A 71,736-nucleotide genomic window follows, 5' to 3' on the forward strand; every position below is an offset into this window, starting at 1 on the left:
GACGACCCGATTCCCCGGTGTCTACCCCGGCGCTTAGAACAGTGCTCGGCACATAGTGAGCGCTTAACAAATACCAACATTATCATCACCAACTCGGTTACATCGTACTAGACTGTGAGCCCGTCAATGGGCAGGGACTGTCTCTATCTGTTGCCGATTTGTACATTCCAAGCGCTTAGTACACTGCTCTGCACATAATAAGCGCTCAATAAATACTATTGAATGAATAAAGCGCTTAGTACAGGGCTCTGCACACAATAAGCACTCCATAAATATCATTGATGATGATGATGATGATGATGATGATGATGATGATGATTATGATGATTACCCCTCTCTAGACTGTAAGTCCAGTGTGGGCAGGGATTGTCTCTACTGCTAAATTGTACTTTCCGAGCGCTTAGTATAGTGCTCGGCACATGGTGAGTGCTCAATAAATACGAATGAATGAATGAGTGAATGAATGAATGACTGAACGCTCCCTCTCAGGCTGGTTTGAGGACCAAGGTAATAATAATAATAATGTTGGTAGTCGTTAAGCGCTCGCTATGTGCCGAGCACTGGTCTAAGCGCCGGGGTAGACACAGGGGAATCGGGTCGTCCCACGTGGGGCTCACGGTCTTAATCCCCATTTTCCAGATGAGGTCACTGAGGCACCGAGAAGTGAAGTGACTCGCCCAAAGTCACCCAGCTGACAAGTGGCCGAGCCGGGATCCGAACCCATGACCTCTGACTCCAAAGCCCGGGCTCTTTCCACTGAGCCACGCCGAAGGCCTCCTCTGCCCAGGACCGGCCCACCTGAAGCCCCGCGTTGGTTTCACTGATAATAATAATAACAGTGATGGTATTTCATGAGCGCTTACTATGCGCCAGGCACTGTACTAAGCGCTGGGGTGGATACAAGCGGATCGAGTTGGACACCGTCCCCGTACCGTGTGGGGCTCACAGCCTCCGTTTTACAGATGAGGTAACTGAGGCCCAGAGAAGTGAAGTGACCCGGACCTCTCGCGGTTATCCGCTGGGGGTGAACGGGCAGTGCTAAGCGCTCGGTACAGCGCTCCGCACGCAGTCGGCGCTCATTAAATACGATTGAATGAATGAACAGGTTGGGGGGCTTAGCTAGTTTCTATCCCGCTCTGGGAATATTTGGAAACGATCATCTGTGGCCCGCCGGGAAAGCCGGGATGTGCGTTTGGGGCTCGTTCGTGTATTCCTCCCTTCTTAGGTCAAATGGGCAGATCAGCTATTCGTTTCATCCATTCGATCGTATTTACTGAGCGCTCGCTGTGTGCCGAGCACTGTACTAAGCGCTTGGAAAGTACAATTGGGCTACAGATAGAGCCAATCCCTACCCGACAACGGGCTCACGGTCCAGAAGGGGGGAGACAGACGACGAAACGGAACGAGGAGACAGGCTTCAACAGCAACAATATAAATAAACAGAATTATGGATGTATACACATCATTAATAAAATAAATAGAATAATAAATACGTATATATACACAGGTGGAGTGGGGCGGGGACGCGGGTGGAGCAGAGGGGAGGACCGGGACGATGAGAATGTTGGTATCGGTTAAACGCTTACTACGGGCAGAGCACCGTTCTAAGCGCTGGCGTAGATACAGGGTCATCGGGTCGGCCCCCGTGAGGCTCACGGTCTCGATCCCCATTTTCCAGATGAGGGAACCGAGGCCCAGAGAAGTGAAGCGACTCGCCCGCGGTCACACAGCTGACGAGTGGCAGAGCCGGGAGTCGAACTCATGACCTCCGACGCCCAAGCCCCGGGCTCTTTCCACTGAGCCACGCTGGAGGGGCAGAGGAAAAGGGGGACAATCTGGGCATCACGGAGACCTAAAAATGGCTTTTAGAAGTGTGGTATTGGTTAAAATCGCCTACTAGCCCGTTGGGGACAGGGAATGGGCCGGCTTATTGTTATCCTGTACTCTCCCAAGGACTTTGCACACGGCTAGAGCTCAATAAAAACGATTGAATGAAGGAACGAATATGCGCCGAGCACTGTACTAATCCTGTTGGTATTTGTTAAGCGCTTACTACGCGCAGAGCACCGTTCTGAGCGCTGGGTAGATACGGAGTAATCGGGTTGTCCCGTGTGAGGCTCGCAGTCTTCATCCCCATTTTACAGATGAGGGAACTGAGGCACAGAGAAGTGAAGCGACTCGCCCGCGGTCACGCGGCTGACAAGCGCCGGAGCCGGGATTTGAAGCCACGACCTCCGCCTCCCAAGCCCGGGCTCTTTCCACCGAGCCACGCTGCTTCTCTAAACTGCGCTAAACTCTGAGGTAGATACAAGTTAAGCCCAGCCTTCAGTACAGTAGACTGTAAGCTTCTCGAGGGCAGCGATCAGGTCTAACTCCACCGCGCTCCCGCAAGCGCTCGGTACAGTGCTCCGCACACAGTCAGCATTCAGCAAAGACCATTAATCGATTCATCGATCGGGGGCAGGGAACGTATCCGTCGATCCCATCGGTTTACCCTCCCTCAAGCGCTCCGCACATAGTAAGCGCTCGCTAAATACCACTGACCGATCGAACGATCGATCGATCGGGAGACCGAGACGGGAGCAACAGACCCAGACACGCCGCCGTCCTTCAGCCCGGCGAAAACCCGTCCGCGAACCCATCGACTCGTCTCCGACATTCGGAGCCGAGATATCGAACGACGTGCCTGTTGCTGTTTTTCATCTGAAAGTTTTATTGAGTTGTTCCTGCAATGTAAACAGTGTACAAAATAGATATAATTAAAACCAATTGATTTAGCCTTTATGCCAAAACTCGGGGTGAAGAGAATGCATTAAGTCCGGCTAAGTCCCTGCGGAGAGAGTCCGCGCGCGGGCCCTGTGGAAAAACCCCAGACCTAGGAGTCGGAGGACCTGGGTTCTAATCCCGACTCCGCCTCCCGTCCGCTGTCTGACCCTGGGCGAGTCGCTTAACGGCTCTGGGCTTCCGTTTCCTCACCCGCAATACGGGAATTAAATGCATGTGCTCCTTCCTCCTCGGAATGTGAGCTCCGTGTGGGACGGGGACCGTGTCTGACCCGATTGACTCCCCCAGTGCCTAGAACAGGGCTCAGCAGATAGTAAGCGCTTAACAGAAATGATGACGATAATAATGGTAATGCGAAGAAGAACGGCTAAGAATAAATAATAATAATCGTGGTATTTGTTAAGCGCTAACTAGGTGCCTAACACTCTTGTAAAGCGCTGGGCCTGATACGAGGTAGTCAGGTTGGCCACAGTCCCCGTCCCACATGGGGCTCACAGTCTTAATCCCCATTTTACAGACGCGGTAACTGAGGCCCAGAGAAGCAAAGCGCCCAAGGTCACACAGCTGGCCAGTGACAGAGGAGGGATTTGAACCCAGGTCGCTGGTACCGAGGGTATCGAGAAGCAGCGTGGCTCAGTGGAAAGAGCCCGGGCTTGGGAGTCGGGGGTCACGGGTTCGAATCCCGGCTCCGTCACTTGTCAGCTGTGGGACTGTGGGCAAGGCACTTCACTTCTCTGGGCCTCAGTTCCCTCATCTGGAAAAGGGGGGTTAACTGTGAGCTTCACGTGGGACAACCTGATTACCCTATATCTACCCCAGCGCTTAGGACAGTGCTGTGCACATAGTAAGCGCTTAACAAAACACCAACCTTATCATTACCGAGTCCCGGGTCCTTTCCACTGGGCCGTGCCTCCTCTCACGAGCGACTTTTTTTTTTTAAAATGGTATTTGTTTAGCACTTACTAGGTGCCGGGAACTGTACTAAACGCTGGGATAGAAACAAGCTTAATGAGGTTGGACACGGTCCCTGGCCCACAGAGGGCTCACAGTCTTAATCTTAGAGAAGCAGCGCGGCTCAGTGGAAAAGAGCACGGGCTTCGGAGTCAGAGGTCACGGGTTCGAGTGCCGGCCCGGCCCCTCGTCGGCCGTGTGCCTCTGGGCGAGGCACTTCACTTCTCGGTGCCTCGGTTCCCTCATCTGTAAAATGGGGATGAAGACTGTGGGCCCCACGGGGGACGACCCGATTCCCCCGCGTCTCCCCCAGCGCTTAGAACAGGGCTCGGCACCTAGTAAGCGCTTAACAGATACCGACGTTGCTGTTAATCCCCAGCTCAAAGACGAGACAAGCAAGGCGTAGAGAAGTGAAGCGATCGGCCCCGGGTCACCGAGCAGACAGGCGGGGATTAGAACTCAGGTCCTCCGACTCCCGGGCCCGGGCTCTTTCCAGTGGGCCCAGCCGCTTCCTGCCCGGATGTAGTCGATAGAAACGTTCAGTTTTACGGCTCGCCACTTTCACCTGCCAGAGAAAACCGCGGGTTTTGAGGTCGCTTTCCGGAAAGGTTTGCAGGAAGAGAACGAGGTGATTCATGACCACATCGTGAAACAGCCAGGAAAAACGTCCAGGAACAAAGCCGTTTGCAGCAGGAACGATCGATCGCCTCTCGGGGTTCTGGAAAAACATCATCGGCCGTTCGGGTTGCGGGGCTCATTCGTTCATGCGTTCGATCGTATTTACCGAGCGCTTGCTCCGTGCAGAGCGCCGTACTGAGCGCTTGGGAGAGGACGGTACATCCACAAGGAGGCCCGTCCCCTGACCACAGTGAGCTGACAGTCTGTGGCGGGGAGACAGACGTTATTAGAAAGAAGTAAATGACCGACATGGGCAGGAGTGGTGTCTCCCCGTTCTAGTTAGAGAAGCAGCGCGGCTCAGTGGAAAGAGCGCGGGCTTCGGAGTCAGAGGTCACGGGTTCAAATCCCGGCTCGGCCACTCGTCGGCTGTGTGACTTTGGGCGAGTCACTTCGCTTCTCGGTGCCTCAGTCACCTCATCTGGAAAATGGGGATGAAGACCCGATTCCCCTGGGTCTCCCCCAGCGCTTAGAACGGTGCTCGGCACATAGTAAGCGCTTAACAAATACCCACATTATTATTATCATTATTAGACTGTGAGCCTGTTGTTGGGCAGCGATTGTCTCTACCTGTTGTCTGTTGCCAAGCGCTTAGTACAGCGCTCTGCACACCGTGAGCGCTCGATAAATACGACCGAATGAATGAAGTGGTGCGGGGCTGGGAGATGAATAAAGCGGCGCGGCTGAGTGGAAAGAGCCCGGGCTTGGGAGTCAGAGGTCACGGGTTCCAATCCCGGCTCCGCCACTTGTCAGCTGTGTGACCGTGGGCGAGTCACTTCGCTTCTCTGGGCCTCAGTGACCTCATCCGTAAAACGGGGATGGAGACCGTGAGCCTCACGTGGGACGACCCGATGACCCTGTATCTCCCCCAGCGCTCAGAACGGTGCTCTGCACATAGTAAGCGCTTAACAGATACCAACATCATTATTATTATTATTATTATTATGAAGTGACTTGCCCACTGCTGGCTGCTCACTCCATTAGACTCTCTCCCACGCTCAGCCCAGCGCTCTGCCCAAGGTAGACTATAATAAGCTCCTAATAGGGCAGGGATCACGGTTCCTAATTCTACCGGACTCTCCCAGGAGCTCAGCACAGCGTTCTCCCAGACACCCAATAAGAGATCTAGAAGTCTTATCGATCGGCCGATTTTCTAAGGGAGGAACGGGAAGTAGCAGCTTCCCCTGGAGGTCCAGGATGGGTAGAGGGAATTCGAACCCCCAAGAGTCTGATTTACCGTCCAGCTCATTTCTTCTCCACGAAGATCCGCCCTTAAAGGCCTTGGCGAAAATTGCATAATCAATTTGAAGACCTGACCTTCATTCTCCCGACTCACAGTCGCTGCGCTGGCTAAAAGATCCTTCCCACCATCACTAACGCAAACCTTTCCACCTAGCCGGGGCGCAGGGGCGTTTCCGCGCGGAGAAACGGCGTGGAAAGAGCCCGGGCCCGGCACTCAGCGGACCCGGGTGTCAATCCCGGCTCTGCCTACGTCGGCTGCGTGACCTCGGGCAAGTCGCCTCACGTCTCTGGGCCTCAGTTACCTCATCTGTAAAAGGAGGATCAAGATGGCGAGTCCCCTGTGGGACAGGGACTGTGTGCGACCTGATTATGGCCTATCTTAGAACGGCACTCGGAACGTAGTAAACGCTTAACAGATACCACGATGATTATCATCATTCGTCGTAAACGCTCAGTACAGTGCACACGAAAGTGCTCAGTCGACAGGACCGACCGATTTCTTGCAGAGATGCAGGGAAATGAATGCCTCGGGTGCTCTTCATCCTGCTCCGCGAGTCTTCTCCTTCCCCTGTGAGGATAGCAGCCGCCGACCGTAACTCACGGGACGAAGCACAAGCCACTGATGATAATAATGTTGGCATTTGTTGAGCGCCTACTATGTGCAGAGCACTGTTCTAAGCGCTGGGGCAGATACAGGTTAATCAGGTTGTCCCACGTGAGGCTCACAGTTAATCCCCATTTTCCAGAGGAGGTAACTGAGTCACAGAGAAGTTGAGTGACTCGCCCACAGTCCCACAGCTGCCAAGTGGCAGAGCAAGGATTCGAACCCATGACCTCCGACTCCAAAGCCCATGCTCTTTCCACTGAGCCACGCTGGGAATCAACTCTTCTGAGCGCGTTCTCATACCTGGAATCTCTGGAGAGTTCTCACTGTTATCCCCGTCTCCCCATTCGGCCCATCACACTCCCCGTCGAATCCTGACAGCTTTCTAGGGACCTGGGTTCTAATGCTGGCTCCAGCACATGTCTGTTGTGTGACCTTGGGAGAGTCACATATCTTCTCTGGGCCTCAACTGCCTCACCTGTAAAATGGGGATTAAGGGTGGGAGCCCCACTGGGGGACAGGGACTTTGTCCAACCTGATTAATTCCTATCTAACCTGATTCCCTTGAAGCTACCCCAGCGCTTAGATCACTGCTAGGCACATAGTAAGCGCTTAACAAATACCATTATCATTATTATCGAGAAGCAGCGTGGCTCGGTGGAAAGAGCCCGGGCTTTGGAGTCAGAGGTCATGGGTTCGAATCCCGGCTCGGCCGCTTGTCCGCCGTGTGACTTTGGGCAGGTCACTTGACTCCTCTGGGCCTCGGTGACCTCATCTGTAAAATGGGGATGAAGACTGTGAGCCCCACGTGGGACAACTTCATCACCTTGTATCCCCCCGGTACTTAGTACAGTGCTTAGCACATAGTAAGCGCTTAACAAATGCCATCATCATTATTATTATTATCATTAGTAACAGTGCTTGGCATGTAGTCGGTGCTTCATGAGTACAATAACGACGATGATAAAAATCATAATAATGATAGGGCTTCCCCTCTCTGGGCCTACCTTCCCTGTGTCAGTGGGATCATTTCACGTATGCTGTGAGAGTGTGTACTCTCCCAACCGCTCAGTACAGTGCCCTGCAGGTAGCAATCGCTCAATAAATACAATTGAATGAATGTATAACTATAGCACAAGAGTAAAACGGACCCATTCCCTGCCCACGAGGAGTTTACGGTCTAGAAGGGGAGACAGATATCAGTATAAATAAATAAATCATGGTTACGGACAAAAGAGCTGTAGGTGCGTTTGTTAAGCGCTTACTATGTGCCAGGAACTGTACTGAGCGTGGGGGTGGATACAGGCAAATCGATGATGCAGAAGGGAGTGGGAAAAGGGGAAACGATGGATTCTCCTCTTCCTTTTCTCCCTCCCGGAAGGAGGAGGTCCACGCGACTTCCCTCTCCTGACCGCCTTCTACGCGCTCCGCTCTTATGGTTGTTGGGTATCGACCACCGGGGACCAGGATTCTAAAATCCGGAGAAAACGTATTTATAGGCCGCGCCAGTGAACAAGCATCAGAAAGCATCGTTCTCGAAGAGAATGAGATGGGGTTATTATGGTGAAATTTACAGCTTGATCCACAAAGCCTCCATAGACTCGGAAAGGTTAGACTTCCCTCTCCACCTGAGTATTAACGGGGGAGTCGAACTCCCCAGTCATCGTGAGATTGAGCGATTTAACCCCAGCGCGACTCTCGGAGACTCCTCGTGGGAGTGGGAGCCGCGTGGATCGGAGAGACGCTTCTGATCGGGGCCGGGGATGCAAATCCATCCCAAACCTTTCCTCTCTTCCCTCGGGCTAATTTTCACCGACTTTTATTTTCCTAAATATAAGCAACCCCCAACTACTTCCCTCTACCGGCTGCCTTATCATGCTGAAATTCCATTTTTTCTCAATTTAAGAAAGCCCCGACCACTGGAGTTTAAGGTCTCTACTGCCAGATTAGCATATTTTGGACATATAATCAGGAGGACTACTTCTCTGGAGAAGACACTAATGCTAGGAAAACTCCAGGGAAAACACGGAAGAGGCAGACCGGCAGCTAGATGGATAGAGACCGTAACGACGACGACGAAAGAACAGTTAGAAAGGCTGCGGATCAGGGCAGAAGACAGGATGTTCTGGAGAAAGCATATCCACGGAGTCGCTCCGAATCGGGAACGACTGGACGGCACTTAATAAGATTAATGATAATAATAATAACAATGTCGATCTTTGTTAAGCGCTCACCATGTGCCGAGCACTGTTTTAAGCGCTGGGGTAGATACAGGATAATCCGGTTGTCCCACGTGAGGCTCACGGTCTTCATCCCCATTTTACAGATGAGGTCACTGAGGCATCGAGAAGTGAAGTGACTTGCCCAAAGTCACCCAGCTGACAAGCGGCGGAGCTGGGATTCGAACCCATGACCTCTGACTCCCAAGCCCGGCCTCTTTCCACTGAGCCACGCTGCTTCTCTGTAAGTCACTTTCTAGGCTGTAAGCACGTTTTGTGTGTGTGAGTGTTTTTTATGGTATTTGTTGAGCGCTTACTCTGTGCTTACTCTAAGGGGTAAATAGAAACTAATCGGATTGGACACAGTCCCTGCCTCACGTACGATTGACAGTCTTAATCCCCATGTTCCAGATGAGGTAACTGAGGCCCAGAGAAGCAAGGTGACTTACCCAAGGTCACAGCAGCGGACTAGCGGCAGAGGCGGGATTAGAACCCAGGTCCCCCGACTCCCAGGTCCCGTGCTCTTTCCAGCAGGCTGTTTAACCTCCGCTTCGACCCCTCTCTCCTTCATCTCTTCGCCCCTCGCCACGGCTTCCTCCTCTTCCCCGTCACTTTACTGGTGGAGCTATGGAAACTATCATTCCTATTTTCCCCTGAAAAATAAATGAATAAAATGGCATCCTCTCCCACATCACTTTCCAAACAGCTCACCTTGTGTCTGGGGAGAGAAACTCTACATAAATTAAGCTCTGCATCTGCAAGCCTAGGGAAAATATTCCTCCTATAAGTCTAGTGATAATGGAGAAGGCTGTTAATTACAGCCTAAAGTCATAAAAACAAAGCAATTAACAGAATAGATTTGGAAACTCCAGATAAGGAATAACCAAACAGGACTGGAGACGAGGGAATGGTTTGGGAAGATGGGCTGTATGCTTAAATTAAGAGGCACGGGGGTATAAATCAAAATTGTTTACCGTTGGTCGGACTCCGCGGGACCAAATGTTCACGGAGAGAAGCGGCGTAGCCTAGCCCTAAGATTCCCGGCCGGGAGTCAGAGGACCCGGGTTCTAAAACCGGCTCTGCCGTGTGACCTTGGCCACGTCACAGAACCTCTCTGTGCCCGGGTCCCTCATCTGTCAAATAGGGATTCAATCTCTGCTCTCCATCCCCCATGGACTGTGGCCCCCATGTGGAACAGGTTCGGGGCTATATCCCCCCTTCCCGGCCCCTGCCGATCCCGATTATTCTGCACTTGGTACAGTGCCTGGCACATAGTAAGAGCTTAACAGCAGCGTGGCTCAGTGGAAGGAGCCCGGGCTTGGGAGTCGGGGGTCACGGGTTCGAATCCCAGCTCCGCCACTTGTCAGCTGTGTGACTGTGGGCGAGTCACTTCACTTCTCTGTGCCTCAGTGACCTCGTCTGCGAAATGGGGATGAAGACTGTGAGCCTGACGTGGGACGACCTGATGACCTTGTATCTGCCTCAGCGCTTAGAACAGTGCTCTGCACATAGTAAGCGCTTAACAAATACCCACATTATTAAATAGGGATTCAGTGTCTGCTCTCCATCCCCCATGGACTGTGACCCCCGTGTGGAACAGCATCTGGGCTATACCCCCCCTTCCCGCCCCCTGCCAACCCCGATTATTCTGCACTCGGTACAGTGCTTGGCGCATAGTAAGAGCTTAACAAAAAACACAATTATCAGCAGTAAATGGAGAAGACACCTGCCTCCCCTTCCCTTTCCGGAGGTTTCTACCCTTGCGGCTCTCCCCTTGGCCCGGGGGGACAACCGATTGGCACTTTCCCAGGAGCCTCCACAGCCATGGGGCGGGAGTGACTAGGTTTCGTTGTTTTGGGGGGTTTTATGGTGTTTTATTAAGTGCTTATTATGTGCCAAGAACTGTTCTAAACACTGGGTTAGATCCAAGTTAATCACGTTGGACACAGTCCCTGTCCCATGTGGGGCTCACGGTCTTAACCCCCATTTTCCAGATGAGGTAACCGAGGTCCAGAGAAGTGAAGTGACTTGCCCAAGGCCACGCAGCAGACAGGTGGCACAGAAGGGATTAAATAATGTTGGTATTTGTTAAGCGCTTACTAGGTGCAGAGCACTGTTCTAAGTGCTGGGGGAGATACAGGGTCATCAGGTCGTCCCACGTGAGGCTCGCAGTTGATCCCCACTTTCCAGATGAGATAACTGAGGCACAGAGAAGTGAAGTGACTCGCCCACAGTCACACAGCTGACAAGTGGCAGAGCTGGGGGTCGAACCCATGACCTCTGACTCTGAAGCCCAGGCTCTTTCCACTGAGCCACGCTGCTTCCGTGGATTAGAACCCATGACCTTCTGACTCCCGGGCCCGGGCTCTAGCCACTCCATCAGGGTTGAGGCAGAGCGGATAGGTGGGGGTTGGAGAGTTCTCTAGGCTGCGAGCTCGTGTGGGCAGGGAATGTCACCGTTTATTGTTGTGCTCTACTTTCCCAAGCGCTTGGTACAGTGCTCCGCACAGAGTAAGCGCTCAATAAATACGATTGATTGAATGAATGGCCTCGAGCTTCCGGCTTTCGCTTCTTAACCGAAGCTCTGTTCTCCCCGGCTTTTTCTACCGGTTGCAGGGAGTGTGTGACTCCATCACTTTGAAAACCCCTCACCGTGCTCTCCTCATTACAAGCTGCCCGGCTCGCACATATTTCAGGGACTGGGGCGGCCACAGATACTCACCGGCATTCCCCGACCTGCTCTTAAATATCTCCCCCTTCCGAAAAAAAAAAAGAAATCGATGGATCTGCGGCCTGGCGCGTTCTGTCCCTTTTCCTAGCAAAACCGAACGGAGGGTTAATGTTCCGAATCAACGGAGACGGATTAAAATCGTCGTAAAGTGGATAGAACGATACCGCCGCATCAAAACGCAATCGAGCAACCCCTTTCCTGCAAGAGGAGAAGAAAAGCCGTTGAGGTACCTTCGATCTGCTCGCCCCCCAACCTATCTCTCCTCACTGGTCTCCTACTAGGAGACCGCAGACTCCGCTCCTCTAGGTTCAGATTTCTCACCTTGCCCCAGTCCCGACTCTCTCGCCGCCGAGGCCTCTCCCACATCTTCCCTCAAGCCTGAAATTCCCTCCCCCTCCATATTCACCACTCTCTCCGCCTTCAAAGATCCCATCTCCTCCAAGAGGCCTTCCCGATGAAGCCCTCTCCGAATAATTATGGTACTTATTAAGCGCTTTCTACGTGCCAGGCCCCGTCCTGAGCGCTGGGGTGGATCCGGCAGACCGGGACGGCCACGGTCCCTGTCCCGTGTGGGGCTCAGCGTCTCAATCCCCGTTTTCCAGATGAGGTTACTGAGACACGGAGAAGTGAAGTGCAGAAAAGTGGCAGAGCGGGGATTAGAACCCGTGGCCTTCTCTAGCCACTAAGCCATCCTGCTCTCTTTTCCCCAGCTCTCCCTCCCTTCCACGGCATCCGTGTGCTTGGATTTGTGACCTTTGGCCATTTGCTATTTGGCCCGGCCCCACGGCGCTTATGTACACATCTTTAAATTACAGATTACCTATTTCTATCAAGGTCTGTCTCTCCTTCTAGGCTGTTGGCTCGTTATGGGCAGGGATTCTGTCCTGCTGATTCTGTTGCATTGTCCTCTCCCGAGCGCTTAGTACAGTGCTCCGCACATAGTAAGCACTCAATAAATACCAGTGATTGAATGATTGAGTGGCTGAGCGGAGAGAGCTTGGGCCCAGAAGTCAGAGGACCCCGGTTCTAATTCCAGCTCCACCTCGTGCCTGCTGGGCGACCCCGGGCAAGTCACTCTGCTTCTCTGTGCCTCCGTTTCTTCATCTGTAAAGCTGGGATTAAAATCTTGGTCTCCTTCCAACTTAGACTGGAAGCCCCGCGTGGGACAAGGACTGTATCCGCTGCGTATCTACCCTGGCGTTTAGTACGGTGCTTGGCACAGAGTAAGCGCTTAATCATTTTTCACTGCGACGTCTTTTTGTAGCGAGAGAGGGCAGGCTTCAAAGAGCTCGGGTTCCATTTTGGATCTTGCCGACCTTATCTGGAAGCTGCCAGGGGCCGGCTGAAAACCTGGGATGAGCGAGACAGAGAATGCAGCTTAGAAAAACTGTGGTGAACACCCGCACCCCTCAAGCGCCCGTGGAGAGGACACCCAGTAGTGCTCTGGAGTTAAAGAAACAATCATGCCACATTTTTTTTCATGATATGGGCTAAGCGCTTACTGCCCTAAATGCTGGGGTAGGTACAAACTCATCAGGTTGGACACCGTAGGAGTCCGTAGTAGGAGGGAGTAATAATAATAATAATTATGGTATTTGTTAAGCACTTACTCTGAGCCAGGCACTGTTCTAAGCGCTGGGGCGGATGCGAGCAAATCGGGTCGGACGCGGTCCCCGTCCCTCGTGGCGCTCACGGCTTCAATCCCCATTTTACAGATGAGGTCACTGAGGCCCAGAGAAGTGAGGTGACTTGCCCAAGGTCCCAGGGCAGACAAGTGGCAGAGCCGAGATTAGAGCCCATGACCTTCTGACTCCCAGGCCCTTGATCTATCTGCTACGTCTTGATTCTATTTATCTTGATTCTATTTATTTGCTATTGTTTTAATGAGATGTTCATCCCCTCGATCCTATTTATCGCCATCGTTCCCGTCCGTCCGCCTCCCCCCGATTAGACCGTGAGCCCGTCAGTGGGCGGGGACCGTCTCTATCTGTTACCGATTTGTGCATTCCAAGCGCTTAGTACAGTGTTCGGCACATAGTAAGCGTTCAGTAAAGACCACTGAATGAACGTCATGCTGCTTCTCATGTAGGACTGAATCCCCATTTTACAGTTGAGGAAACTGAGGCCCAGAGTAGTTAAGTAATAATGTTGGTATTTGTTAAGCGCTTACTACGTGCAGAGCACTGTTCTAAGCGCTGGGGTAGATTCAGTGTAATCGGGTCGTCCCACGTGAGGCTCACAGTTAATCCCCATTTTACAGATGAGGTAACGGAGGCACAGAGAAGTGAAGTGACTCGCCCACAGTCCCACAGCTGACAAGTGGCCGAGCTGGGATTCGAACTCATGACCTCTGACTCCCAAGCCCAGGCTCTTTCCACAAAGCCACAAGGTCACACAGCAAGCCCTGGGCAGAGTCAGGATTAGAACCCGGATCGTCTGACTCCCAGGCCCGGGCTCTTCCCACCGGGCCCCGCTGCTTCAATTTCTCACCACGTCATCCTACCTCGTCCCCCCCGGCTGGAGACCCGCTGTCGCTTCTGGGAGAGAGATTCCATTCGGACGACGGGCCGTCAATTTGCCCCCGTCGTCGTAAGAACGCTCTTCGCGGGCCCGACTGACTCACCGCCTCTTCCTTTTACAGTTTTCTGGCGTTCCCGAGAAATAACCGACCCGATCAGCTTCTCGCCGAGCTCCTCGTTAGAGCGATGACTTGGCGGAAGGTAAGGATCTTCAAATGCGGGGCATCCGTCTTGGGCCAAGCCGAAAATGATGTTTCTCTGTGCTCTTCTTCATTCAACACACTCTAATTCGGCAAAACCGTGCCTCTGCCCTCGCGGGAACTGTTCCTCCCTTAAAGCCCCTTAAATATTAAGCCAGATTCCCCCTAGCGAACGGCCAGATAGCGGTGTCTCTCTGCACCGACATCTCTCATCGCTAACGTTTGCAGGATATTGATTTTCTGTCGTGGCGAAATGATGCACGCTTCCTCGTGTGGCTGGCGACACCTCCAGTGCGGAAGCAGGAATTCTGCCGGTCGCCTCGAAACGTATCGGGAACCACCCTTCCCTAGCCGGTCGGTTCTAGTTGTTTTTTCTAATGGTATCTGGTGAGCGTTTACTATGGGCCAGGCACTGAGCTAAGCGCTGGGGTGGATCCGAGCTAATCGGGTTGGACACGGGCCCCGTCCCGCGTGGGGCTCCCGGTCTTTATCGCCGGTTTACAGAGGGGGGAACCGAGGCACAGAGAAGTCAAGTGACTTGCCCTCGCTGACGTTGCTGGCCGGGGACAGAGCCGGGATTAGAACCCGGGTCTTTCTGACTCTCAGGTCTGTGCTCTTTACACTGGGCCATGTATTCCCAAAGAGTAATAATAATAAAGGCATTTTTTCACGCTCACTGTGGGACCAGTCCTGTAGTAAATGTTGGGGTTGATACGTCATTCATTCATTCATTCATTCAATAGTATTTATCAGGTCAGATGCTAAGCGCTCAGCATAGTGCTTTGCACACAATAAGCGCTTAATAAATAGGATCGAACGAATGAAAGAATCACGCTTACTGTGGGACCAGTCCTGCAGTAAATGTTGGGGTTGATACTTGATTCATTCATTCAATAGTATTTATCAGGTCAGATGCTAAGCGCTCAGCATAGTGCTTTGCACACAATAAGCGCTTAATAAACAGGATCGAATGAATGAAAGAATGCAGTCCCGGTCCCCCACGGGGCCCTAGGTGGGAGAGAGGAAACGGAATCTCATCCCCATCGTACAGATGAGGAAACGGAGGCACTGGGAGGTGAAGTGACCGGCCCGAGGTCACCCAGCCGGCCAGTGACGGAGCCCAGGTCCCCCGACTCCCGGCATGATTCCACGCTGCCGCTCAATCCCGTCGCCGTGGCTGGGAACCCGTTCTCTCGGGAAAAAATTGAGGGGGTGAGGTCGGGTGGGCGGGGCCCTCGATGATTGAAAGCGGTGACCATCAGGCGACACCCACTCCGGCTAATCCGTCCAGTCGTTTCCATCTCGGAATCTCTGCCCGTCACAGAGCTCGTCCGGGAGTTGACATTTATTAGCCAAGTGGATAGCTGTAATAAGATAGCAGTACCCAAAGTAGCAGAAAATTAAATGTCCCCGCGTTCTCTTATTGAAATTTCAGTTCTCCTGACTTTACTGTAGGAGACGGGGCCGAACTTCCGCAGACGGATTTTAAGAGACTCTTTACGGGGCTCAGCGGCCCACGGCTAAGAACGAGATACCCACAGTCAGTCGATCGATCAGTCGATCGCTCGATCGGTTGAACACGTACCGCGTGCCGAGCACCGCCCTAAGCGCTTGGGAGAGTTCCACACGACGACGCCACAGACACGTTCCCTGCCCACGGTGAGTTTACGGCGTAGCGGGGGAGATAGACGTTAAAAGACCGTGAGCCCGTCACCGGGCAGGGATCGTCTCGAACTGTTGCCGAACTGTCCATTCCAAGCGCTCGGTACAGTGCTCCGCACATAGTAAGCGCTCAATAGAGACCACTGAATGAATGAAATGAATTACGGATTCAAGACGATCAGGTCGGACACAGTCCCCGCCCCACATAGGGCTCACGGTCTCAGTAGGAGGGAGAACGGGTATTTAATCCCCATTTTACAGATGAGGAAACCGAGGCTGAGGAAACTGAAGCGACCGGCCCAAGATCACACAGCAGGCAAGTTGCAGAGCAGGGATTGGAACTCGGTTCCTGGGGTTGCTTTCCCCGAAGCCGTGCTGGGGCATCAGTGGCATTTATTTGGCTTGGTAAGGAGTCCCAAGGAATTCAGTCTCCTTAAAATAATGTTGCTATTTGTTAGGCGCTATGTGCAGAGCACTGTTGTAAGCGCTAGGGTAGGTACAGGGTCATCAGGTTGTCCCGCGTGAGGCTCACAATCTTAATGCCCATTTGTACGGATGAGGTAACTGAGGCACAGAGAAGTGAAGCGACTTGCCCACGGTCACACGGCTGACAAGTGGCAGAGCTCCCGTCAGTCTCTTTCCGGAAGGGGGAAGTAACCCCAGACTCTTCAAGCTAATAATAATAATGATAACGTTGGTATCTGTTAAGCGCTTACTATGTGCCGAGCACTGTTCTAAGCGCTGGCGTAGACACGGGGGCATCAGGTCGTCCCACGTGGGGCTCACAGTCTTCATCCCCATCTTACAGATGAGGGAACTGAGGCACCGAGAAGTGAAGTGACTTGCCCAAAGTCACCCAGCTGACAAGTGGCCGAGCCGGGATTCGAACCCGTGACCCCTGACTCCAAAGCCCGTGCTCTTTTCACCGAGCCACGCTGCTTCTCTAGATGATCATGCCTCAGTTTCCCAACGAGGCCTCAAAGCGACACGGGTAATGCCCACCCCGTAGACCGTAAGCTCGTCGTGGGCGGAGAAGGTGTCCGTTCATTGTTATAGCGTACTCACCCAAGCGCTTAGTACAGTGTCGGCACACATTAAGGTCTCCATTACTACGACTGACCCACAGACTGACATCCGCTGCCATTAGAAGCCGCGTGGCTCAGTGGCAAGAGCCCGGGCCTGGGAGTCGGAGGTCACGGGTCTGAATCCCGGCTCGGCCACTTGTCAGCTGTGTGACTTTGGGCGAGTCACTTCACTTCTCTGTGCCTCAGTTCCCTCATCTGGAAAATGGGGATTGAGACTGTGAGCCCCGCACGGGACCTGATTCCCCCGTATCTCCCCCAGGGCTCAGAACAGTGCTCGGCACATAGCAGGCGTTCAACAGATACCACCGTTACTACTATTATTATTACTATTACTCTGGATCCACCCCAGCGTTTAGAACAGTGCTCGGCACGGAGCGAGCACTGAACAAATACCACAGTTATCATTATTACTTGCAGTTATAGATACCCCCTGGACTGCGGACACCTGTGTCCTTATTACCCTCCAGGAGGCAAGTCATATAGAGGGGCTTCAGGGGTTCACTCTCTTGGGCAAGCAGGGCACATCGCCTTAGTACAGTGCCTGGCACATAGTAAGTGCTTAACGAATACCTTCTTCAAAAATCTCAAACTCCAGCGGGGGAGAGAGACGGGAAAACAGTCTACAGACCGGAAGCAGGAGAGCTATCCAACAGCAGAGTTCTCCGCGTACGGAGACGGAGCCGAAGGGCGTCGAGAGGTAGGAATGGAAATGGGCAAAGAGGCGGAGGTGACAAAGACCGCGGCGACGGACAGAGCCCACCCTAGAAGCCGACGGCCGACTTCCGTCCGGCTTCCGAGAACCGACGGAATCGCGTCCTTAACCGCCCCCGGTCCTTCCCGGGAGGATCATTAACCGACCACTTGGAAGCCTCAGACTCCGGCAAACCATCCCATTACGTCCGCCACCTATTATTTTCCCTAGCGAGACTCTAAAGCGGGACCGATAAACGCTCCATTTTGAGTTAATACGCACGACCCGTCTCTTGCCGAATCTCACCTCTCCCACCCTTGAGGATCGTAAACTCCTTTCGACTCCTTCGTGATCGCCCTGTCTTCTGAACGAAGTTCAACTTGTTATTTAGTTATACGCTCGTTAAAAGATATCCAAAAAAATAAAATAGAGCTAATGGCTTGAAATGTGATTTTTTTTCCCGGCAGTCTAAGAGGTTGTTCTGTTCACAAGCGAAAGTGGGAAAATAAGACTCTCTGAGGCTAGGAGACCAATGTATACTTCAAAAGGAAAAGGAAAAGAAATAAACCAGCACCGTGGCTCAGTGGAAAGAGCCCGGGCTTGGGAGGCAGAGGTCATGGGTTCGACTCCCGGCTCTGCCACCTGTCAGCCGTGTGACTGTGGGCGAGTCACTTCGCTTCTCTGGGCCTCAGTTCCTTCATCTGTAAAATGGGGATCGACTGTGAGCCTCACGTGGGACGACCTGATTACCCTGTACCTTAGAACGGTGCTCTGCACGTACTAAGCGATTAACAAATACCAACATTATTATTATTATTTCAAAATGCTATTACTACTCAGATTACTCTATAGGGCCAAGCCTGAAAGTTGTCACGTCGCTTCCAAAACTTTGGAAATTTAGGAAGCGGCGTGGTCTAATGGCTAGAGCCCCGGCCTGGGAGTCAGAAGGACCTGGCTTCTAATCTTGGCTCCACCGCTCGTGTGCCGGGTGACCCTGGACAAGTCATTTCACTTCTCTGGGCCGCAGGTTGCTCCTCTGTAAAATGGGGATTGAGACCGTGAGCCTTACGTGTTGTGGGCAGGGCATGTGTCTGTTTAGCGCTTAGGATAGTGTTCTGCACACAGTGAGCTCTCAATAAATACGACTGAATGAATGAATGACAGGGATTAGGTCCAACCTGATTAACCTGGATCTGCCCTAGCGCTTAATATCGTGCCGAGCACGTAGTCAGCGCTTAACAGATGCCATTAAAAGAAAAAAACCTGGCCAATCTTGTTATGCCCATCTTCCCCGTTACAGCGTAAGCTCCCAGTGGGCAGGGCAGATGTCTGCATGCCTGCTGTGTGATGTTGGGTATGAAATAATAATAATAATAATAATAATCGTATTTGTTAAGCGCTTATTATGTGCCAGGTACTGTTCTAAGCACTGGGGTAGATACAGGGCAATCAGGTTGTCCCACGTGGGACTCGCAGTCTTCATCCCCATTTTCCAGAGGAGGTCACTGAGGCCCAGAGAGGTGAAGTGACTTGCCCAGAGTCACCCAGCTGCCGAGTGGCAGAGCTGGGATTCGAACCCATGGCCTCCGACTCCCAAGCCCGGGCTCCTTCCACTAAGTCACGCTGCTTCTCTAATGTCATTTAATTCTCTGGACCTCAGCTACTTCATCTGCAAAATGGGTATTAAGAGGGTGAGCCCCATACGGGACAGGGTCTGTGTCCTACCCAACTAAATTGCATTTGGCCCAGTGCTCGGAAGAACGCTTGGCACAGAGTAAGTGCGTAACAACTACCGAAATTATCATTGTTATTATTATTAACTATTAGGTTTCTCGTGCTCCTCATATGCTGCAAATTCACCTGGGTATTTCCCGTTCCTCTTCCTGTGTCGGTTTTCTCTGTGGCAACTCGAGGCCATCCCTGCTTCCTCTCTTTCCTACTCTGATTTTAAAGGTTGTTTTCCCGTGTTCCGTTTCTTCCAGGAAGGGACCGTTCCGACTGTGTCTCTCTCCATCTGTTTGATTTGGAAACGCGGTGTCCGTATAAATAAATGAGGGTTATTGCAACACGGTGCCGAAGGTTGGGTTATGATCGAGTAACATCCGGAGATGCCTCTCGGAGCCTCCAATTAGCAGAGGTTTCATTCTGCAGATGCGGAAACCCTGCAGCGGCAGGGATGCTGCCGGCCCTCCGGCCGCCCGGATGGAAGCACTGTGGTCTACTGGCTGGAGCCCGGGCCTGGGAGTCGGAAGGACCTGGTCCCTGATCCCAGCTCCGCCACTTGCCTGCTGTGTGACCTTGGGCAAGTCACTTTACTTCTCTGGGCCTCAGTTCTCTGGGGGAAGGAAGGAAGGAAGGAAGGAAGGAAGGAAGGAAGGAAGGAAGGAAGGAAGGAAGGAAGGAAGGAAGGAAGGAAGGAAGGAAGGGAAGGAAGGAAGGAAGGGAAGGAAGGGAAGGAAGGGAAGGAAGGGAAGGAAGAAAGAAAGTAAGGAAGAAGAAAGAAAGAAAGAAAGAAAGAAAGAAAGAAAGAAAGAAAGAAAGAAAGAAAGAAAGAAAGAAAGAAAGAAAGAAAGAAAGAAAGAAAGAGAAGAAAGGGAGGAAGAAAGGGAGAAAGAAAGGGAAGAAAGAAGAAAGAAAGGGAAGAAAGAAGGGAAGAAAGAAAGGGAAGAAGAAAGGGAAGAAAGAAAGGGAAGAAAGAAAGGGAAGAAAGAAAGGGAAGAAAGAAAGGGAAGAAAGAAAGGGAAGAAAGAAAGGGAAGAAAGAAAGGGAAGAAAGAAAGGGAAGAAAGAAAGGGAAGAAAGAAGGGAAGAAAGGGAAGAAAGGGAAGAAAGGGAAGAAAGGGAAGAAAGGGAAGAAAGGGAAGAAAGAAAGAAAGAAAGAAAGAAAGAAAGAAAGAAAGAAAGAAAGAAAGAAAGAAAGAAAGAAAGAAAGAAAGAAAGAAAGAAAGAAAGAAAGAAAGAAAGAAAGAAAGAAAGAAGAAAGAAAGAAAGAAAGGAAAGTTCATGTCATGATTTCTTATTGAACCCTCTCTCTTCACAGTAACACTGCAAGCTCAAACAAGTCCCTCCTTTCACTGTCGGACTTCTACCCGACTTCTGACACCCAGAAAGCATTTTGCCTGGAGGAGGGAGGTTAAAAGTCCATTTCGCCTGCTGTTTGCTCTCTATTTGGCATTGCAGAATGGTAGAGCTTTAGCCTGATGACACAGAGCATCTTTTTCTTGAGAAGCAACGGGCCTAGGCGTCAGAGGGCCCGGGTTCTAATTCCAGCTCCGCCACTGGCTTGCTATGTCGCCTTGGGCCAGTCACTTCACTTCTCTGGGCTTCAGTTTCCTCATCTGTAAAATGGAGATTAATTCCTGCTCCCTCTGACGTGGACTTTGAGCCCCATGCTGGACGGGGACCATGTCCAACCTAATTAACGTTACCGGCCTCGGCGCTTAGAGCTGGGTTTGATACATAGTAAGCCCTTAACAAATATCATTTAAAAAATAGGCTGTGAAAGGTAGACCCAGAGAGGTTGAGTGACTGGCCCGAGGTCACACAGCAGGCCGGTGGCAGAGAGGTCAGATGGAGCCAGTGTGCTTGATCTAGTAATGCCTCTGCTCATAATCTGATATGCAAAGAGCGCGCCATCTTCTCTCCCTCCTTTTTAAAATGCACCTCCAATTTTAGCCCGATCCCCAAGAGCACCTCATTTTTTCATTACCAACTTTAATCCCCACCAAACCCTTCCAATCAGGGATCGCGGTCAGGCTCACCTACGTGACAGCACAATTCCCAGTAAACAACTTAAATCCCAACAAACCCCTAACAGCTGGAAATACTAATCTTTCCGTAACTGCGGCCGGTTAAAAACCCTCCTTTCGACGATGTTTTAAATCCATCCGTTGACCGGGTCGGGAGATAGATCTTAAAATGGACAGAGCACGGTCACGCCGCAAATGGCAGAGCCGGGATTGGAACCCAGATCCTCTGACTCCCAAGCCCGGGCTCTTGCCACTAGGCCACGTCGCTTCTCACTGGATGAGTCGCTTTCCGCCGCCGAGTTCCAAAACGGAACACAAACTGGAAGGGGAGGAAGGGTTAGGGGTGACCACGGAGAAATGCTCAGCTCCTCGATGGGATCGGACAACTTTCAGTCACTCATTCATTACTGTGTTCAGAGCACTGTACTAAACACTTGGGAGAGGACAATATAAAAATAAACAGACGCATTCCCTTCCCACAACGCGCTCCGGCTGAATCTGTGACGCCTTTCCGACTAAATGGAGCCTGTTATATTCCGGCATCGTCTAAGAGCGACTCTCAGGTTCTTCAGGGGAAGCAGAATTACCGCATCGGTAGTTTCTTTATACGAACGTCTGTTTCCCCATCCGGAACGTAAGCTCGTTGGGGGGCCGGGAATCTACCTACCGACGAGAAGCAGCGCAGTCTAATGGCTAGAGCGCGGGCCCGGGAGTCAGAAGGCCCTGGCTTCTAACCCCGATCTGCCGCTTGTCCGCCGTGTGACCTTGGGTAAGTCACTTCACTTCTTCACACCTCAGTTATCTCATGCGTAAGACGGGGATGAAGACCGTGAGCCCCATGAGGGACGGGGACCGCGTCCAACCCGATTTTCCTACGGCGTTGACTACGACGTCTGGCGCAGAGCAAGCGCTTAACAGATACCACAGTTCGGTACCCGCCCTGAGAGGCGTCCGGTGCTGCAAAATAGTCGGGGCCTTTTAAAATTCCAATGTCCTTCCACGGATGGGGGGGGATGCATGCCTTGCGCCCGCTATTATTTATTTCAGAAAGATTCCCTGTCATCCAGCACTTAGAGTTCACCCTAATTAAAAGCCTCTCTGCTCTAAATGCCTGCCTTACATAAGACCGTTCCATTCCTCATCTGTAGAAAGAATATTAAAAGGACACATCTTATATAAGCCCCATATGCACGCAGTCCCCTCCTTATTAACGAGACTAACCGAGAAGAAGGGAAAAGCCCTACCGGAGAAGAACGACGGCATAAACGTCCAAGCTTCTGGGGAGAGACGGAGGGCGAAGTTGAGGGAGGAAATCCATCGTGAAAGCATGTTTACAAATATCCCTGTTAATGGCCAGGTGCATTAATGGAGACGCACACTAATCATCTTGGTGTTTGATGGATGCATTAAATAAAGGAACAGAATATAAATGGTCTTGTTTTCTGGCTGAAGGCATTTTTACAGCTTGGGAAAAAAAAAATCAAGGGCACACTGAGGGACAGAAGAAATAGAAATCTGCTTCTCTTCTGGTTCGTAACCTCTTTAATTGGTGCGCCACTCATTTTTTCCAAGTTCAGTTCTCTGAATTTTGCCTCACAACCTCCTTAAAAAGTAGAGCGAGGCAGAAGCTCTTCTGCCCATTTTACAGAGGAGAAAACTGAAGCCCGGAGAGGTTAAGGGACTTGCCCAAAGGTCACACAGCGGGCCAGATGGCAGGGACTAGAACTCAGGTTTCCTGGCTTCACATCCACTAAGATTAGAGGATTTGGCTACGCAGTCTCCCTCGTGGGCAGGGATTGTGTCGGTTTATTGTTCTATTTTACTCTCCCAAGCGTTTAGTACAGTGCCTTGCCCACAGTTAGCGCTCAATAAATATGATCGAACGAATGAATGAACTGGATGACCGCTAGACCAGAAAGCTCTGCCCCCTACTCCCTATGCAAGCCAGAGTTCAGCTCCAAGATGAGGACAGTGATGATAATGATAATTATTAATAATAATAACAAACAATAATTATGGTATTTGTTAAGTGCTCACTATATACATGCACTCTACTAAGTGCAGGAGCAGCTACAAAATAATCGCAGCAGATACAATCTCTGTACTACTGGAGCTCCCAGTGTAAGTAAGAATAATAATAATAATTGTAGTCTTGGTTAAGTGCTTTCTATGTGTCAAGCACTCTACTAAATGCTGGGGTAGATAAAAGAATATCAAGTCCCTCATGGGTCTCACAGGCTAAGGAGGAAAGAGAACAGGCATTGAATTCCCATTTTACAGATGAGATGACTGAGGCAAGAGACGGGAAGTGACTCACCCGAGGTGACACCGCGGACGGGTGGCGGGACCGGGATTGGGATCCAGGTCGCCCGACTCCCAGGGCCAAACTCTTTCCGCCAGGTCGAACTGCCTCAGGATTCAGGGCAACCGCTTGTTAGGGACCCCACAGTGGTTGGGATGGAATTTGGAAGCCATCTTTATAGTCCTCCAGAGTTCCTATATTAATTAATTAATATAATTTATTGTCAATCAATCAATCAGTCAATCTTGATTTACCCTGTGGAGAGGGACACACGTCGATCAACTCTATTACATCATACTTTCCCAAATGCTTTGCATCCAGGAAGTGCTCTATAAATACCACTGATGGATTGATTTTTTTTTAATGACATTGGTTAAGCGCTTACTAAGTGACGCGCGCTGCATTAAATGCTGAAGTAAATACAAGCTAATCAGTTTGGACACAGTCCATGTCCCACCGGGGGCTCGCGGTCTTCATCCCCATTTTCCAGATGAGGGAACTGAGGCCCAGAGAAGTGAAGTGACTTGCCCAAGGTCACGCGGCAGACAAGGGGCGGAGCCTGGGTAGAACCCATGCCCGTCTGACTCCCGGGCCCGGGCTCTATCCACTAGACCACACTGCTTTTGATTGTACTCTTTAGTCCTCGTCCAAGCGTTCAGTTCACTGTTCTGCACACAGGAGGGGCTCATTAAGTAGTACCCCGGTATTTACCGAGTGCTTATTTTGGACGGATCACACTTCATTAAATGGTTGGGAGAATAAAATAATTTCAGCAGGCACGTTCTCTGCCTTCAAGGAGCTTACCTCTCGTCCCGTCTCCCCCTTCCGCTTCTCAGCTTCTCAAGGACAGGGGAAGAGAAATACTTTCTTGTGACTCTCCCCTTGTTTTTTCCCGCATGAGCCCCCAGCGTCTTGTACAGAGTCCAGCGTGCACAGCGGAGGCTCAGTCAACGCGATGGATGAGAATCGAAGCTAGCAGAACTGCGGGAAGACGGATCACAACGAAGATCGTCATTTTTCAACTTCAGGCCTTCAGGCTAGTGCTAATTTGCATGGACGAAGTAGACTTTCACGAGCAGGGAAATAAAAAGTAGCTCGTGGTTACAGCCCATTTGGATATTAGAAAGAGTCTAAAAATTATCCCTTCATTTTTTTCCCATTCCCATTTTGAAACAGCACCGAGAGATTTATGGAGAAGCTCGGTTTTCCAGCAGCGGTCCAAACCAATGAATTTCCCACACTTTCATCTTGGGAGACTTTATTTTTCTTTTCAGTGGGATTTGTTAAGCTCTTACTTTGGGCCAGGCAATGTCCTAGACGCTGGGATAGAAACAGGCTTAGACCCAGTCCTTGTCCCACGTGGGGCTCACAGTGATCCCCATTTTAAAGATGAGGTAACTGAAGCACAGAGAAGCTCAGTGACTCGCCCGAGGTCACACAGCGGACAAGTGGCAGAACTGGGATTAGAACCCAGGTCTTCTGAATCCTAGACATGGGCTCTTTCCAGCAGACGTTGCTGTTTCTCTCACTGACCCAACCTATCTTTTACTTCCCTTGCATGTTCCCAAGTCCTAGAGAAGCAGCGTGGCCTAGAGGATAGAGCCCGGGCTTGGAAGTCAGGAGGACCTGGGTTCTAATCCCGCCTCCCCAACTTGCCCGCTGTTTGTGATTTACCAGGTTGCTCACAGCGAGACAACCAGCAAGACAGAGGTCACACAAACATACACACCAATGGGCTACACAAAAATCCTAGTCGTTTTCGCTTCTGTTTTCTAACCGCCACGTCCCCCGACCTCACGGACGTCCTTCCTTTATCGTGATCCGTTGAAATTTCTCCCCGACATACTAATACCCCAGCGCAAGTTGTCATGTCTAATTACCGAAAAAGATTGCGATGAAGGTGTCATTCTGTTGGCGGACGTCGCACAAATGAATACCTCTTCTGAAGTCAGGCAGGGTCTATAATTCCAATCGATGCTTACTGATTTTTTATAGCGTGAACATCTGACACAGTCCTAATCCCCAGATTACTGTCACGGGACAGAAGATCCTTCTCCTCGACAGCTTCGATGAGGTCCACGCTGCTGGTCTCCTACCCGGGAGTTTTGAGGTTGATCCTAAATTAGGGGCCCCCTAATCCGAGAGAAGTGGGAAGTTGGCAATCGAATGGCGAATCCAAGCCGTGGGCCAAGGATTTTCCCTTGGAATCAGCATTTTTGTCAAGAAAAAGAATAATAATTATTGATACCTGTTTAGCGTTTACTATGCGTGAAGTATTGTCCTAAACCCTGAGGTAGATTTAAATTAATCGGGTTGGACAAAGTCCCTGTCCCACATGGGGCTCACACTCTTAATCCCCATTTTACAGAGGGGGATTATGAGGCCCAGAGAAGTAAAGCGACTAACCCAAGGTCACACAGAAGACATGTGGCAGAGGCAGGATTAGAAACCCGGTTCCTTCTGACTCCCAGACCCGGGTTCCATCCACTAGGCCACGGTGCTTCTCCTAATCGTGATAATGCTGCTTCCCTTCAGTCAGTGGTATGCACTAAATAACAACAATAATAATAATGTTGGTATCTGTTAAGCGCTTACTATGTGCAGAGCACTGCTCTAAGCGCTGGGGGAGATACGGCGTCATCGGGTCGTCCCACGTGAGGCTCACGGTGAATCCCCACTTTACGGATGAGGTAACTGGGACGCAGAGCAGTGAAGTGACTCGCCCACAGTCCCACAGCTGCCAAGCGGCCGAGCCGGGAGTCGAACCTGTGACCTCTGACTCCCAAGCCCGGGCTAACAAGCACCCAGATTATTATGACGACTATTAATCCCAGCTCCGCCCCTCATCTGCGGTGTCACCTCGGCCGAGTCATTTGACTTTCTGACCTTCCCTTTCCTTATCCGTTTCCATCACCCTGGCCCCCGAGCCTCAGGGGGTGCAGGGGCTCTGTCCGACTTGATTATCTTCTATCTACCCCAGCTCTTAGTGCTTGGCACATAGTAACTGCTCTTTGTGAGCGGGGCATGTTGCACTGTACCCTCCCAAGCACTTAGTACAGTGCTCTGCACGCAGTAAGCACTCAGTAAATACGACTGAATGAGTGAATGAATGAAGTGATTAATAAATACCGTAATGATTATCACGGCAAATGCCTAAACATGGATAGAGTTGAACCCAGGCCACGAGGTCAAAGAGCAGCCCAAGGTGGCAGGTGGAGCCCACGGCCCAGAATCCTCCAGGAGGGCGTTCTCCTCAGAGTCCCCTCGAGACCGTCAGCTCCTGTTTCGCTGCCCAAGGTTTCACTGTCCTTGGACAATGTCCTTGGACAAAGAGAAGCGGCGTGGCTCAGTGGAAAGAGCCCAGCCTTGGGAGTCAGAGGTCATGGGTTCGAATCCCGGCTCTGCCCCTTGTCAGCTGGGTGACTGTCTGCAAGTCACTTGACTTCTCTGTGCCTCAGTGACCTCATCTGTAAAATGGGGATGAAGACCGTGAGCCCGACGAGGGACAGCCTGATGACCCTGTATCTCCCCCAGCGCTTAGAACAGTGCTCTGTACATAGAAAGCGCTTAACAAATACCGACATTACTATCATTATTATTGTCCTTTCCCGAGCATTCAGTTCAGTGCTCTGCGCACGGTGAGCGCTCAGTAAATACGATTATTGATGGATAATTGGCTGACTTTTGCTATCGCTACTGTTCTCGTCCGTCCGTCTCCCCCGATTCGACCGTAAGCCCGTCAAAGGGCAGGGACCGTATCTGCTACCGACTTGTACATTCCAAGCGCTTACTACAGTACTCTGCACATAGTAAGCGCTCGATAAATACTATCGAATGAATGAATGACTGAGCGGAGCGATCTCGGCCCTCGCCTCGGGTGGCCGGCCACAGAATCAGGTGTAACAAACGGCTAGGGGAGTAGGAGAGGCCGCCGGCTTGAAGCGGGCTAACGGGGGCGAGATTTAGCAGGCTGTCACTCCCCCAAGTGTAGCTACAATAAAACCCGACACCACGGCGGTCGGGCGAACAAACAGTTATTGGTTGGATGCGGTCCTTGTCCGTGGAACGTGACGGGCGGTCAGCCGGAAAGCCCACGGCCCGTCTTGGCCCGCAGAGGATGGGTTCTGGGGTCAGAGGCTCCGGGGGGCAAAGGTTAGGAGGGTGGGGGGCACAAACACTCACACGCACACTCCACACACATTCCCTGTCTCCGTCTGTCTCTCGGCAGACCGCAACCGTATACATTTCCATTACCCTATTTATTTTGTTAATGAGACGTACATCGCCGCGATTCTATTCATCTGCTATCGTTTTAATGAGATGTTCTTCCCCTCGACTCTATCCATCGTCATCGTCCTCGTCCGTCCGGCTCCCCCGACGAGACCGTGAGCCCGTCGGAGGGCGGGGACCGTCTCTCTCTGTTACCGACCTGTCCATTCCAAGCGCTTAGTACAGTGCTCTGCACATGGTAAGCGCTCGATAAATACTATTGAATGAATGAATGAATCTTCCCCGGGGACTCGGGCCTGCCCCTCGATTGTCCTCGTGAAGGAGCTTGGCCCAGTGAAAAGAGCGCAGGCCTGGAAGTTGCCGATTTGTACATTCCAAGCGCTTAGTACAGTGCTCTGCACCTAGTAAGCGCTCAATAAATACTATAAATACTATTGAATGAAATCAGAAGGATCTGGGTTCTAATCCTGGCTCTGCATTTGTCTGCAGGGAGACCCTGGGCGGGTCGCTTCCCTTTTCTGTGCCACAGTTCCCTCATCTGTAAAACGGAGATTAAGACCGTGAACCCAACGCGGGACACGGACTCGGTCTAGCCCGATGGCCTTATATCTACCCCAGCGCTTAGTACAGTGACTGGCACAGAGTAAGCACTTAATCCCACTATTATCATTATTATTCATTCACTCAATCGGATTTATTGAGCGCTTACTGTGTGCAGAGCGCCGAACTAAGCACTTGGAAGAACACAATATAACAATAAGCAGACACGTTTCTTGCCCACAGTGAGCTTACAGTCTAGAGGGGACCAAACATGAATATAAATAAATTACAGAGAAATTATTAGTAGTCATTAGTAGTAGTAGCAGTAAGTAGATGTTCAGTAATAACAGTAATGATAATGTTGGTATTTGTTAAGCGCTTACTATGTGCAGAGCACTGTTCTAAGCGCCGGGGGAGATCCAGGGAGATCAGGTTGTCCCACATGAGGCTCACAGTTAATCCCCATTTTACAGATGAGACGTCTCCCCTGATTAGATGTCTCTAATTAGATTAGATTACAGTAGCTGTCTCCCCCGATTAGACCGTAAGCCCGTCAATGGGCAGGGATTGTCTCTATCTGTTGCCGAATTGTACATACCAAGCGCCTGGTACAGTGCTCTGCAAAGAGTAAGCGCTCAGTAAATACTATTGAATGAACGAATGTTCGGAAAACACCACTGATGGGCTGATCGTTTATGGCAGAGTTTTTTGGGTTGTTTTCCTCTGAGATACAGACCGATCTTGGTTATCCTGCGAAGATTTCCAGTCTCCCCTATTCCCAGGCAAAGCGCAGTATGCGTTCCGAATTTAGCCCGTTGGGACATTAGCTCAGGGACTCTGAATCCGAGGAACGAGGCCAGGGGTAGTGAGTGGAATTTCAGGAACATTTTGTGGTTACCTAAGATGAATGCAAAAGCTCTTTAGAAAATGAAAAGCAGGGTTCTCTACCGAGCACAGGCCTTACCAAAAAGGAAAAGTATCTCCCTCGGATTTGATACCTTCGCTTTCCATTAACGTCTTTCTCCCCATCTAGACTGGAAGCACATCGTGGGCATTCGAACCCAGGTCCTCTGACTCTTGGGCCCTCGTGCTTTCCCCTAGGCCACGCTGCTTCTCGAAAATGATCCTTAACCTCTCCTTTCTTCCCTCGTTAACAGTCGGGGATTATTTCCAATTTCCTTCTGAGTGCTTTCTGTTCTCTGTTACTTTTAAACAAACTTTAAACCCATCTCCCCACGCACAACATCGTAACTTTTCATTTTAACCACGCTTAATTGAAAAATCTTGCCCTGATCATTTCCAATACTGTATACGTTTATTCTAAGTCCGAAACGTAACTAGAACTGATTAACTCCTGCTCAAATGCAAATGGTTTTGTAATGTATTTCTGTAATGCGCGTATATTCAGCCAATAAAATGACCTTTGAAAATCGCTAAGAGATGTGAAAAAGCAATTTACTGTAATAAGAATCAGCAAAAGGAGGTGAACTGCAGGTGAATCTTAATAAACCTTAAATTGTCTAAATCCAGTACCTGTACAAGAAATGTTGCACAGACACTGGATCATCGTAATTTTCAAGAAAATCGGGCCCAGGGGTACGGATGGGGAAAAAAAACCGAACGCCTCCCCCTATTAGAGTTTAATAAACTGGTTCCTCATTATCCCAATTCTCTTCTCCTCCCACGCCGCTATTGAGGCCAACGTGAATCCCGACCTGTGTATTTTTTTTTTTAAACGATATTTGCTAAGAGCTTACTATGTGCCGGGCACTGTACTGAGCACCGGGGTAGATGAAAGCTAATCAGGTTGAATACGGTCCCTGTCATTCATTCAGTCTATCGTATTTTATGGAGCGCTTACTGTGTGCAGAGCATTGTAGTGAGCGCTTGGAAGGTACAATACAGCAAATAAAGAGAGACAATCCCTGCCCACAGTCTAGAGGGGGTGTTCCATAAGAGGCTCACAGTCATCCCCATTTTACAGATGAGGTCACTGAGGCACAGAGAAGGGAAGCGGCTTCCCCGAGGTCACAAAGCAGACCCCCGCGCGCTCCGCTCCTCCGCCGCCCGCCTCCTCACCGTCCCCCGGTCTCGCCCGTCCCGCCGTCGACCCCCGGGTCGCGTCCTCCCGCGGTCCCGGGACGCCGTCCCTCCTCACCTCCGCCAAACTCATTCTCTTCCCCTCTTCGAATCCCTACTTACACTCACCTCCTCCGAGAGGCCTTCCCAGACTGAGCTCCCCCCTTTTTCCCTCTGCTCCCTCTACCCCGCCCTTCACCTCTCCTCAGCTAAACCCTCTTCTCCCCCCTCTCCCTCTGGCCCTCCCCCTCTCCCGTCCCATCCCCTCGGTGCCGTACTCGTCCGCTCGACCGTTTATATCTTCATCACCCTATTTATTTTGTTTAATGAGATGTACATCGCCCTGATTCTATTTATCTGCCATTGCTTTAATGAGATGTTCTTCCCCTCGACTCTATCCATCGTCGTCGTCCTCGTCCGTCCGTCTCCCCCGACGAGACCGTGAGCCCGTCGGAGGGCGGGGACCGTCTCTCTCTGTTGCCGATCTGTCCATTCCAAGCGCCTAGTACGGTGCTCTGCACGTAGTAAGCGCTCAACAAATACTACTGAATGAAAAGTGGGAGAGCCGGGAATAGAACCCAGGACCTTCTGACTCCCAGGCCCGGGCTCTATCCGCTAGGCCACGGCCTAGATCCCAAATGGGCTCTAGACTGGAAGCTGGCTGTGAGCCGGGAAAACGTCTACCTGCTCTGTTCCCTCTCAAGCGCTTAGAACAGTGCCCTGCACACGGTAAGCGCTCAATAAATCCGACTGAGGATCGACTGATCATTCACCAAATCCCACACGGCCAGGACGAGCAGGGATCCATCGCAGTTGGAAAGGGGGCAGTTTCCGAACCAACGAAAGGACGCATTTCTCCACACCGCGAGCTGCAAGCTGACGGAATTCCGTTCCCCCAGGACGTCGGCAGAGCGGAAGATATCTGTGAGTTTGAGAGGGGCGTCGATCCACTCGTAAGCGAACGGTCCCGGGGGCGAAAGTTAGGGGTATTGCAAGCATCGCATGGTTCTGCCTAGCATCCTGTCACCACGGAGAGAGAACCCCGATGCTGAATCCAATCCGAACCATGACTGGCCAGAAGAGGAAATCCGAACATTCTGGAATTCCAGCAGGAGACGTTGCCAAAGGGCCCGGGCTTGGGAGTCGGAGGTCATGGGTTCGAATCCCCGCTCTGCCACTTGGCAGCTGTGTGACTTTGGGCAAGTCACTTAACTCTTCTGTGCCTCAGCTCCCTCATCTGTAAAATGGGGATGAAGACTGTGAGCCCCACGTGGGACAACCTGATCACCTTGTATCCCCCGGCGCTTAGAACGGTGCTTTGCACATAGGAAGCGTTTAACAAATACCAGCATTATTATTATTGCTATTATTATTATGTGGTGAATCAATCAGTAGTATTTATTGAATGCCTATTGAGCGCAAAGCCCTGAACTAGTAATAATAATAATAGCAGTATTGGTTAATAATAATAATAATAATAATAATGTTGGTATTTGTTAAGCGCTTACTACGTGCAGAGCACTGGGGTAGACACAGGGGAATCGGGTCGTCCCGCGTGGGGCTCACGGTCTTAATCCCCATTTTCCAGATGAGGTAACTGAGGCCCAGAGAAGTGAAGTGGCTCGCCCACAGTCACACAGCTGACGAGTGGCAGAGCCGGGATTCAAACCCATGACCGCTGACTCCAAAGCCCGGGCTCTTTCCACTGAGCCACGCTGCTTCTCCAGTTAAGCTCTTACTATGTGCCAGGCACTGTACTAAGCGCCGGGGCAAGACACAAGGTCATCGGGTTGGACACAATCCCTGACCCACATCGGGCTCAGAATCTTCATCCCCATAGGTACTTTGTCGAGTAGAGCAAAAGCAAGATTCATATTATCTGCCTCAAGGAAATCACAGTCAATGAGATTTACTGAGCGCTTAATTCATCATCATCGATGGTATCTATCGAGCGCTTACTATGTGAAGAGCACTGTATTCAGCGCTTGGGAGAACATAATAAGACAGAGTTGGCAGTCCCATTTTTTTAACGGGATCCGTTAAGCGCTTACTATGTACCAGGCACTGTATGAAGCGCTGAGGTAGATCCAAGCTAATCGGGTCGGAAAGGGTCCACGTCCCGCGTGGGGCTCACGGTCTTAAACTCCGTTTTACAGATGAGGTCACTGAGGCACAGGGAAGTGAAGTGACTTGGCCGAGGTCACCCGAGTGGCGGAGCCAGAATTTCGAACCCAGGTCCTTCCGGCTACCCGTCCCGTCGTCCATCCCCCAGGCCACGCCGCTTCTCACGCGGCTTACCGTGTACCGGACGCTTGGGAGAGTCCAATCCGACCGAGACGGGAGACACGTTCCCCGTCCACGGTGAACTCCCGGTCTAGAGGGGGAATAATGAGTTGCGGCTGTGGCTCCGTGCTGACTGGCCGTGCGACTCTGGCCACGTCATTCAACTTGTCTGAGCCTCGGTTTCCCCCTCGTGGAAAAAACCAGTGCCTCCCGGGGATGCCGTGGGGACAGATGAGATGTCGGAGGGCCGAAGGCTGAGCGAGTAGAATCTTCCGGGATCCTCGGCGCTCAGTCCAGCGCCGCAGTGGAAGGGCCAGGATTAGAGCGGAGAACAGTCTGGGCTCCGTTTGTCATCGATACGCGTCTGGAACAACATTTCTGGGAAGAAGAGTGACGGATGTGGCGTGTCAGCCTCTCGATGGAAAAATGGCCTCGCCGCCTGGCTCCGGGACAGAGAGGAGGCCGAGCCGCAATTCGTTTTCACCCGGCTGCTGGTCAGAGGGGGGGCAGAGGGAACTTCTCCATCACAGCTGGCAGGAGGAGGGGAGGAGGAGGGAGGGAGACCGAGACCGGGACCGGGGGATGGAGAGGAGGAAGAGAGAGCTAAGGATTGGGACTGGTGGATGATAGAAATGATAACGTTGGTATTTGTGAAGCTCTTACTCCGTGCAGAGCGCTGTTCTAAGCGCCGGAGGAGATACGGTGTCATCAGGTCGTCCCACGTGAGGCTCACAGTCTTCATCCCCATTTTACAGAGGAGGTCACCGAGGCCCAGGGAAGTTAAGTGACTCGCCCAAAGTCACACGGCTGCCAAGTGGCAGAGCCGGGATTCGAACCCATGACTTCTGACTCCCAAGCCCGGGCTCTTTCCGCCGAGCCGCGCCTCCAGGGTAGTCAGGTCGTCCCACGTGAGGCTCACAGCCTTCATCCCCATTTTACAGAGGAGGGAACTGAGGCACCGAGGAGTTAAGTGTTTGTCCACAGTCGCACAGCTGACTAGCGGCGGGGCCGGGACTCGAACCCATGACCTCTGACTCCCACGCCCGGCCTCTTTTCACTGAGCCTCGATGCTTCCACCGGATGACTAGGAGCACACGACCTAACGGAGAAGACAGGCCCACCCGGAGAATAATAACGATGATGATTCTGGTACTCGTTAAGCGCTTGCTGTTTGCCGAGCGCCGTTCTAAGTGCTGGTGCAGATGCGAGGCGTCCACGCCGCTTCAGTGGATGTACACCCATTTGACAGAGGAGGTAACTGAGGCCCGGGGGAGTGAAGTGACTTGAGGTGGTGGGTTCGAATCCCGGCTCTGCCACTTGTCAGCCGTGTGACTCTGGGCCAGTCACTTCACTTCTCCGTGCCTCGGTCACCTCATCCGTAAAAAGGGGATTAACTGGGAGCCCTTTCCCAAGCACGCAGTAAGCGCTCAGTAAGTTCCCCTGACGGACAGGCCGACCGATCGGAAGAGGGATCTTTTCAGGAGGGCTTCAGCGGGGGGTTGCCGAGCAGTAACCCAGTGAAAACATTATTCCCCGCCATTCCCCGAGAAGCAGCGGGGCTCAGCGGGAAGAGCGCGGGCTCGGGAGTCAGAGGTCACGGGTTCTAATCCCGGCTCTGCCGCTGGTCAGCTGCGTGACCCTGGGCAAGTCACTTCACTTCTCTGGGCCTCAGTTCCCCCATCCGTCAAATGGGGATTAAAACCGTGAGCCCCACGGGGGACAAGCCGATCACCTTGCATCCCCTAGCGCTTAGAACAGTGCTTCGCGCCTGGTAAGCGCTTACCGAATACCACGGTTGATTTAATTGACTCCCAGGTCCATTTCCAAGCCAGCGAGTGCCCAGAACCCATTGCCTGAAGTTCTCATCGCAGTCGGGTCCACGCGTCGGGCGCGGCCGAGGGCCGTCTCCCGGAGAGGGTCGGCTCGCCCCGCGGCACGTCTGACCGTCTGCCCGGTGCGGCCTTCTGGGTGATTCGCCTTTTCCGGGAATCGGGGGGCAAGAGAGATCGACGGGGCAGAGGGAGGAGGGAAGGAGAGAGGTATCTGGCCCCCGGCCCCCTCCTCCCCTCTCACGCGCCCCACCCCGAACCCCTCCGACACGGTTTGAACTTTGAAGAGCCGCAGCGCGATCCCGATCTTTTAGAGCGAGGTCTCTTCTCTCCTCAGGGGGAGTCTGTTGCCCACTTGTCCATTCCGAGCGCTTAGGACGGCGCTCTGCACACAGTAGGCGCTCGATAAATACCACTGAATGAATACTATTGCATTCAATACTACTGAATAAATACCATCGAAGCAGCGTGGGTCAGTGGAAAGAGCCCGGGCTTCGGAGGTCGTGGGTTCGAAACCCGGCTCGGCCACTTGTCAGCCGTGGGACGGTGGGCGAGTCCCTTCGCTTCTCTGCGCCTCGGTGACCTCATCTGTAAAATGGGGATGAAGACTGGGAGCCTCACGTGGGACGACCTGATTCCCCTGTGTCTACCCCGGCGCTTAGAACGGTGCTCTGCACATAGTGAGCGCTTAACAAATACCAACGTTATTATTACTATTGAATGAGATAATAATAACGAATAATAATCGTGGTATTTGTTAAGCGCTTGCCCCGTGCCAGGCACTCCGCTAAGGCGGGGGTGGATATAAGCAGATCCGTTCGGACACGGTCCCCGTCCCCCGTGGGGCTCGCGGTAATAATGATGTTGGTATTTGTTAAGCGCTTACTATGCGCAGAGCACCGTTCTAAGCGCTGGGGGAGATGCGGGGTCGTCAGGTTGTCCCACGTGAGGCTCACGGTTAATCCCCATTTTACAGATGAGGGAACTGAGGCACAGAGAAGTTGGGACTCGCCCACAGTCACACGGCTGACATGCGGCAGAGCCGGGAGTCGAACCCACGACCTCTGACTCCCAAGCCCGGGCTCTTTCCACCGAGCCACGCTGTCTCCACTCCCATTTCACAGAGGAGGTCGCTGAGGCCCAGAGAAGTGGAGCGACTTGCCCGGGGTCACACGGCAGGCAAGGGGCGGGACCGGGGTTAGAACCCGCGGCCTACCGACTCCCGGGCCCGAGTTCTAGCCGCTACGCCAAAATGCTAAAGATCCGTTCATTCGATCGTATTTATTGAACGCTTCCTGTGTGCAGAGCACTGTACTGAGCGCTTAAAAGAGAGGGAAGGAGATCAGTTAGGGACATACGATACCTCTATCAACTTTGCTCCGGGCGGGACGGGATGATCGTCGATGGAATGCTGCCGTCCTGTGTTCTGTCCATGGGAAAATCGGGAATGTTCTTCCTCTTCTCCCTAACCCCCCTGCCCCAACTCCTCCTCGCTCTGATGTGACTAACAAGAAGCGATGTGGATTCTAACTCTCCCTACGCCATTTAAAAGGAAAAAAGCATCTTCCAACACTGTTGTATTTTGTTTTTCTAAGGGCTTAGTACAGTGTCTTGCACGTAGTAGCCCTCAGTAAATATTTTTGGGGTTTTTTTAATGTTATTCGTTAAGTGCTTAATAAGTACCAGGTTCTGTACTAAGCGCTAGGGTAGATCCAAGTTACTCAGGTTGGATATAGTCCCAATCCCACATGGGGTTCCCGGTCTTCTGTGCCCATTTTACAGATGAGGTATCCGAGGCGCAGAGAAGTGAAGCGCCTGGCCCAGGTTTACTCGGCAGACAGGGGGTGGAGCCAGGACTAGAACCCAGGTCCTTCTGAGCACTAGGCCGAACTGCTTCTCATGACGCTTCTCATGAGAAGCAGCGTGGCTCAGTGGAAAGAGCCCGGGCTTGGGAGTCAGAGGTCAGGGGTTCGAATCCCCGCTCTGCCACTTGCCAGCTGTGTGGCTGTGGGCGAGTCGCTTCACTGTGCCTCAGCGACCTCATCTGTAAAATGGGGATTAACTGTGAGCCCCACGGGGGACAACCTGATGACCCTGTATCTCTCCCAGCGCTTAGAACGGTGCTCTGCACATAGTAAGCGCTTAACAAATACCAACATGATTATTCTTATTACCCCAGCACTTAGACCAGTGCTCTGCACATAGTAAGCGCTTAGCAAATACCAACATTATTCTTGATTCTATTTATCGCTATCGTTCCCGTCTGTCCGTCTCCCCCGATGAGCCTCTAAGCCCGTCAAAGGGCGGGGACCGTCTCTGTTACCGACTTGTACATTCCAAGCGCTTAGTACAGCGCTCTGCACATAGTAACCGCTCGATAAATACTATTGAATGAATGAATGTCTCGATTGATTGGTCTGGCAGTGATAGGAAACAAAGCGATCATGGCGCGCACGACCGCAGCATCATCTGCTCTCTCTTCCTGTAAACCGTGGGAAGGTTCCCCCGTTAACCTGAGCAATCGAGAGGGGAAAAAAGAAGCACCGGAGAAGGAATAATTCCACCACATCGTAGAAAGAGAGAGGGAATCTGGTTCCCTGCAGACGGAGTGGGGATTTAGTTCATGAATAGCCATGCCCTGCAGACACCGGCCTCGCCAGCCACCGTAGGCCCCGTTTTTTACGGTATTCGTTAAGCGCTCACTATGTGTCCAACACCTCTCTAGGCGCCGGGGTAGATACACACGGAAAAGGTTGGACGCAATCCCTCTCCCACGTGGGGCTCACTGTATATATTTTCATCACCCTATTTATTTTGTCAATGAAGTGTACATCGCCTCGATTCTATTTCTTTGCTATTGTTTTAATGAGATGTTCAGCCCCTCGATTCTATCTATCGCCATCGTTCTCGTCTGTCCGTCTCCCCCGATGGCGCCCGTGAGCCCGTCGGTGGGCGGGGACCGTCTCTCTCTGTTACCGACCTGTCCATTCCAAGCGCTCAGTACAGTGCTCTGCACATAATAAGCGCTCGATAAATACTATTGAATGAACGGATGAATGAGGGAGACGAGGAGAACCGAGGCGTGGAGAAGGTCACACGGCAAGCATTCGGCTATGGCGCTCGGCTATTTCCGAGTGTCCGGCACACGGTAAGCGCTTGACAAATACCATTATCATTATCATTATTTTTGAGGCTTCCTGCCGGGCCTCTCTCCCTCATGGAACATCCTAATTACTATATTAGCTCAGCGCTTACTATGTGTCAAGCTCCGTATTAAGCGCTGGGCTGGATACGGGTTAATGTTGGCATTTGTTAAGCGCTTACTGTGTCCAGCGCTTAGAGCAGTGCTCGGCGCATAGTAAGCGCTTAACAAATACCAGCATTATTAATCGGGTTGGACACGGTCCCCGTCCCACGTGGGGCTCAAACGGGCCATGGCAACCGTGGAAGCCCAAGTCCCAAAGAGAATGGCCAGGGAGCTAATTCTGCTAACGCTGTCGTATTGTTCTCTCCCAAACGCTCAGTGCAGCGCTCTGCACGTAGTCGGCACTCAATCAGTACCACTGATCGACTGACTGATTGAGAAGACCCGAGCGAAATCAGGTAGTTGGCTGAACCTTGGCCTCTGCGGCTGGCATTCCCTGGGAATTTGAAATCATCCTCTAATTAATTTTCCACCTTATCAGATCATCGCCCACTTGAACCCCTCTCCGAGGAAAATGGAGTTCCGGGAGTAAATTAATCCCATCCCCTCCCAACCTCAAAATCTCAGAGCTAACTTCCCCCCCGCCCCCCCCCCGTCAGCTCCGACCTGGGCTCTAATTCCCGGGTCTCACCTCCCACGACAGATTGATTCAGCGCTGAAGAGTCGGTGGTGCTGATAGCAAAACCTTTCATTTCCCCGCCTGACTTCGCCCACACACGGGGAACAGAGAGTCCGTCTTGAAAGCGTTTCGTCTTCCTTTGGTTTTAGTCGCGATCCTTCCTCTTCCATCTAATCCTCGTCTCCTTTTTCCCCTCTGGCCTCTGGCACCGCCCCCCCCCCCCCCCCCCCCCCATCGAAAGGCAGCATGGAAAGGGATTACAGTGCTCCGGGAACTTCTCCGGTGAAATTACGTTTACGTCACCCTTCCGTTGGACGGTCCTCAGATCCAACAATAGCAACGATGGTATCATTTTTATGGTATTTGTTAAGCGCTTACTAGGCGACAGGGGCTGTTCGGGGGTAGACACAAGCTAATCGGGTTGGCCACGGTCCCTGTCCCACACGGGGCATTCTCAATCCCCATTTTACGGAAGAAGTAACGGAGGCCCCGAGACGTTAGATGACTTGCCCAAGGGCGCACAGCAGACGAGCGGCGGAACCGGGACCAGAACCCAGGTCCTTATGACGTCCGGGCCCGTGTTCTTCTCTCTAGACCAGGCGGCTTTGATTAAGTGCTTACTGGGCAAGGACTGCGATAGATTCGAGGTAACCGGGCCGGACCGGGTCCGTGTCTCGCAAGAGATACCCAACTGAAGCAGAAAGAAGGGAAGGTATCCGGTCTCCATTTTACCGATGAGGAAACCGAGGCCCAGAGAGGGCGAGTGACTTGTTCAAAATCCCACGGCAGGCCGGTTGGCAGAGCTGTAGCTAGAACTTGCGTCTCCTGACTCTCATTTCTGCTCTTGCCACTAGGCTACACTGCCTCCCTTCTCTGCCCTGGACGTCTTAACTACTCCCCAAACATCCATGTGCAGTCGCTTTAGTAACTGTTAAATGCCAAGCAGAGAACTGGGCTACATTCGAGTTAATAAGGTTGGAAACAGTCCCTGAGCTCCTAGAGAGCTCGCAGTCTAATAATAATAATGTTGGCATCTGTTAAGCGCTTACGACGTGCCGGGCGCTGTTCTAAGCGCTGGGGGAGACACAGGGGAATCAGGTTGTCCCACGTGGGGCTCAGGGTCTTCATCCCCATTTTCCAGATGAGATCACTGAGGCACAGAGAAGTGAAATGGCGCGCCCACAGTCGCACAGCTGACGAGCGGCGGAGCCGGGATTCGAACCCATGACCCCGACTCCAAAGCCCGTGCTCTTTCCACCGAGCCGCGCTGCTTCTCAATAATAATGATAACGGTATTTGTTAAGCGCTTCCTCTGTGCCTAGCAGTGATCTAAGCGCTGGGGTAGCTTCAAGGGAATCAGGTTATCCCACGTGGGGCTCACGGGCTTAATCCCCATTTTACAGATGAGGTAAATGAGGCTCAGAGAGGTGAAGTGGCTTCCCCCAGGTCACACAGCCGACAAGTGGCGGGGCCAGGATTGGAACCCACATCCTCTGACTCCCAAGCCTCCGCCCTTTCCACTAAGCCACGCTGTACGGGGAGAACACGCGTCGAATCCCCGTCTGGCAGATGATGCCACTGAGGCCCAGCCGAGTTAAGTCACAACTTCCCTGGGCCTCAGTCACCTCATCTGGAAAACGGGGATTAACCGCGAGCCTCACGTGGGACGGCCCGATGACCCCGTATCTACCCCGGCGCTTAGAACGGTGCTCTGCACAGAGTGAGCGCTTAACGAATACCGACGTTATCATGAAGAGCCTCGCCCCAGCTCCCACAGCAAGGAAGCGAGGGAGCGGAGATTAGAACTCGGGCCCTCTGACCCCCAGGCCCGTGCTCTTTTCACCGTACCAAACACCCGGGAGAGTACGATGCAGCAGAGTGGGTAGTCACGACCCTCGCCCGCGACGAGTTCACGGTCTGCCCACATCATCTCGAACGCCAAACTTTGCCCGAATTGTTCCCTTTTGTGAAACTCCTCGCTCCCCAAAAATCTGGAAGAGAATAATTCCTCTATCTCGACACCTCCACCCACACTCACAAAAGCGTACCCGTCCCCACGCGGGGCGCTCCGTAGAGAGCTAAAAATAACCGTCTCGGAGCTGGAACGAAACCTCTCTCCGCACGAAACCCGAACCTTCCCTTTGTCAAAGGACTCTCGAAAGTCAGATGGGCAAAGCGCTCGATAAATCCGATCCATCGATCGATTGGACCGCGGACTCCGCATCCCTCGGGGTTTTACACTCTTGCCAGCCCTATTCCCGGACCCAAAGCTTGTCCATCATCATCCCCGCGTCCCCTTCCGTGCCTGGCAGGGAACGTGTCAGCTAATTCTGTTTCTTTTAGAGCAGCAGCGTGGCTCAGTGGAAAGAGCTGGGGCTTGGGAGTCAGAGGTCATGGGTTCGACTCCCGGCTCTGCCACTCGTCAGCCGTGTGACCGTGGGCGAGTCACTTCGCTTCTCTGGGCCTCAGTTCCCTCAGCTGGAAAATGGGCATTAACCGTGAGCCTCACGTGGGACGACCCGATGACCCCCGTATCTCCCCCGGCGCTTAGAACGGTGCTCCGCACCTAGTAAGCGCTTAACAAATCCCAACGTTATTATTTAACCCTCTGTACACTGTGTTCTCCTACAACACAGAGATGTCGTTCCGGATTTTGCATTATAAATCGCCCAACCCCAGATCTTCCAACAGCAGCTTGGCTCAGTGGAAAGAGCCTGGGCTTGGCAGTTAGAGGTCATGGGTTCGAATCCCAGCTCTGCCATCTGTCAGCTGAGTGACTGTGGGCAAGTCACTTCACTTCTCTGTGCCTCAGTGACCTCATCTGTAAAATGGGGATTAACTGTGAGCCTCACATGGGACGACCTGATGACCTTGTATCTCCCCCAGCGCTTAGAACGGCGCCCTGCGCATAGTGAGCGCTTAACAAATACCAACATTATTATCAATCTATCCATCCACCAGTGGTATTTATTGAGCGCTTACCGTGCAAAGAACACTGTACTAAGAACCTGGGAGAGTACAGTTACAATAGAGTTGGTAGATAGTTTCCCTGCCCACGGGAGCTTACAGTCCAGAAGAAATAATAATGTTGGCATCTGTTAAGCACTTACTCTGTGCAGAGCACCGTTCTAAGCGCTGGGGTAGATACAGGGTCATCAGGTTGCCCCACGTGAGGCTCACAGTCTTCGTCCCCATTTTCCAGATGAGGGAACTGAGGCCCAGAGAAGGGAAGTGACTCGCCCACAGTCCCACAGCTGCCGGGCGGCAGAGCCGGGATTCGAACCCATGACCTCTGACTCCCAAGCCCGGGCTCTTTCCACTGAGCCGCGCCGCTTCTGATCGCGTTCTATCCAAAGGGACAGGAGTTGTCCGAAGAACGATCCCTAAAACCCCGACGGCGTTCCGTCCCCAAGACGTGGAGAAAAACCATCTCCAGATGTAAACGCAGGGCGCCCGCGGCCACCGTTGGGCTTTAAGCTCCCGGAGGGCAACCGCTGGGCCTCATTCACCTGGACCCCCAACTTGATCTTAGATCTACCCCTGGGCTCACCTCCGGGCTCGATCGACAGCGAACGTATAATAAATACAAATGTAAAGTGCGCGTTCAAAAATACGAAGCGACTACGCGGACCGTGAAGGGAAGCAGCGTGGCCGAATGGATGAAGCGGAATGACCTGGATTCTAATCCCAGCTCCGCCACCTCTCTGCCGTGTGACCCTGAGCGAGTCACTTCGCTTCCTCTGTGCCTCAGTTACCTCATCTGTAAGATGGGGTTTAAGACCGTGAGCCCCACGTGGGACGCGGACTGTGTCCAACGTGGCTAGCTTATATCTACTAAGGGTTTAACAAATTCCATTTAAAAAAAAAAAATCCGCCGAGGGAGCACCAGGTGAGAAAAACTGAAACGGATCGAACGTCTGGGACGGGGACCGTGTCCAACCTGTCCCGCCTACCCCAGCGCTTAGAACAGTGCTTGCCACAGTAAGCGCTTATCAGATACTATATTATTATTAATATTATTAAGTGTTCTGCCCGCAACAGGCATTCAGTAGACACTATTGCTATCGTTTCTGTCTTACTGCTATCGTTTCTGTCTTCCTGCTATTGTTTCTGTCTGTCTGCCTCCCCCGATCAGACTGTGAACCCGTCAGTTTGGGCAGGGATGGTCTCTATCTGTTGCCGCATTGTACGTTCCAAGCGCTTAGTACAGTGCTCTGCACATAGCGAGCGCTCAATAATACTACTGAATGAACGAACGACTGAGGTTGACGATGGCCAAGGGAGAGAAAGAACCCGGACCATTTCAACGTAATCTAAAAACAACGGGCGTCGGTCTCCGGGGCCATTCGATTTTCCCCTCGTCTATTCTTTAAAGAACGTTTTGGGGTGAATGGAGTGAAAATGGAAGGGTAACAGAATTCGCAGTTTCCCAGCCCGGAGGCCGCGTCTATTCGACAACCCAGAAATGGTTTCAAGCCCGCTTCTAGCGACGGCCCGATGCCGAGCTGATCGTTTTTTCTTTTCCGAAGGAAAAAACGGTCATTGAGCGATGAAGTCGTCGTGCTGATACGCAGCTCATTTTCATCAAGATTATTACTCGGCGGACCGAATATGAATCTCGAAGACGACGGAGATACAAATTTGCATGAAAGTGTATAATAATTCCCGTGAAGCTGTTACCGTCCATAGATCAGTAATCCGCATTTAGGAAAATGCCGGTTTACAATGTCGATCGCAACAGTTCGGCAGCGATGCAATTACGGAAGGGTCCGGCCGATATTCTGAATTTTTTAACTCCTCTCCGCGTCCAACTTGCCTATCGACACCTCCGTGTTTTTCAGAACCTTTGAGTCGGGAAAGAAGTCACCACTCTCTCCCATTTCCAATTTAGAGATGCCCCCCGCCCTTTTTTTAACGGTACCTGTTAAGTATTTACTATGTGCCGGGCTCCGTACTAACCGCTGGAGTTCTCTTTAGTGCCTTTTCTCCAGAACCATCTTAAATGACTTCTTTTCATTTACCCCTCACAACACGCCCGAGAGGAAGGCTCGGCTATCATTATCCCCACTGGGGAAACTGAGGCGTGGGGCGGCCGAGCGACCTGACCAAGGTCACGCGGCAGAGAAGTGGCGGGGCGGAGATTGGAACCCAGGACCTTGGACGTACACCACGCCGCACTGAAGGAATCCTGATCAGTCGATAAATCCGGGGTTCACTCTCTGCAGATCAAGGAGCTTACCATCTACCGTGTGCAGAGCACTGGACTAAACGCTTGGAAGAGAACAGCAGAGTTGATGGATGCATTACCTTTCCTTTAGGAGCTTACAAACTCCCGTGGGCAGAACGGTGTACTAAGCGTTTGGGAACATAACGACAGAGTGGTACAAGGTACGTATTCCAGGGGAGTCGGACCCAAAGGTGATTTGCAGGCAGGGGGAAGCAAGAGCGTCCAACAGAAAAGTAGTGTGGCCTAGTGGAAAGAGCACGGGCCTGGCAGTCGGAAGGATCTGGGTTCTAATCCCAGCTCTGCCACTCGTGTGCTGTGTGTGACCTTGGGCAAGTCACTTTACTTCTCTGGGCCTCAGTTACTCGTCTGGAAAATGGGGATTAATGATAACTAATGATTATGGCATTTGTTCAGCACTTACTATGTACCGGGCACTGTACTAAATACTGGGGTGGATACAAGCAACGCAGGTCACTTGATTCTATTTAGTCGCCATTGTTTTTACGAGATGTTCTTCCCCTCGAATCTATTTATCGCCATCGTTCTCGTCCGTCTCCCCCGATGAGACCGTGCGCCCGTCAAACGGCAGGGACCGTCTCTATCTGTTGCCGACTTGTTCATTCCAAGCGCTTAGTACAGTGCCCTGCACATAGTAAGCGCTCAATAAATACTATTGAATGAATGAATGAATGAATGAATGAATGAATGAATGAAAGGTCACGGTTCCTGTCCTGCGTAGGGTTCACACTCTTAATAATGGAGAAGCAGCGTGGCTCAGTGGATAGAGCCCGGGCTTGGGAGTCAGAGGTCGTGGGTTCTAATGCCGACTCCGCCACCCATCGCTGTGTGATTTGGGGCAAATCGCTTCACTTCTCTGTGCCTCAGTTCCCTCATCTGTAAAATGGGGATGAAGGCTGTGAGCCCCTCGTGGGACCACCGATGACCTTGTATCTACCCCAGCGCTTAGAACAGTGCTCGGCACATAGTAAGCGCTTAACAAATACCATCATCATCATCATCATCATCAATCCCCATTTTACAGATGAGGGAACCGGAGCACAGAGAAGGGAAGTGACTTACCCAAGCACACATCCACTCTCCTAATCCTGCTTCCTCCCAGCATCCTCTGTCGGGTTCCGTTTTCTGACCCTCTCCATTCCAGGTAGCGCTGCCATTTTACGCAGGGTTTATTCAGCTAATCTAAAAATTGCAATAATTACGGTACTCATTAAGTGCTTACTACATGTCAAGCACTGTTCTAAACACGGGGGTTGATCCAAGATCATCAATTTCGACAGAGTCCCGGTTCCACGGGGGGGGGGGGGCTCACGGTCTAAGTGGGAGGGCGTGGGATTTAATCCTCATTTTACGGTTGAAGAAATAGAGGCACAGAGAGGATAAGTGAGTTGTCCAAGGTCACACAGCAGACAAGTGGAGCAGCCGGGGTTAGAACCCGGATCCCGCTGACCCTCAGGGCCCGGCTCTATTTACTAGGCCACTCTGCTTCCCTGCAGGAAAACGATAAAAAAAAAGAGGTGACTGCGAGACGATGTGACGATTCCGTGAACTCACCGAGTCTCCAGAAGTCCGGCCTTCCTGCCGCCGACCACCCAGTGCTCTGCACACAGTAAGCGCTCGATAAATACGACTGGATGAACAACTCGTCGTTTCAGATAAACCAATCTTCTCCCACAGTCCTCCCATTCCTCATACCGATCAATCAGTGGTATTTACTGAACGCTTACTACGTGCGGAGCACCGCTCTAAGCGCTTGGGAAAGTATAAGAGAATTCGCAGAAATGCTCCCGCTCATAATGTCATTTATTTATAAATAAGCGTCTGTCTCCCCCGCTAGACCGTGAGCTGGTCGAGAGCAGGGAACGTGTCTATCGTTGAATCGTGCTCTCCCAAGCACTCAGCCCAGTGCTCCGCACACAGCGAGCGCTCGACAAACACGATGGGACGAACGAACGAGTGATATTGTCCCCAGCGGCACCCCAAACTACGGAGCCCCCTTTCCCCTCCCGCGGCAAAATTTCCTCCTCTAAACGATTCCGTGTCGGCCGCCTTGGGCTATAAAGAAAAATCGCTCCCTCTCGAGTGAGGAGGAGTAAATCAAATGAAAGGTTTCTCCTCTAAACCCACATCTTCCATCAGAAAAATCCATCCATTTTCTCAATGTGCGCACTTGAGATAAAGCCAAGAACGATATACCGCAGGTGCATGTGTTCGCTACCAGAAGAACAGACTCTTTTCTCCCAGAGCAGATGGTTTTGGAAATCACTGGCAGAGCTTCCCGGTATCGTAGGCTGGCGTCGCTTCAGACCCGGCCCCATCCAAATCGCCGCGAGACCCGAGATGAGCCAGAGGGGCCGAGGAACCGGGGCCTGGAATGGACTTTCCAATTTCCTTCACCGATCGTTTCCTGTTTACGTTCTCCGGTGAAGTCGGCAACGGCCCGCGGAGAGCCCCGGTGAACTATCGTCGGATCTCATTAATTAAGACCCGTGTGAATTAGTCCGAATTTTTCATCGTAAGGTGTTTTTTTGTGTCTGTTTGCTCCACGGATGCGGTTTCACCACAATATGGCGGGGGAGTGAAGCTGTCGTGGCTGAGGTCGTGCGTCTGTGCAAACGCAAGTGCGTACGTTGAGCTTCCTGGGGTGTGAACCTCCCTCTTTCTCCCTGATGGTCTCCTGAAATACGTCGGCTTGGGCTTGTGTGGTATTCGTTAAGCGTTTACGTTAAGCGTTTACAATGTGCCAGGCACTGTGCTAAACGCCGGGGTAGTTACGAGCTAATCGGGTAGAAACAAGCTAATCATTCAATAGTATTTATTGAGCGCTTACTATGTGCAGAGCACTGTACTAAGCGCTTGGAATGGACAAATCGGCAACAGATAGAGACGGTCCCTGCCCTCTGACGGGTTTAGAGTCTCATCGGGGGAGACGGACGGACGAGAACGACAGCAATAAATAGAATCGAGAATAATGCTGGTATTTGTTAAGCGCTTACTATGTGCAGAGCACTGTACTAGGCGCTTGGAATGGACAAATCGGCAACAGGTAGAGACGGTCCCTGCCCACTGACGGGCGTACGGTCTAATCGGGGGAGACGGACGGACGAGAACGACAGCAATAAATAGAATCGAGAATAATGCTGGTATTTGTTAAGCGCTTACTATGTGCAGAGCACTGTACTAGGCGCTTGGAATGGACAAATCGGCAACAGGTAGAGACGGTCCCTGCCCACTGACGGGTTTACGGTCTAATCCCACTCGGTGTTTACAGTCTTCAGCTGCATTTTACGGAGGAGGTGACTGAGGGCCAGAGGAGTGAAGTGACTTGCTCAAGGTCACACAGCAGACAAGCGGCGGAGCTGAGATTAGAACCCAGGTCCTAATGACTCCCAGGCCTGAGCACTATCCACTAGGAGGGGGGATTAAGACTGTGAGCCCCACGTGGGACGACCCGATGACCCTGTGTCTACCCCAGCGCTTAGAACAGTGCTTGGCACATAGTAAGCGCTTAACCAATACCAACATCATTCTTATTACATGCTATTGGAAGCACCGTTCTGGCCGCTGGTCCAGTCCGGTCCCTGTCCCACAAGGGGTTCCCGGGCCTAAGCAGAGGGGAGATGGGTATTGGATCCCCATTTTACAGATGAGGAAAGTGAGGCATAGAGAAGTGAAGTGACTTGCCCCGCTTAGTCACAGGTTCTGTGCTCCAGGCCACAGCGATAACAATTATGGAATTCATTACGCACTTACCAAGTGCCGGGCACCGTGCTAAGCGCTGCGCTGGATACAGGCAAATCGGGTTGGACCCAGTCCCCGTCCCACACGGGGCTCACCGTCTCAATCCCCGCTTTACCGGCGAGGTGACCGAGGCACAGAGAAGTGAAGTGACTCGCTCAGGTTCACACAGCAGACGGGTGGCGGAGTCGGGATTAGAACCCATGACCTTCTGACCCCCAGGCCCGGGCTGCAGCCGCTACGCCCTGCCACGCCGCTTCTCCGACTAGACCGTTAGCTCCTTGCGGGCAGCGCCCGCGTCGACCGGCTCTGTCGCGTCGTATAACAATAACAGTGTCGGTATTTGTTAAGCGCCTACTATGTGCGGAGCACTGTTCTAAGCGCCGGGGGAGGTGCAGGGTCATCGGGTCGCCCCACGGGAGGCTCGCAGTCGATCCCCATTTTACAGACGAGGGAACCGAGGCCCAGAGAAGCGAAGCGACTCGCCCGCGGTCACACAGCTGACGAGTGGCAGAGCCGGGAGTCGAACCCATGACCTCTGACTCCCAAGCCCGGGCTCTTCCCACTGAGCCACGCGCTTCCTCCCCCGTGGTTGGTACAGCGTTCTGCAGACCCTAAGCACTCAAAAAACATGAGTCTTTCTCGACTATAAGCTCGCGTGGGCAGGGATCGTGTCTGTTTATCGTACTATTTTACTCTCCCAGGGGCTTAGTACAGTGCTCTGCACAAGATATGCACTCAGTAAATATGAGTCTCCTAGACTATCAGCTAGCTGGAGGCAGGGAATGTGTCCGGTTTAGTTCTAGCGTACTCTCCCAAGCGCTTAGTCCGGAGCTCTGCACCCGGTGAGCGCTCCATAAATACGACCGACTGATTGATCGAATGAAAAGACTGGTCCACAATACCCACCCCCCCCCCCCGCCCAACACCTGCTTTGGAGTCAGAGGTCACGGCTTCGAATCCCCGCTCGGCCACTTGTCAGCTGGGTGACTTTGGGCGAGTCGCTTCACCTCTCGGTGCCTCGGGGACCTCATCTGTAAAATGGGGATGAAGACCGCGAGCCCCACGCGGGACGACCTGATCCCCCCGCGTCCACCCCAGCGCACGTAGTAAGCGCTCGACAGATGCCAACATTATTACCTGCCCCACAGAAACTCTGTCCTTTCCTCCTTAACAATTCACCAAGGGACCAAGTGAGGGATTTTTTTCTCCCCCCCTCTCCGAGACGGGCGGTGGATGGAGCCAAGCATTTTAAATAGGTATTGACAGTTACATTTTCAGTGGCCTCGTCCTCAGCAATTCCCTGCCCTTCACACTTCGAACATCTCACACAAAAATTTGGACAGGGTATGATCTCTGCAATTAACTCTGGCCAAATCTCTGGTGGAAAGGAGTCTTCTTTGATCCCTGCCAAGTTCTCTTCATTAGAAATTCAAAACTGACCCGCTCGAAAACTGGGGAGGGAAGTACATTTAGCTGGGATTGCCTGGGCTGCAAAATGCACCCTTAACACGGCTCCTATCCCCCGCACATATGGACATCTGTCTGCGACTAACCATCCGCATATCTGTGATTTCTTCTCTATTTCGTCCCGACGTACTCGTACTACTTCCTACTCCACTAGTAGAAGCAGTGATAATAATTATAATGGCATTTCTTCAGCCCTTACTATGTGCCAAGCCCCGTCCTAAGCGCTGGGGTAATAGCGTCGGGACCTGTTAAGCGCTTACTATGTGCCGAGCACTGTTCTAAGCGGGGGGATCGGGTCGTCCCGCGTGGGGCTCACAAGTCTTCACCCCCGTTTTACAGATGAGGTCACTGAGGCACCGAGACGTGAAGTGACTCGCCCAAAGTCACACAGCTGACAAGCGGCCGAGCCGGCATTCGAACCCGTGACCTCTGACTCCAAAGCCCGGGCTCTTTCCACTGAGCCACGCTAATGAGGTTGTCCCACGTGGGGCTCACAGTCTTGATCCCCATTTTACAGATGAGGTCACTGAGGCACAGAGAAGTCAGGCGACGTGCCCAAAGTCACCCAGCTGATCAGTGGCGGAGCCGGCATTAGAACCCGCGACCTCTGACTGCCAAGCCCGGGCTCGTTCCACTAAGCCAGGCTGTAATAGCAGTAAGGGGCTCAGTGGAAAGAGCCCGGGCTTGGGAGTCAGAGGTCATGAGTTCGGATCCCATTCTGCCACTTGTCAACTGTGTGACTGTGGGCAAGTCACTTCACTTCTCTGGGCCTCAGTTCCCTCATCTGTAAAATGGGGATTAAGACTGTGAGCCTCACGAGGGACGACCTCATTACCCTGTATCTACCCCAGCGCTTAGAACAGGGCTCTACACGTAGTAAGCGCTTAACAAATACCAACATTATTATTATTATTATTATTATTATTAAGCATCTAATCCCGGCTCTGCCCCTTGTCTGCTCCGTGAGTTCCAGGCCCGGGGGAGGACGTGGAAAAGGGGCACGGTAGCTGCTAAGCGCTTACTGTATTTGTTAAGCGCTTACTGTAGATGAACGGGAGCGTGTCAGTGGGTATGAAACACTGTACTGAGCGCTTGGCAGAGTACGATAGAACGGACACATTCCTGCCTGTCGGCTGTGTGACTGTGGGCAAGTCACTTCACTTCTCTGTGCCTCAGTTCCCTCATCTGTAAAATGGGGATTAAGTCTGTGAGCCCCACGTGGGACAACCTGATTCCCCTACGCCTACCCCAGCGCTTAGAACAGTGCTCGGCACATAGTAAGCGCTTAACAAATACCAACATCATTATTATTATTACATTAATATAAATAAAGAGATAACTAAATAGATAAGAGCTATATACGTATTTGCCGTGGGGATGGGAGGGAGGACGGATGATAGAGAAGTAAGAGCGACGCAGAAGGGAGTGGGAGAAGAGGAAGGAGGGCTTAGTCAGGGAAGGCCTTTTGGGGGAGATGGGCGTTCAGTAAGGATGTGACTTCAATTCTGGCCCTCTGAATGACCCCACAAGGGATTCACAGTCTAGGAAAGAGACAGAACAGGTTTTTTCCCCACGTTTTGCTGACGAGGCAACGGAGGCGAAAACGTTCAGTGACTTACCCAAAGTCACGCAGCGGGCAACGGGCGGAGCGAGGATTAGAACCCAAACCCCCCGACTCCCAGGTCCGGATTTCTTCTACTAGGCCTCGCTGCTTCTCATGTGACGCACGAAAGGCTCCCGGGGGGGGACTCTGCAGAGTGTCTAGAGATAGAGAGAGCGCGGCCGGGAGCTACGCGCTCAATAAATGGGATTGAATAAATGAATGAATGAATGAAAATGTCGCACGGGAAGGCCTCCGGCGAGACATTCATCCCATCCACTGTAAAAGTGGTCAGATGAGGTCACGCCTCACCCTCCCTCTCATCCCACCGTCGCCCGCTCCCAGCCCAGACATGGCCTTAGAATATAATTAATGCGCGGCTGGGTAATATACGGTCTGAAATCCATCCTTGGCCTCGCTTCCCACCGGGCTTCATCTCCAACGCCTCCGCTCTTTCATCTTCCCACCAGATTTCATTAATTTAACACATCCATGTTTGGGAACGGGCCGGGCCTGGAGTTTCCCTCAAAGCTATTGAAAGATTCTCTGGACGAGGCTGAAAATTCATTCCTTTCAACTCCCCGACGGGCACCCACCCGGTGCGCGAGGGAGGTGCGTTCGGAAGAGAAGCGGCGTGGCCTAGTGGCTCGAGCCCGCGCCTGGGAGTCAGAAGGACCTGGGTTCTAATCCCAGCACCTCCACGTGTCTACTGCGCGACCTTGGGCAAGTCACGTGATTTCTCTGGGCCTCAGTTTCCTCCTCATCCGTAAAACGGAGATTAAGACAGTGAGCTCCACGTGGGACAGGGACTGCGGGCAACCTGATTCAGTTGGACCAACCCCAGCGTTTAGAACAGCGCTCGGCACATCGTAAGCGCTTAACAAATACCATCAGTATCGTCCCAAGCGCTTAGTAGAGTTCTCGGCGCACAGTGAGCGCTCAGTAAGTACCGCTGGAGAAGACAGAGGAAGGCACTGTATGTAGTGGGGAGTTGCTGGCCTACGGGTTAAGATTCCAAGCAGAGAGACCCTTACCCAAGCTTCCTCGATCCACCAAGAGACTCTAAATTGAGCGCTCCCTATGTGCAAAGCTCTGTACTAAGCGCTTGGTCGAATGCAACCCAACAGATCTGGTAGTCGCGGTCCCTAAGGAGAGGTTCCAGAAACTGAGGGAGCACTGCCAAAATAATAATTATAATAATAATTACGGCGTTTGTTAAGCACTTACTACGTGCCGGGCCCCGTACTAAGCGCTGGGGTATCCAGCGCTTACAAGATTACAAGCGTTAACTCAATTGTACTCCCTCAAGTGCTTAGCGTAGTGCTCTAGACGCAGTTGGTGCTCAATGAATCAATAGATCATTGGATTTACCGGCTGTTTACCATGCGCAGAGCACCGTACTAAGTACTGGGGAGAGTCTACAGGCAGTCCCTGTCCCACGTGGGGCTCACGGTCTCAATCCCCATTTTGAAGATGAGGGAACTGAGGGCCAGATAAGTGAAGTGACTTGTCCAAGGTCACGCAGCAGACACGCGGCCGAGCCGGGATCCGAACCCATGACCTTCTGACTCCCGGGTGCGGGCTCTTTCCACTAGGCCGCAAAATGATAGGGAGACTCACCGGACCCTTGAGATCGCCCACCCCGCTCCTGGTTGACCACATCTCCCTCCCTCCCCCGGTCCACAGACCGATCGCTCGGTACCGCTCACCTCCACGGAATAACCACCGCTCGCTGAAGTGCGATCACACAGTAACACTCGGGTCCGCGTAGACCTCGGTCATTTGATAATCTGCCCTTTCGCTCACTCGGTTTCGAGGTCCTATTTTTCTTTTTTTGTTCAATCCGTTAGGGGAAGCGTCTGCCCCGAGGCATTCCGGGAACTTGACGGCGCCGATATTCTCCCTAACCAGAAATCCGGTCCGCCCCTCGACGCCGGACCGCTGGAAAACGTGTCGGGGCTACCCCGGGAGGCGACGTGACTTTCGATTGGAGATTATCGGGCTGACGCGTTAAAAAGAAGGCCCCCCCCCCCCCCGCCCCCGCTTCGTGATGAATTCCAATTCGAGGCAGTGACTCCGAGCGCCGTCTCACGGCCTCAGCCGTCTGGCTCTCCCCAAATCATTTCCAGCCAATTCTACCTCCAAATGTCCTTTCACTCTAAGTAAAATAAACAGGTCTGAACCTATTGGACTTTTCTATTTGCTGTCCACTAAAGCCTTCTAGCTTCTGGGTTTTTATACAACTAAGATTTATAGTATCTATTCTCACCAGTGCAAAGTCCCGAGATAATGTTAATAGATGGCTAGTTTTGCCAATAAATCCCTCAGGGAGAGGAGAGAAATATCTATTTCAGATGAGTTCTTCAGAACTAAATCCACATTCCAAGTGGCAGAGGGTACTTGGGCTTAAAAGACTCAAGTCTGAGGACATAAAGGCATTCGTTCTCGACGGGTGGTGAAAAAAGCTCCCAGCTCCTGTCTCGAAAGAGGACCCGAGAAAAGGGGGTTGATACGATTTTCTGCTCCAATTCCGGGGCAGATCTGGGGGAGTCTGGGGGCCGGGGGGGGGGGGGGGGGCCGGTTCGACCGAGAAAGCCAGTGAAGCTTCCATTATGATAGAGGCCTCCGAAAGGAGCTATAAAACACTCGGATCCACCGAGGCTAAGAGAAACGCGTAGGGTGGAGAAATGTCAAGGTCGCCCAGCTGGACAGTTAGTCAATGGGATTTAACGGGTGTCCGCTGGGTACGTTACACTCTGCTGAGCTCGGTTTGGCTGTTCACCTACTTCGCCCTCCTCGGATCGGAAAACTCTACACCTAATCTTCGTCTAGACGGGGAATGGGAAGTGGAGAACGAAGCGGGTGCCCTGTCGGTCGAACCGACCATTGTGAGAAGCAAGAAGGCGGGGTTGATAGAAGCCGGGCCCGGGAGTCAGAAGGACCTGGCTGCTAATCCCGGCTCCTCCGCTCGTCTGCTGGGTGACCTTGGGCAACTCGCTTCAATTCTCTGGGCCTCGGTTTCCTCATCTCTAAAATGGGGATTGAGACAGTGAGCCCCGTGTGGGGCAGGGACCGGGTCCACACCGATCTGCTTCTATCTGCTTCTATCTGCTTCTATTCTGCTTCTATTGGGTGTCAGGATGGCCGAGCGGTCTAAGGCGCCAGACTCAAGGTGACTTCCTTCCCCGGAATGGGTGTTCTGGTCTCCGTATGGAGGCGTGGGTTCAAATCCCACTTCTGACACACTGAATTTTATAGAAGCAGCGTGGCTCACTGGAAAGAGCACGGGCTTTGGAGTCAGGGGTCACGGGTTCGAACCCCAGCTCTGCCACTTGCCGGCTGTGTGACTTTGGGCAAGTCGCTTAACTTCTCGGTGCCTCAGTTCCCTCATCTGTAAAATGGGGATTAAGACCGTGAGCCCCACGTGGGACGACCTGATTCCCCTCTGTCTACCCCCGCGCTTAGGACAGTGCTCGGCACATAGTAAGCGCTTAACAAATACCAACGTTATCCACCCCAGGGCTTAGTACAGTGTCTGGCACATAAGAAGCGCTTCACGAATGCCACTGTTATCATTATTATTTCAAGGCCTGGGCCTTCCTCGATGTCTTCTCCGACTTCCCCCATCCTCCAGGGACTGGGTCCGATCTCATCACCTCGTAGCTACCCCAGCCCTTAACACATTGTGTGGCCCTTAGTGAGCGCTTAACAAATACCAGACTTATGTCATCTGTCCTATGTCATCTGTCACCTTGATTCTATTTATTGCCATTGTTCTTGTCTGTCCGTCTCCCCCGATTAGACCGTAAGCCCGTCAAAGGGCAGGGACTGGTTCTATCTGTTACCGATTTGTACATTCCAAGCGCTCAGTACAGCGCTCTGCACATAGTAAGCGCTCGATAAATACTAGTGAATGAATCTGTCCCCTCTTCCTTCTACCTGTAGATAATCTCAGTGTCTAGAGACGCGGCGTGGCCTAGTGGAAAGAGCCCAGGCCCGGGAGCCAAAGGACCAGGGTTCTGATCCCGGCTCCGCCACTCGTCTGCTGGGTGACCTTAGGCAAGTCACTTCACTTCTCTGGGCCTCAGTTTCCTCATCCGTAAAATGGAGATTAAGAGCGTGAGCCCCTCACGGGACATGGACTGTGTCCGACCTCATTTGTTTATACCCATCCCAGTGCCTGGCACATAGTATGCGCTTAACAAATACCACTATTATAGTTATTATTATCATTACCTCCCCAGTTACATCTCAAGCTCCCCGTGGGGAAAGATTACAAGTATTAACTCAATTGTACTCCCTCAAGTGCTTAGCGTAGTGCTCTAGACACAGTTGGTGCTCAATAAATCAATAGATCACTGGACTTACCGGTTGGTTACTATGCGCAGAGCACTGTACTAAGTACTGGGGAGAGTCCAATAGACACATTCCCTGCCCACGGGGAGTTTACAGTGAACACTGCTGATTGACTGGCTGATTTTTCTCCAACGATAAGCACATTAAAAACTGAAGATTACTCCTAGGATACTAATTTAGAAAAGTAAAATCCAGGAGGGAAATAAACACACACACACACACACACAAAACCCTTCACGGGAGCAAATAAATAAATAAATAAATAAATACCTTGGCTCCGATACTAAAAATATCCAGCATTCCCTCTGGCGGTCTTCATGAATAAAATCGATAGAATGTGCTTCGGGGCAAATAAATATCAAGCCGCGAGTAATATTTTAAAAATTCAAATGTATTTTCAATTTTCTCCTTTCCACACTGCTAGACCCTATTAAGCCTCTTGATCAGATAAAGCAAAATTAAGTAAGCAACCAGCGCTTGTGTCTGGAAATTAATGTCAATTAAATCCGCAACTCAGCCAATACGGAGCTCTCTCTGGAGCACGCGAAATCAAGTTACCAAACGCCCGGACCAATTCTCCTCTCAGAAGGTGAACAGGATGGAGAACCCTTTCTTGGATAACCTCTGCCTGGAGAGAGTATAATTCCCTACCGAACTCCCTCTCAACTCATCACTTACCAGGGTGTGAAAGGTGCCGGGAGAATAATACGGGAGCTATTGTATTTTATCTCCTCAAGTACTTCCTACAGTCCTCTAGACCGTAAGCCCGTTGCGGGCAGGGAATGTGTCTGCTTATTGTTAAAGTGTACTCTCCCAAGCGCTCAGTTCAGTGCTCTGCACACTGTAAGTGTGCGATGAATACGATTAAATGAATTAATACTGAGTGCTTGGGAGAGAACGGTGTAACAACAGACACATTCCCTACCCACAGTGAGCTGACAGTTTTCAGGGGGAGACAGACATTAATATAAATAACAAAATTTAATAATAATGTTGGTAGTTGTTAAGCGCTTACTATGGACAGAGCACTGTTCTAAGCGCTGGGGTAGATACAGGGTAATCAGGTTGTCCCAAGTGAGGCTCACAGTTAATCCCCATTTTACAGATGAGATAACTGAGGCACAGAGAAGCGAAGTGACTTGCCCACAGTCACACAGCTGTCAAGTGGCAGAGCCGGGATTCGAACTCATGACCTCGGACTCCCAAGCCCGGGCTCTTTCCACTGAGCCACGCTGCTTCTCTAATAATGATAATGGTGGTATTTGTTAAGCGCTGACTATGTGCAGAGCACTGTTCTAAGCGCTGGGGGAGATGCAGGGTAACCAGGTTGTCCCACGTGAGGCTCACAGTTAATCCCCATTTTACAGATGAGATAACTGAGGCACAGAGAAACCAAGTGACTCGCCCACAGTCACACAGCTGACAAGCGGCAGAGCCGGGATTCGAACCCACGACCTCTGACTCCCAAGCCCGGGCTCTTCCCACTGAGCCACACTGCGTCTCATGAAAATAAGCATCTAAGGAATCAATCATATTTATTGAGCGCTTCCTGTGTGCTGAGCACTCTACTAAGCGCTCGGGAGAGTACTTTTTTATGGTATTTGTTCAGCGCTTACTATGTGCCAGGCACTGTTCTAGGCGCTGTGGTAAATACAAGGTAACCAGGGTGGGCCCAATCTCTGCCTCACATGAGGCTCGCAGTCGCAATAAGTGCTCGGCAAATCCCACCGGCGACGAGGACGATTTGAAATCTTCATTTGCTAATTCGCCCGGCACTCGCTGAATATATTGGACAGGTGCCGAAAATGCAATCTGTTTTATAAAGTTGGCTATTGTTTCCATCTTTAGTCGAGGATTACAAAGTACAGCCACTCAGAACCTAAAACCTCTCATGAAAATACAGATTTAATTACACCGATATCACTACCGGGGTGACTGATTCCCATCCAATCTTTCCCCAGTGGCTCTTTGACTTTGGGTAGCATATGGAGAGGTGCGGGGTGATTTTTCTAGAATGATCCCTCTGACCATTTGTATTGTCGTAAAATCTCTGGGAATTACCAAGTGAGATGAGAAAACGCGTCCTAAATAGAAACTTGGGTGGTTCGTCGCCAGAAAGGAATTATATATCGTCGTTTCCTCAGTACGGTGCCCGGAGAGCGAATCCAGACTCGCTTCCGAAATCTCTCTTCGCTAGCACGGTCCTATCCGGGAGAAGACAATAATAATAACTGTGGTATTGGTTAAATGCTTTCCATGTGCCAGGAACTCTACTAAGCGCTAGGGTGGATTATAATAATAATAATAATGTTGGTATTTGTTAAGCGCCTTCTATGTGCAGAGCACTGTTCTAAGCGCTGGGGGAGATACAGGGTCATCAGGTTGTCCCACGTGGGGCTCACGGTTAATCCCCCTTTTACAGACGAGGTCACTGAGGCCCAGAGAAGCGAAGCGACTCGCCCACAGTCACACAGCTGACAAGTGACAGAGCCGGGAGTCGAACCCATGACCTCTGACTCCGAAGCCCGGGCTCTTTCCACTGAGCCGCGCTGCTTCGGATCGGGTCGGACGCGGTCCCTGTCCCATGTGGGGCTCATGGTTTCAATCCCCATTTTACAGATGAGATAACTGAGGGCCACAGAAGTGGTCTTCCCAAGGTCAGCCGGCCCACAAGTGGCGGAGGCGGGATTAGAACCCATGACCTTCTGACTCCCAGGCCCGGGCTCTATCCACTAGGCCATGCTGCTTTTAGTGCGTCATTCCACCGTCAAACCACTCCCCGCTGGACCCAAACTTCTGGTTCCAGGGCAAATTGATGCCACCTCAAGCAAATCCCTGGGAAGAGCAGCATGGCCTAGAGAAGCAACGTGGCCTAGTGGTTAGAGCCCGGGCCTGGGAGTCAGGAGGACCTGGGTTCTAATCCCAGCTCCTCCACTTGTCTGTTGGGTGACCTTGGGAGAATCACTTCACTTCTCCGGGCCTCAGTTCCCTCATCTGGATAAAGAGGATTAAGACTGTGGGAAAGGGACTGTGTCCACTGCGATTTGCTTGTAAATGAATTGTGGTATTTGTTAAGCGCTTACTATGTGCAAAGCACTGTTCTAAGCGTTGGGGGATACAAGGCGATCAGGTTGTCCCACGTAGGGCTCACGGTTTTGACCCCCCATTTGACAGATGAGGTAACTGAGGCACAGAGAGGTTAAGATCCACCGCAGCGCTTAGGGCAATGTCTGGCACAGAGTAAGCGCTTAACAAATACCAGCTTTTCTAAGAGCAGGGGCCTCGGGGGCAGGACAGTGACCTCACTCAGCCAGACCCTAGAGATGACCACCGTGGCTCGCTCTTGAATTTCAACCCTCTCTCCACCTTCAGAGCATTACGTGGCTCGGTGGAAAGAGCCCGGGCTTGGGAGTCAGAGGTTATGGGTTCGAATCCCCGCTCCGCCACTTGTCAGCTGTGTGACCGTGGGCGAGTCACTTCACGTCTCCGTGCCTCAGTGACCTCATCTGTAAAATGGGGGTGAAGACTGTGAGCCTCACGTGGGACAATCTGATTGCCCTGTTTCTACCCCAGCATTTAGAACAGTGCTCTGCACCTAGTAAGCGCTTAACAAATACCAACATTATTATTAAGATCACATCTCCTCCAAGAGGCCTTCCCCGATCGAGCCCTCTTTTCCCCGGCTCCCTCTCCCATCTTCATCGCCTACACACTTCGGGTATTTGAGAAGTCGCGTGGAATCGTGGAGATGGCACGAGCCCGGGAGTCAGAAGGTCATGGGTTCCAATCCCGGCTCCACCACTTGTCTGCTGTGTGACCCTGGGCAAGTCATTTAACTTCTCTGTGCCTCAGTTACCTCGTGCTGTAAAAGGGAGATTGAGACCGTGAGCCCCACGTGGGACAGGGACCGTGTCCAACCCGACTGGCTTGTATTTACCCCAATGTTTAGTACAGTGCCTGGCACATACTAAGCGCTTAATAAATCCCATAATTATCATTATTAGTTATTATTATTATTTGCCCCACCCCCAACCCCACGGGACATGTGCACATCTTTAAAAATGATATATTATAAACTTACCGATTCATTCGTATTAACGTCTGTCTCCCCTTCTAGACTGTCAGCTCGTTATCGACCGGGATCGTGTCTGCTCATTCTGCCGTACCGTACTCTCCCGTGTGCTCAGTACGGTGTTCTGCACATAGTAAGCGCTCAATCGATACCATCGATCGATGGATCTACTGGTCGACACCGATCCAGGCGGTCACCTAAATTTTCCACCCGTCTTTACCCCGCGAGCTCCTCGAAGAGCTCCTGACTCTACGGCATTATACTCTCCTGGGCACTTAGCACAGCGCTCGGCACACAGTAGGTTCTCAATGAAAACCTTCGGCAGGTTCGTCGATGACGAGTCACAGATCACCCGTCCGCAAGCTACACTTCCCCTGACTCTTTGAGCCGACCGCAAGTTTGGAAGAGGCGGCCCGCGTTTAAACGTGCCGGTGGCGTCTTCCGTCCTCCGAATCTCGGTGTTTTTCATTTTTTCTGGAAAGCCGATACCTCCGCGGAGAGTTACAATCACTGAGACGGAAATTACGTTCATCCATTTCAGCCCGGAGCGAGGAATGATCTTTGATTGTCTACCGCTTGGCCCACTTACAATTCACCTCAGCACAGAGAGGGGTTCAGAGGCAGGGGAGAAAAGGGGAAAGGGGATCTAGAGAGAATCCAGGCCGGGGACCCCCAAAAATTCTCACCGCCAACTGATCCCCTTCCGGTCCTGAGCTACGAGCTTCAACGGGCTCTTTCTCTGTTTTTTCTTTTTCCCCATATCAACCTTTTCTTTTTTCAGTCGAGGTCTCCCGCTTGAGGGGAAAAAAAATGAGTGAATCTTTCCGGAAGGGTTTTCCGGTTGATCTTCCGAGAAAGGGAAAATCCCTTTCCCCCAAATGACTGAGCGAGTATTTAACTGGGGAAAATGGCCGTTTTCTGCCTCGCAAGTTTTGGAAGAAAAATAAAGGGAAATGGGTTTTTCAGGGAGAAAGGATGAAACCTGGGGGGTGGGGAGGGAGGCTGATGTCTGTGAGGACCTTTAGTTCCTGTTCTTTGCCGGAGGGGGGATGAATTTTGATTGATTGATTGATTGATTGATTTACTGATCGATCAGGAGAGGTGAGGTAGGGATGCCCACGAGAGAGCAAAACTGTATGCGAAGAAAGGCTACCTTGGGAGAGGAACCCCAGTAAACCAGAGGGGAAGCAGCATGACGTAATGGATAGATCCCGGACCTGGGAGTCAGAACGACATGGGTTCTGATCCCGGCTCCGCCACGCGTCTGCTGTGTGACCTTGGGCAAGTCATTTTACTTCTCTGGGCCTCAGTTACCCATCTCAAAAAATGAGGAATGAGACTGTGAACTGTGGAACAGGGACTCTGTCCAAGCTAATGCGTTTGTGTCCACCCCGGCACTTAGTACAGCGCTTGGTATATAGTAAGCACTTAACAAAACCACAAATTATTATTATTATTATTATGGGCAGTGCCAACTTCTCTGCCTGACCGAGGAACTTTGGCTTTTTCAGAAGTCTGAGATGAGGAGGACAGGGCTATCCAGCTCAAACATCTGAGTGGACCGCTCTCCCCCATTGCTCTAACAGAGCGAGCACACTGGCTCCCCGGCTCCAACTAGACTGCAAGCTCCTTAAGGGCAAGGATCGAATCGCCTGACTGTATGGTACACTCCCAAGTGCTCAGTACAGTGCTCTGCACACAGAAGACCGTAAGCTCTTTGAGGGAGGGCAGGGATCACGTCTACTAATTCTATGCGTGGCTCAGCGGAAAGAGCCCGGGCTTGGGAGTCAGATTAGGCTGTAAACCCATCAAACGGCAGGGACCGTCTCTATCTGTTGCCGACCTGTTCATTCCAAGCGCTTAGTACAGTGCTCTGCACCTAGTAAGCGCTCAGTAAATACTATTGAATGAATGAATGAAAGAGGTCATGGGTTCGAAGCCCGGCTCGGCCACTTGTCAGCTGTGCGACTGTGGGCGAGTCACTTTACTTCTCTGGGCCTCAGTGACCTCATGTGGAAAATGGGGATGAAGACTGTGAGCCTCACGTGGGACGACCTGATGACCCTGTACCTACCCCAGCCCTTAGAACAGTGCTCTGCACACAGTAAGCGCTTAACAAATACCAACATTATTATTACTGCCTTCTCCCAAGCACTCAGTACAGTGCTCTGCACACAGCGGACTATAAGCTTCTTAAGGGTAAGGAGCAGGTCTTCTAACTAACGTATTCTTCCAGGCGCTCAGTAAAGTGCTCTGGGCCTAAGAGACTGCAAACTCCTTGAGGGCAGGGGAGGTGTTATCACCTCCTTGATATTAAGCGCTTACTATGTCCCAAGCACTGTTCTAAGCGCTGGGAAAGATACAAGGTTTTCAGGTTGTCCCACGTGGGGCTCTTAATCCCCATTTTACAGATGAGGTCACCGAGGCACAGAGAGGTTAAGCGACTTGCCCAAAGTCACGCAGCTGACGAGTGGGGGGGCCGGGATTAGAACTCGGGGCTCAGGACAGTTCATCCACAGTAAACTCTTCCCAAATCTATTCATTCTTCAGATCCCTGAGGGCAGGGATCCTGTCAGCCAACTCGGTTGGACTGTACGCTCCCACACGAAAAGCGCAGCGCTCTGCACGGAGCCAGCGCCCCAAAAATACCACTGGTTGACCGATTGGGGGGGGGAGGGCGGCAGGAACTTGGAAAGGACAGGCCTGTTCCGGGAAAACAACGATTTTTCACTCCGTTAGTCCCTCGGAGAGCGATACATTAGCGGCACAGTGGGCTAAGGAGAGCTCCGAGGAAATGATTTATTGCGATTTGGGACCTGCTAAAACAGGTCAATGTCAATGCAATTAACCCCGGGATCAAGACAAGCCCCCTTAAAGGGAAAGTTGATCCGTCAGCTTCCGGAAACCGGCCTCGAGCCGGTCCGTCCTCGGGGAGTGGGGGCCACTGGCCCGTTCGGTGCGGCGGGTGGCTCGGGCCGGACGTGACTCGAATCCGGATCCCGTTCCGTCAATCGACCCATCCGGGGTATTTATCGAGCGCTTACCGAAGGCAGCGCTTGGGAGAGTACAAGGCAACAGAGACGGGAGGCACCATTCCCTTCGGGACCGTGAGCTCGCGGAGGGCAGGGAATGTGACCGTCCCTTGTCGCAATCTCCCAAGAGCTTAGAACGGTGCTCTGCACGAGGAAGCGGCGTGACTTAGGTGGAGAGAGCACGGGCCTGGGAGTCAGGAGGACCTGGGTTCTAATCCCGGTTTCACCCTTTGTCTACCCACTAGAACACGCCGTTTCTCTTCCACCCCACCCTCTCCTACTTCATAATCCATGTGAGGGCCTCCGAAGGGCTGTCCGTCCATGAAATCCTTTCACCCGTGCCAGTGTCTAGTATTGATCGAGCGCCTACTTTGCACAGATCACTGCACTAAGCAGCACGGTAATTTTCTAAGAGCCTAAAGAATACAGAAGCAGTGTGGCCTAGTGGAAAAACAATAATAATGATAATTACGGCGTTTGTTAAGCACTTGCTCTGTGCCAGGCGCTGTACCACTAATAATAATATAATAATGTTGGTATTTGTTAAGCGCTTACTACATGCAGAGCACCGTTCTAAGCGCTGGGGTAGATACAAGGGAACGAGGTTGTCCCACGTGAGGCTCTCAGTCTTCACCCCCATTTTACAGATGAGGGGACTGAGGCCCAGAGAAGTGAAGTGACTTGCCCACAGTCACACAGCTGGCAAGGGACAGAGGTGGGATTCGAACCCATGACCTCTGACTCCCAAGCCCAGAGGAAGAGAGAGAAAACGGGAGAAAAGGGGAGAGAAAGAGCAGGTGTAATAGAGGAAGAGAAAGGATGAAAGAGAAGGGGGAGAGAGGAAAAGACAGGGTCGGAGAGGGAGAGGAAGAAAGGAGGTAGGGAGACAGCCAAAGGGAGTCTGAGAGAGGGTAAGAGTGGTGGAGTAGAAGAGGAGCACAAGATTGTAAGCTCGTGGAGGGCAGGGAATATTTTTATTGTTATATTGTACTCTCCCAGGCGCTTAGTACAGTGCTCTGCGCACAGTATGTGCTCAATAAATTACGATTGAATGAATAAATGAAGATGGGGAGATTGAGTGGGAGTTAACGAGACGGAGCGCCAAAGACAGGTCATGTGAGAAATAATTAAAAAAACATAACAGATGTTTACTTGAGAAGCAGCATGGCTCAGTGGAAAGAGCCCGGGCTTTGGCGTCAGAGGTCATGGGTTCAAATCCCAGCTCTGCCACTTGTCAGCTGTGTGACTGTGGGCGAGTCACTTCACTTCTCTGGGCCTCAGTTCTCTCATCTGTAAAATGGGGATTTAACTGGGAGCCTCACGTGGGACGACCCGATTACCCTGTATCTACCCCAGAGCTTAGAACAGTGCTCTGCACATAGTAAGTGCTTAACAAATACCAACATCATTATTATTATTACTACTACGTGGCAAGCATTGTGTTAGGCAGTGGGAAGGAGTGAAGAGAATCAGATTGGACACGGATGTGAACCTCACCATTTTAGAGGGAGGGAGAACAGGTAACTTATCCCCACTTGACAGAGGACGAAACTGGGGCACCGAGAAGTGAAACGACTCATCTAAGGTCACACAGTGAAGTGGCGGAGCTGGATCTAAGGACGCCGGTCCCCAGACTCCGGGTTTTGAGTTCTTCTCACTAGGCCGTCCTCAGAGAGAGAGAGTGAACGAGAGAGAGAGCAATAAGTATTTGGAGAGGTCTTCCGAGATAGGATGCTTCAGAGGAAAGTATTTTTTGATTGTGCGCCACAGCCGCTGAAGATTATTTGTGCTTTTCATTGTTACCGCCTTAGTAGTTTCCAAACGGCCGTCCCCGTGAACAAATCGTTCTCCAAAGGTTTAGCATTAAGCGGTTCGAAACAAAATAATGTGCTTCCAAGTCAGCTAAAGATTAGCTCTCTAATGGCCCCCTAAGGATGACAGAAACCCCGTCTCTTATCCCAGTCGTGGCCTCCGTCACTGAGGATTTGTGCTCCTTTGGTCTCGGGAGGCGACGGTACTCCCTGAAACGGGAGACACAAAACACGATGCCTTCAGCGAGGCTCCTGCGCCCAGAATGTGGATTGGAAAATGGAGCCCAGCCCAGTTGTGATAACACGGAGAGCAGCGTGCAGTCGAGAAAGGGCTTTTTTATTTTTTAATGAGCGCTAAAAGGCAGTTCGGGCGAACCTGTCTTTTATGATCGAATTTCCTCATTCTCCGGGCTGATTGCGGAGGCAGCCGAGTTCCTCGAGTCAGAGGAAGCGGCGGTGGAGAGCATGTAAACCCGCCCCCAACTTCTTGTCTCGGGGCTCCCAAACTCTCCACTCGGAGCGCGTCTTGGAGATTTGGTAGGTTGTGGAAGCCGGCTCGTGGGCATCGAAGTTAATAACTAAATTGATCCCTCTTGTTGAAAATCTGTAACTAATTTATCATATCTGGAATTTATTAATGTATTTCTATTAATGTCTATCTCCCCCCTTTAGATAAGGATTAGAACCCAGATCCTCTGACTCCCAGGCCCACGCTCCAGTCACTAGGTTGCTTTTCATCTGAGATCTGTCAAGTTTTCAGAGCTTCCCGAAGCTGCTTTGTCCTCTCTGTATCCTGACTAATCTCTCCTCTTCTGGCTCCAGTTCCCTTCCCACTCTGTCACCCTTGTACCTGAGTTCTTACATTTCTTTCTTTTCAGTTCTTTCTCCTACCTCCAATTTATTTTACTGTCTTCCCCGCTACCCCGGAAGGTTCTCGAGGGCAGAGATTTTGCCTGTTTACTCTCCTGTACTCTCCCGAGCACGGAGCACAGTGCTCTGCACACAGTAAGCTCCCTGAGGGCAGGGATTGTGGGAACGTGGGAACTTTGCTCTCCCAAGCATTCAGTAAGTGCTCTGCACTCAGTACACTGTAAGCTCCTGGAGGGCAGGGATTGTGTCGCCTAACTTTATCATACTCTCCCAGTGCTTAGTACAGTGCTCTGCATAGAGTAAACGCTCACTAAACACCACTTCTTGGTTGATCTGAAGGCACGCGATTTCCAAACTCAAGTGGTTCAGAATTGCAAGTTAGCAGATTATCAAGTTCTAGCCACTTGGAAATGAATCGTTCAATCATTGAATCAATCCACGGTTCTTAGGAGAATAAATTAAATTAGTTATTTAGAGTGCTTAGGGAGTGCTCACCAGATGCCGAGCACGGCGATAAGAGCAGAGGTAGATACAAGATAATCAGATTGTTTCCTCCCCCACTCCTGTACGACAATCTACCAGAGCTATTCATTCATTCAATAGTATTTATTGAGCGCTTACTATGCGCAGAGCACTGTACTGAGCGCTTGGAACGGACAAATCGGTAACAGATAGAGACGGTCCCTGCCCTCTGACGGGCTCACGGTCTGATCGGGGGAGACGGACAGACGAGAACGATGGCGATAAATGGAATCGAGGGGATGAGCGTCTCATTAAAACAATAGCAAATAAATAGAATCAAGGGGATGAGCTACGTGGACAGAGAATGTGTCTGTACACTGTTGTATCGTACTCTCGCAAGCGCTTCCCAGAATAAGCCCCCCTTTTCCTCGGCTCCCCCTCCCCATTACCCCGACTCACTCCCTTAGCTCTACCTCCCTCTCCCTGCCCCACAGCACTTGCGTATAAATGCACATATCTATAATTCTATTTACATTATGCCTGTTTACTTGTTTTGCCGTGTACATATCTATAATTCCATTTTATTTCTATTGATGCTATCGATGCCTGTTGGCTTGTTTTGATATCTGTTCCTCCCCCGTCTAGACTGTGAGCCATTTGTGGGCAGAGATTGTCACTCTTTGTTGCTGAATTGTATTTTCCAAGCGTTCAGTACAGTGCTCTGCACGCGTGGCTCAGTGGAAAGAGCCTGGGCTTCGGAGTCCGAGGTCATGGGTTCGAGTCCCGCCTCCGCCACTTGTCAGCTGTGTGACTGTGGGCAAGTCACTTCACTTCTCTGTGCCATCTGTAAAATGGGGATTAACTGTGAGCCTCACGTGGGACAACCTGATTAGCCTGTATCTACCCCAGCTCTTAGAACAGCGCTCTGCACATTGTAAGCGCTTAACAAATACGAACATTATTATTATTATTATTCATAAATACCAATGAATGAATGGAATGAATGAACGAATGAGGGCAGTGGTCACCATCTCAGCCCAAATCATGGTGGCATTTCTGTTCTCCGGTTCAAGATGACCTCCGGGAGAAAGCTGGGGGAGGAACCAAGGCCTAGTGTGGTGAGAAGAACCTGTGGAAGAAAAACTTCACGAACTCTGCCTTGCGTTGAGAAAAGGGGATGTCAGAGACAAGTTTATTACTCCTAGAGCTTCTTCCAGCACTAGTAGGGTGAGGTGGTTGAGCAGAAGTGATTCCCCAGCTAGCCAAGCTCAACTTCAAGCAATACAGAGTTTCTTCACATCTCACTGGTCCGGCATTCATAATGATCAGAAGAATATGATACGGGAGAAATACTTTAGGAGAGAAAGCAGTGAATCCCTCTGGCGTTTTCAGTTCGCCCCCGGACCTGCTCTGTTCAAGGTCCGATTCTCCCGATAAGCGGGACCAGGAGACTTGATTAATAATAATGATAATAATGTTGGTACTTGTTAAGTGCTTACTATGTGCAGAGCACTGTTCTAAGCACTGGGGTAGACACGGGGTAATCAGGTCGTCCCACGTGAGGCTCACAGTCTTAATCCCCCTTTTACAGGCGAGGGAACTGAGGCACAGAGGAGTGAAGTGACTTGCCCACGGTCACGCAGCTGCCAAGTGGCAGTGCCGGGATTCAAACCCATGACCTCTGACTCCCAAGCCCGGCCTCTTTCCACTGAGCCACGCCCCTTCTCTTGATTAGCTCATGGGGATAGTTTCATCTCATCTCAAATCGAGCTTGGCTACTCCATTTGAGTCCATCGAGCCGTCAAGCTATCTGACTCAGATAGTCAGGCTCGGCTGGAGTAGATCGATGAGCTTGTTGTGGGCAGGGAATGTCACTGTTTATTGTGCGGTATTGTATTTTCCCAAACGCTTAATACAGTGCTCTGCACACGGTAAGCGCTTAATAAATGCGATTGAACGAATGAATCAAGAAATCGATCAGTCATCAGGCACATCCAGAGTGGTCAAGCAGCCTAGGGCAGAGGGGAAGGTCAGAGGGATAAGGGGAAAAATGCAGTGCCTCGATCACTGTGTTTCCACAAACCTTTCATTCATTCCTTCATTCGTTCATTCGTTTTTACTGTGTGTAGACCCCTGTACTAAGCACTGGGGAAGAAGCTCATCGTGGGCAGGGTACGCGTCTACCAGCTCTGTGGTACTGTACTCTCCCAAGTGCTTAGTACAATGCTCCGCACCCAATAAGCACTCGTTAAATATGAGAATTACGTACAGTCCCTGGACTCTAAATCTAAGAATAATGGGCAAAGATGAGAATCGTGGGAGATTCGCAAGGGACGAGGAAATGATAAGCATGCAGGAAGATTAAAAGAGACAAGGACAAGTCAGCCAGTCAATCTTATTTATCGAGCACCGTACTAAGCACTTGGGAGAGTACAATATAACAATACAATAGAAACATTCGCAGCCCACAACGAGTTTACAGTCTAAAGGGTGCTCCGTGGCCTAAAAAGCAGGCTTTCCAGCTCCTAGTAGCTCAGAGTCACAACCTCAGCTTAACCAAGGCCCTCTCAATCAATCAATCCATGGTAATAATAATAATAATGTTGGTATTTGTTAAGCACTTACTATGTGCAGAGCACTGTTCTCAGCGCTGGGGGAGATACAGGGTCATCAGGTTGTCCCACGTGAGGCTCACAGTTAATCCCCATTTTACAGATGAGGTATCTGAGGCACGGAGAAGTTAAGTGACTTACCCACAGCCATACAGCTGCCAAGTGGCGGAGCTAGGATTCGAACCCATGACCTCGGACTCCCAAACCCGGGCTCTTTCCACTGAGCCACGCCGCTTCTCTATTCACTGAGAGCTTACCGTGTACAGAGCACTGTACGCAGCACTTGGGAGAGTGAGGTAGAATAATCCAACAGAATTAGTAGACGTATTCCCTGCCCACAACAAGTTTACGGTCAAGAGGGGGTAGAGGGACATTAATATAAATCGATTCTATTTGATTCTATTTATTGCTGTTGTTCTCATCTGTCCGTCTCCCCCGATTGGACCGTAAGCCCGTCAAAGGGCAGGGACCGTCTCTATCTGTTACCGATTTGTACAGTCCAAGCGCTTAGTAGAGTGCTCTGTACATAGTAAGCGCTCAATAAATACTATTGAATGAATGAATAAATAAATTATGGATTTGGACATTAAGTGCTGTGGGGCCGAGGGAGAGGGGAATAAAGGGAGGATGCAGAAGGGAGTGGGAGAAGAGATTCGAAAGGTTGGAAATCCGTACCGAGATTGTCCCATCCCCGCGGGCAGCAGAAGAAAGTGAAAGTTCAAACATCCTTCTTCTATCCCCTCTGATCAGGAGAAATTAATCGATAGCATTTACTGAGCCACCTCTCAGGGTCGCAACTGGAGAGTTTCCAGTCCTCTACCGGTCTCAACTATGGGGGGGAGAGTCAAGCAGCCAGCGGCCAGCGAGTGGAAAGCCATCTACTACAAGTCAAAACTCCCCCGTGCTGGGCAGCAGCGGCACGGGAGAGAGTCGAGGGCGGAGAGTCAGGTTCACTGCGCGGAAGGCAGCGATGGTAAACCGCTTCCGTATTTTTACCAAGAAATCTCTCTGGATCCACTACCAGAGCGATCGCAGAGGGAGAGCGGGACGTTCTGGGAGAGGTGTGTCCATGGCGTCGCTATGGGTAGGACACGACTCGACAGCGTAAGACAACAACAATTTACTGAGCACTTACTATGTGCAGAGCACTGTACTAAGTGCTTGGGAGAGTACAATACAACAGAATGAGCAGACGCGTTCCCCGTCCGTAAGCACCTCGGACCCATGACATCTTCTTAATGACTCCGTGTGATCGCTATGGGCTTTTTGTTGACGCTATATATTCACACAACAGTGATTTGAATCTAATCATCACCATCTCGGGATGCAAACAAATATTTATTGGCAATTTCCAAACGCTCTCTTAAACCAAAATGATGAATGCTTGCTATCCAAACAAAAAATACTTCCACTCAAAGGGGCCTGGAGTGATGGACTTTAAACAAATCAGGCTCAGAGGATTCCCCTTGCAGGATTTTTTTGGTTTGTTTTTTAAATTAAAGAAATTTAAAGCACTGAGCTTACAAGTATTGAAAATTTCCTGAACCAGGACTTACTTTATACCGCGATCTTTCTCTGTGTTTCAGGAATTTCCGCACCGTTTCACGGCACTGCCCTTTTGAGCCGACGGGTGGTAATGAGAACTACGAAACAAGGATAAGAACTTAAAGAGTAACAGTCATGGTTTTCTTAAGCACTTACTATGTGCCAGGCACTGTACTGAGTGCTGAGGCATAAAGGTGATAGAAACGTAGACGCTGGAGGGGTCATTCATTCAATCTTATTTATTGAGCGCTTACTGTGTGTGGAGTGCTGTACTAGGTGCTTGGGAAAGTACAACACAACAATAAACAGTGACATTTCCTGCCCACAATGAGCTTACTGTCTAGAGGCGAGAAACAGACATGAATGCAAATAAATAAAATGACAGATATGGACAGAAGTGCGGTGGGGCTAGGGAAGCGGGGAGAGCAAAGGGAGCAAGTCGGGGTGACGCAGAAGGGAGTGGGAGATGAGGAAAAGTGGGGCTTAGTCTGAGAAGGCCTCCTGGAGGAGATGGGCCTTCGATAAGGGTTTGAAGTTTTTGAAAGTCTTCATCCGGCCCAGCCCCTTGCCTTCGGGCGGGCGAATGACCACTGTAATCCGAACAGGTTGGCATTTCCTTAAAGATCTCAGAGATGTTTCTCGGAAAGAAGCGGCGTTAAAGATCTCAGAGATGTTTCTCGGAAAGAAGCGGCGTGGTCTAGTGGATAGAGCCCCGGGCCTGAGAGTCAGAAGGATCTGGGTTCTAATCCCAGCTCCTCCACTTTTCTGCTGTGTGACCTTGGGGAAGTTACTTAACTTCTATGCCGTGGTTACCTGTGAGACATGGACTGTGCCCAGACTTATACCCCAGCGCTTAGTACAGTGAATCAGTATGGAGTAATGGATAGATCACGGGCCTGGGACTCAAAATAATAATGTTGATACTTGTTAAGCGCTTACTATTTGCCAAGCACTGTTCTAAGCATTGGGTAGATATAATAATAATAATAATGTTGGTATTGGTTAAGCACTTACTACGTGCAGAGCACTGTTCTACGCGCTGGGGTAGATTCAGTGTAATCGGGTCGTCCCACGTGAGGCTCACAGTTAATCCCCATTTTACAGATGAGGAACTGAGGCCCAGAGAAGTGAAGTGACTTGCTCACAGTCACACAGCTGACAGGTGGCAGAGCTGGGATTAAAACCCATGACCTCTGACTCCCAAGCCCGGGCTCTTGCCACTGAGCCACGCTGCTTCTCTAAAATCAAAAGATTACGGGTTCTAATTTAGGCTCCGCCACTTGTCTGCTGTGTGGCCTTGGGCAGGTCACTTCACTTCTCGGTGCCTCAGTTATCTCATCTGTAAAATGGGGATTAACAATAATAATAATAATGGTATTTGTTAAGTGTTTACTATGTGCCAAGCACTGTTCTAAGCACTGGACTAGATTCAAAGTAAGATTGGGAGCCCCATGCGGGACAGGGATTATGTCCAAACCGATTTGCTTGTATCCACCCCAGCATTTAGTACAGTGCCTGGCACATAGTAAGCACTTAACAAATACTATAATTATTAATTATTATCACAGTGCCTGGCACATAGTAAACACCAAAATACCATATGAAAAAAATGGGGCCCACCACTCCACCGTTAGTTAGCTCTAGTATTTTATTACCGAGAGAGAGCCTCTGAATTTGGTTTCCACTTGACAAAGTGTCACGGCCTAAGTCCTTAAGTTCTCCCCTTCTCGGAAATACTCATGGACACCATTCAATACTCTATTACTCTAATAGACAATGACTTTCCCCACCTTCAAAGCCTAATTTGAAGCCTAATGAGAAGCGGCGTGGCTCAGTGGAAAGAGCACGGGCTTTGGAGTCGGAGGTCATGGGTTTGAAATCCGGCTCTGCCACTTGGCAGCTGTGTGACTGTGGGCGAGTCACTTCACTTCTCTGTGCCTCGGTGACCTCATCTGTAAAATGGGGTTTAAGACTGTGAGCCCCACATGGGACAACCTGATTCCCCTGTGTCTACTCCAGTGCTTAGAACAGTGCTCTGCACATAGTAAGCGCTTAAAAAATACCAACATTATTATTATTATTATTAATTGAAGGCCCATCTCTTCCAAGTGGCCTTGCCTAACTAAACCTTCTTTTTCTCTTTCCCCATTCGCTTCTGCGTCACGCTTGCACTTGAATTTGCTTCTCTTAATCACCCCTCCCTCAGCCCCACAGCACTTATGAACGTATCCATAATTTATTTCTATTAATGTCTGTCTCCCCCTCTAGACCGTAAACTCACTGTGGGCAAGGAATGCATCTACCAACTCTGTATTCTCCCAAGCACTTAGTATCGTGCTCTGCACACAGTAAGTGCTCGGTAACTACGATAGATCGATTACTTCCTCCTCTCTGTAAATTACCGCGGTGTCTGTCTTCTCCGCTAGATCGGAAGCTCTTTGAGGGCAAAAATCGTATCTGCTGATCCTACTGGATTCTCTCATGTACCTAGAATGCACATTCGGCGTACAGGAAGACTCAGGAACTATGGATGGTGATAGGGACGACAATTTCCCCGTGACGCCCCGGCCACATTTCTAGAAATGTATTCTAATGCTGAAGCAGCATGGTCTAGTGGAAAGAGCACGACCCTGGAAGTCAGAGGACGTGGGTTCTAATCCCGGCTCTGCCACACATCTGCCGTGTGATCTTGGGCAAGTCACTTCACTTCTCCAGGCCTCAGGAA

The 71,736-nt window shown here is 51.3% G+C and overlaps 1 long non-coding RNA gene and 1 other non-coding gene across 3 annotated transcripts; one reads left to right on the forward strand and one right to left on the reverse strand.

The window, feature by feature from the left end:
• Positions 1-23,434: 23,434 nt before the first annotated feature.
• On the reverse strand, positions 23,435-29,217 carry LOC114816448. Of its 2 annotated transcripts, none has more exons than XR_005660790.1 (3): positions 28,920-29,217; positions 24,218-24,394; positions 23,435-23,607 (listed from the first exon to the last, which is right to left on the reverse strand). It is a non-coding gene; the product is annotated as an uncharacterized LOC114816448 (long non-coding RNA). The 2 variants fall into 2 exon arrangements; XR_005660789.1 differs by lacking the exon at positions 28,920-29,217 and adding an exon at positions 25,294-25,660.
• Positions 29,218-53,385: 24,168 nt separating this feature from the next.
• TRNAL-CAA lies at positions 53,386-53,494 on the forward strand. Its single transcript has 2 exons — positions 53,386-53,423; positions 53,449-53,494. It is a non-coding gene; the product is annotated as a tRNA-Leu (tRNA).
• The last annotated feature ends 18,242 nt before the right edge of the window (positions 53,495-71,736 follow it).

This window comes from Ornithorhynchus anatinus, chromosome 14, assembly GCF_004115215.2.
Source record: "Ornithorhynchus anatinus isolate Pmale09 chromosome 14, mOrnAna1.pri.v4, whole genome shotgun sequence".
Lineage (NCBI taxonomy): Eukaryota > Metazoa > Chordata > Mammalia > Monotremata > Ornithorhynchidae > Ornithorhynchus > Ornithorhynchus anatinus.